Below are 62,659 nucleotides of genomic sequence, written 5' to 3'. Positions count from 1 at the left end.
CAAGTATGCCACATGTCTTTTAGGTTTATCCCCTCAGACTGCGCTGCTGCTCGGCAGTGAATTAATAATTTTCAAAAATATATTTACCGTATGGATTTATCGTTACTATGAATATTAGAGAAGAATGTTTTTTTTCTTTTTAACATTTGCATTGGAATTAACTGCTACATGGAGTCCACCTGCAATTTTATTTGTTACTATATAAAAAGAGCGCCTGGGGAAATGTCTCGAGATGTGATGTACTGTTTTGTCGGAGCTCTCCAGTGAGCAATTTAGCGTGTTCTAATGACGGATTTAGATGATTTAGACTCGGTGGCTGATCCACTGTATGCCAATGCTGCTGCCAAATAGGTTTATATCATAAGTTTGACCTCTTGGTCTCAAAACCCCGATTAAAATGCAACATAATACAACTACTTGGTTTATACTGGAAGGTCTTAAAATGGTTCTAAACCTGTATAACTCTTCTACATAGTTTAATTTTAAGAGTCCATTGGACGAGAGACTTTTTGGTTCTACAGAGGATATAATGTGAATTTAAATGGTTACGTTTTTCTTCTTCAGATAAGTCGGTGCCTAAACAATTTCAGAGCTGCTTGTGTTACCTAATTATCATCATAGGCTTTTTCCTCAGAAATACTAATATACAGCAGATCATGCAAACCTCACTGCTAAATATTTTATTTTGATATTTGCTTTTATATTAGTTCAAATTCTTTTTGACATTTTGGGATGGATGGTTTTAATCCCTTTAACTGTGCATTTCTTATTAAATGTTATTTATGTATATACAACTTCTTGTGGACGATTTTTACAAAAATAAATGTAATGCATTAGGTATTAAAACCCTTTTTTTTTATTACGCTTTATGAGGTTTATAAATATTCCTAATAACGGAGTAACTCATTTAGACCACCATTCAGCGGCCGTGCCCAGGCTGCTGCTCGTGACGCGCGCTGTAATTAAAGGTGCATGTGTAATTAAATGGATCTATGCAGCGTGGTTGTTCTCTGAGAGCCTCCTCAATAAAACGGTTCGCTCCCAAAATAGAGCATTACCAGATAAACTGAGCGAGCTAAAGCTGCTGCGTCGACAGGCCCGTGGGTTGAGAAATCAGGAAAACTTTTTGTTGTTGTTGCTGAATATCTTACAGCCGCTTCTGGGTTGAATGAATTATGTACACACAGAACAGCTGTTATTTCGGGTTCTAATGTGATGCCGATGCATATAGATATGGTATAGGCCTTTCGCTTTATTTAATTCGCCTAGCTTAACTCAAGTCTATGCAAGCTCGTCATATTCTGCCGTTGCCAGATGGAGGGAGCCATAATGTTGGCGAGCTGCACTCGATGATGGTGCATTATTCATGTACAGTGTCGCGGCGTCCCGCCCAAGATGCGACGGTTACACAACATTTTCGTGTTCGCTTTTAAGAGTCACACGTGGTTTTGATCTGCAGCATGTTACATATATCGGGGTACATATCTGTCTGCTAGTGCCCGGCACAGAAGTGTGTTTGCTGACATTTTTTCCTCTCCACAGATAAAAAGTAAAGCAGTGCCTAAGAGACAGACAGTTACTACTCGCTCGATGGGATTATTTATTCTGAAAATTCTAATAAATTATTTTGTTATTCTTCAGCGCTAAACACCCTGAGTGTGTACGTTTCTGACGCTTTATTGGGAGTAACTTCCTATTTTTGGAAAAACGGGTTGTTTTGGGTCACTTTTGAACAACCGTTGAATCTAATCTTTTTTTTTTTTCTCCTATGGAAGTCAATGGTGAACCACAACAGGTTATAAGGTTGCATTAAATCAAAAATGTTCACTTAACCAGAACATTAAATGGTAATATTTCCATCTTTTAACAGATGCTTTAGAAACATCCCGGTAAACATGCATTAATAAAGTCATTTTGTAGCTCATTCGGTCAAACTGATAGATAAGGATTATTAATAACACAACTATCTATAAACTAATTGTGATGCTACCAAAAGGGCTATGCAGGGCGTAATTCAAATAACGCTGCATTCGCTAAAATTAGAGTACAAATTCATCTTTATTTCAATAATTACTTTTTTTTCTTTTACATTATTTCCATTTTCACTAACAGGAAATCACGTTGCTTTAAAAGTACTTCTGTTGCACCGCCTCATACAGACCGAGTGAGGAAAAAGACCTTGTAGTGCACCTTCTTCAGTGTGGTAGCAGCACCTTCCTCGACCGATGCAGTTATGAAAGCCTCTGGTCTGGCTGGGCCGACAGGCTGGCTTAACGATCGAGACGCTCGCCTGAACGGGTGCCGCGGAGTCGCCCATCTCGGGCTGGGAATGACCTGGGCGGCGTGCTTGGCGCTCTCTGGACCCAGGGGCTGCCGGCGAAGACCGAAGTCGCCTTGGGAGAGCTCACCGAGCCCTTGTGTCTGCCGGAGGAGTGCACGAACCAGCTCCGGCGGGCGCAGCTGCTGAACGGATGGGCGGCCAGAGGAGAGGTCACGTGACCGCAAGGGAAAAAGCTTACGAGGCAGGAGAGGGCTTCTCCACGGACTGCCCAGGGATTCTGCACGGTCCGAGCGGAAAGGCGAGCACTCGCGGACGGCGAGGGGCTGCCGTGAGAGGGCTTGAGGACGGAGAGACTGCGCGGATGGGCCGGGCGCGCAGGGGCTAAGTCGGACTCGAAGAGCTGCAAACAGCCGAATCCTCCAGAGAATACAGGAAGCGCCTGGACTTCCTGTTCGCTTTTTCAACTCTCGCCGTCGACGCCTTCTTCGGACTCTTCCTCCGCTAGACCCCTGACTCCATCCCGCTTACGGTGCCGCGCTTCCCAGCAGGACCACGCAGACGCCCTTCCTCCCTGCTGCTGCTCTTCCGCTTCAGGGCTTCGGAGGCCCTGCGCGCGCGCCTCCAGATACTCGTGACTCCACCACAGCACACGCTTTACGCCCCAGCTCCAGGTGCTTCTTAGTGTAGCGCTCAACTCCGTGAGGATCTCTTTTCCGGCCGCAGGGATGCGGAGAGATGAGATGGTGCCGTGAGGAGAGAACACGCGCACGCGCGCTTCCATGATGCCTAGCTGCTCCACGCCGCGAGCCGTTTACGCTCGTCTTTGACCGGCCCCGCGCTCGCCTAGGAAGTTCCAGGCCAGAAGCAGCTTGCTCGTGGGAATGCACAGGAGCCAGTCGGTACCGGGTCCTTCGCCGCACTTTGGTCGCCATCTCGCTCACTTCCAGCTGCGGAGACTTCTTGCAGCCGCAAGCGTGGTGCGCCAGTCACGTCAGATCCTTAATCTATGAAAACACCAGTCATTTTAATGTTAGCTATAAGAAATGGTTAACTGGTAAATGTCATGGCTGCAGAACAATCATCTTATTCACGGTGTACATTTTTTCTAATTAAGTATGTTTTAGGTTACATATTTAGTTAAGTTAAGTTACCTTAATGGTATTTTATTTGCACATGCATCTATATATTAGGATCTATTGTCTCCAGTCTATATGAAAAGCTACTTGTGATGAGTTTTGATATATAGCGTGAATTGTGAGATTATTAGCGAATTATGAAGTTACTAAACTGAGTACTTCAGCAGTTTGGTCATTTAATAGTATGTCAAGTTAATTAAAATAAAATATATATATATATATATATATATATATTTTTCTACATACATGCAGTGAAATGCTTTTTACAACAACCGCTTTTTATAGCCGTCAAAAACTTAAAGGAAAAATAAAAAAATAATAAGGAGATAAAAGGAATAGGAAACAACATGTAAGAAATATATAAGAGAAAAAAATATGTATGAAGAAGTGTACAAAGTATAACCTGTTTAATATTTCTGTCAAATCATATTCAAAAAATTTGGATATCCAACAGTTTACTTCAACATCAGATCAAGATGTTGTTGGTTATTTGATCTCACTCTTCTTGAAAGACGTCAGCAGCTTTAAACTGACGTAACCTCATCTTGTTTCTTTTGAACATGTTTGAGGAGAAAAGCATCATCTGCCAGATTCTGGTCAGAAAGGTAGTTCCTCCAGCTGGGCAGCAATTTTGTGCGTCAAATCATCATTGGGAGGAATCCAGAGATCACCTCACAGAAATCCTCCTCGAAGACATCAGTCAGCCCAGTTGAACTCCTAAATAAAATAAAAAAAAGTAGTTTAATATGACATAAAAACAAACACTTGAATTGGCGTACTGTCTGTTTAAAAAGCTACCCCTGAGTGATTTTTTGCATTAAAATGTAGAAGCTAGTTATTTCGATATATTTGTAAAAAACATCCATGAACGTACCCATCCAAACTATCGTTTAGCCCATCATCAATGTATGAGAGCGGCGCCCTTTGACTGCTGAGTGTCTTCGCAATGAAAGATGTCAGTAAAACCGGGTGAGGACATGCTGTTGGCACATTTTCTGTTCTTACTCACACCGACGAAACTAAACGTTAAAAGTGTGTGCTAATTAGCTGTTAAACGGCCTACCTGACGTTCCCCCGAATAGCGCCACACATCACCTGAGACAGGTGATGCTTTTTAAAATACTGATTTATACGTCTTTACGTCACCACCGAAAACGAGGTCTACTGGCGACGTCGTGCTGCATGCTCCAAGCATAAATTAATTATTATTTTTTAATCTTTAGCTTTTTAAAACGCATTTTATACATACAAACTATAGTATAAATAAACAGGCTACATGCGCATGCGCTGAACGCAAAGTGACGTTTGGGGGCATAAATTAATGTCAATAAAAAATATTTTTGTTGTAACCACTCACAAATAGAAATCACCTAGCCATGTTATTCACGCTCAATTATCCAATCGCACTTAGCCAGAAGCACGCGCCTCCTTAGATTTTAGGGCGAATTGTGATTGGATTATAACCAATCACACGCGACTCTGTTGAGTTTATAAACGCAGTGGCCAATAAGAGGCGTCCGTGTGAGTCATCGCTGAACCGCTCCGCTTCTCTTTCGAGTTTTCTTACTAGGAAAACAAAAAGTGCATATGCGAGATTAATTTCTACAGCGTAAACAGTTGATAATAGATGATAAGGTCCGTTCTTCTATAGTGAAAGTAGGCTAATTTAATTTTGTAACTTAAAAACACAATCGTGATCAAAAAATATTTTACGACAGGCTTTACGCACAAACGCTACTTTACATGCATCTGGCAATTAGACGTTTCGCATAGATAGCTAACGCGTTTAGGAATATTTCGATTTAAAATGAAAGATTAAATTAAAACCAATGCCACTTTTACAAATTATATATTCACGCTTCGCTGCATGTCACGTGCACGACTTCTGCACGTAGCCTCTTTTCCCAAGACCTTAATAAACGTTTAATGGGCGTGCATTACTTTGTAAGCCGTGGGCTTTTGGAGACCTTGTAGACTTTATGCAAACGTGCCTTTGACCCGACGTGCGTGTGTACTGGTGTGAGGGATGAGGTGTCAAGATTAAGGGCAAAAAGTGTATTCCAAATGAATGGGTACCACGGGGATCCGTGAGACGGTAGTGCAGGCCGCAGCCGACCCCCTACCAGGCTTCCTGTATATTAGGGCTGTTACCTCGTGTCAACGACTAGTTTTTCCTCACGTACGAGAGGACGACCAGGCGATCCGCAGTCCCGCTAATTACCTAACGCTACCGCGGCCAATAAACACGCTCTGGATAACGTGTGCTCACATTGTAATTAGAGTAACTGTTGCCTTTGTAGATGCAAGCGACCGAATCAGAGCTGTGCGCTGATGAATACCGATGAGCATTTTCGCGATTTTTTCCACAAGCACGAAACAAGATGCGTGCACGAAGCGAGGTGCGCTTGAAATAAGACAAAGATGCAAGCAGTTAACGCAAGCCACAATGTAAAAACTGTTTCTGCGCTCAGGTATCGATTTATGAGCGGTTGAGCGATGCGCAAAATTAAATGAATGGACGATTATATCACCGTGGGGCACGAAAAGGTTAAAAATGCAAAACTTTTACAAGCGTTTAATCATTTTACCCAGAAATGCACGGATGTGTCATTTTACGATAACACTGCCGTGACATATCCTCACCAACAGGTGGCGGTCGCTGATAGATGTTTTTGCTGGTGCACCAAACGCTTTAGCTCGGGCTTCGTAACGGCACACTTGATCGATTTCAACATTTTAAATAGCATAGTTGTCATTTATATCATATTGCAGCTTATATCAAAATTATATTTACTTGCAAGTCTTCTTATGCGCGTTTGACGGCAGGTGGCGCGTTAGAACTGGTTCAATTGGGTTTGAGACTTGCAGCGTAGGGTTGGAGATTAATGATGCAAGTTATTGATTATGTGACTTATTTTAAAAGCAATTTGCGATTCTTTTAAAACGCACTTTAAACGCAAGGCATGTCTAAGTTGTAGTTGGGCAGGCGTTTTTATCGAGGAAAGTAAATCGAAGAAAACAATTCAGTTCCTTAAGACGCTGACCCGTGTTTATGCAGACGGGTTTCGTAACTCAAGCACAACAAGGTCCCATGACAACATCAACAGCTCTGATCCTGTGACTGTACCGTCTATAATTAGCCGGTGGAACTGGAACAGCCTGGGTGATGAAAGTTCCAGGTAACAAGGAGACAGAAACTCTACGGCCTTCTAGAGCCTCTGCAGAGCGAAACAGCGGCGACTTCTGCAAGAGATAGATGCCGTCGATTTCAATGCATCATCTTGACCGTGCACGAGAATCGGAGTCACGAGTCAATGCAAGTTTCGGCCAATTTCAGAACGCGGCCGTGCATTAGTCAGAAACACGATGCGATCGCTGTTTATTTCCCATGCGATTCAACGCCGAATGCGAACGAGCACCGCTTAAAGTTTCGGCTTTATTTACTTATTTAGTTTTGTACATGATGCGAAAGTTTTAGACATGCGCATCGAAAGCATCAGGAAACTCCATCATTTCCATGAGGAAATTCCATCGGACAGGGTACAAACAAATTGAAAGCTGCTGGGTGCACGTTGTACTCGCCGTTCGGCCAAATATTCCCCGAATCGGCCCACGTGGGGTCTAAGCAGGAGTTCCCCCCATCACCAATGGCAGGGCGAGAGCGAGACGCTTGTGGAATATATCCGGCCAATGAGAAGGGCGAGCGACGCGACAAGCCACACCCACCCGAAAGCGGTATAAAAGCGACGGTTTCGCTGAAAGTCGGCAGAAACAACTTCTCAGCCGCGGCGTCGCGAGCGAAGGAATACTACCGAGCGACATTTGGATTATACTTTGGCCAGCGCGCTTTGACTGGATTTTAATATTTCCGAGCTCTTCCGGAGACTTGTGGATTACTATTATTTGAAGCAAAATGACCCTGGAAGAAGTCGTTGGATGCAACATCACTGATAAAAAGTAAGTTCTTCATTGCATGCGTACGCATTCATTGTACGCAACCTCGCCATCCGACTGTCTCTTACCATACCCCGCGTGTTTTTTTACAGAATGGACACCGTGAGCCAAGCATTGGAAGAGCTGCTGGCAGCAGCGCAGAGACAGGACTGTCTCACCGTCGGCGTTTATGAGTCTGCAAAACTAATGAATGTGTGAGTATATACTTATGACTTTTACGCATGCCGTTGCATTGGTTTGTCCCAACAGACAGGACGCTAATTGCCGTTCTCTTGATCTACAGAGACCCGGATTGTGTCGTACTGTGCGTTCTGGCCACCGACGAGGAGGACCAGGACGACATTGCCCTGCAGATTCACTTCACGCTCCTTCAGGCGTTCTGCTGCGACAACGACATCAACATCCTGCGGGTGTCCGGGCTGAGACGCCTCGCACAGGTGCTCGGGGAGCCCGCCACCGTGGACAACAACGAGCCGAGGGATTTCCACTGCATAATAGTCACCGTAAGTATACAGTCCCGTCACCTGACCGAGCGTCTCGATAGCGCGCGACACCGACTTACCGTGCATTTCGTGTTTTCGCAGAACCCCCAGTGCCAGCCGCTCAAATGCCAGGCGCTGAAAGACGTGGGCAACTACTGCGAAGAAAGCCGCTGCAAAAACCAGTGGATCCCCTATCTGTCCCTGCAGGAACGCTGAACGGACCGCGGTGCTTTTTCGATGCAACGAAAGGATGAACGAGTCATTCCCCGCGAATGAAAAGGAGGAAAAAAAAAGGGGCTCCGCGCCAGCCGCCGGTGACCGCTGCGTCACGAGAAGGGGCTGCGAGAGAGAGAAGTGGAGCTTTGGGACCGTGCGCGCACGGGACCGGTACATTCCAGCTTGTCGTGACCTCCGCGGGGGGTAGCGGAGGAACAAGCTGTGGGAACACGAACTGCGAAAGGCCGCCCGTCGGCGCGCGCGCGCTCGCGGAGAACCTGCGCGCGGGCGGCGTGGGCGCGCAACGGGTTGGAAAGGGACGAGCGTGCGTCACTATCGAACATTTTGCGAACGCCGACTGAACGATGCGTGTACGTGCCGGACTATAGCGACAATATAGTGACTGAACCCGCTATAAAAGGACCGCAATCGCTTCTGTTAGACTGCACTGTGTCTGTGGAACAAGAAAAAAATGACTTCTGTTGAGTTGAGAAATGCATACTATGAATTGGTGTAAGTTATTTGCGGTAATTTAAAAAGACTTAATATATGCATTGCTGCTTTTTGTCAAATGCGATGTTGTTTCAATAAATTATTGACTGAGAATTGTACATCTGTCTTATGGTTTTTGCTTTGGGGGATGGGGTGGTGGACTGCTCTATAAAGGGTGACCAGGCGATGCTGCAGACTCCCTCGCTTCGGTCAAGGTTTGAAATAACCAAACATTTCCTGCTAATCGTCCTAAAAGTCTTGGGCCCTATGAGTGAGAGGGGAATTACCCGGCTGAGGTGTGAATGCATGGTGGAAATGCTAAGAGATACAAGATACAAGAGCCCTAAGTGGCGTGCAAACAAATCAGCAGTTTACCAAAGGATAGTCTTCATATCCTCTTGTCCTAGAATCAGCGTCATATCCTTACCGATACAGTTAATTATGAAATCGCACTGACAGGAATGCAGACTTTCCAAGTAATTCATGTCCGCTTCCGTCTACTTTGGCAAGCTTTCCTCCTCCATAAAAAGACACCATCCAGGCTTGCGTAACCTCCAGGGAATAGATGATCCATATAAAACGGCTTTTATAATGCAGGTGTCATATCGCAGGCCTCTTGAATGATTGTTTAGCAGATAACTTGTGATATTACACCAGCAAAGGCCCCACTGGGAGGACTGGGATTGTGTTTTCTCGAAGGGTGATGCTAAAATCATGCTTCATCCTTTCACGGCTTGGTCTGGGTCACTAGGACAAAGCTTTAAGCACCGAAGCACCGCTATCCTTTAGTAACACTCTGGCACACTTCTGTAAGCTTTGTTTTTCCAGCTCCATCCAGTTGCTGTTCAGGTCAGCGCTGTGAACTCTGCGCAGTTGCTATTATTTATTTCATCCTGTTATTTAGATGCAATACGACTCACACACACACCTTGCGATATTCTCTGAGCTCTGTTCGCTGCCAATCCGAAGCAAAAAATAAAAATAAAAATGCTAGTATTATACGCTATCAGCGTGAACTAGATAATAACGATTAAAGATAGATTTTTATTAATAGAAAAAGAGGAATAGGGTTTCCAGAATTAGAGATGAAAGACATCAAGCGTTTTTTTTTTCCGGGCATTCCTGAGCTGACTGTGCGTCTGACGTAGCAGGTTTCTGATTACGCATCGGAACCCCGGAAACGTCATTGACCATTTAAGGGCAAATCTGAAAGCGCCGAGTATGTCGCTTCTGCTCAACACCAGCGCGATTTCCTTTCATTTTATCGAGTTTTAAGCGAGTTCTCGGTGTTTAAAGTATCGCATTATACATGTCTGTTTGGTCAGGCGTCTCCTAACGGCTCACCGGCTGAGTCGTGCCCGGTATGTGAGGAATGCGGAAACAGTGGCTGTGTTTCCATAGATGTGCAGCGTGAACGCGCTCGCCGTTTCCCACGAGGTACGAGAATGAATCATGCAGGTTTTTTATGTCTTATCGTGATCCCGGGGAAGAGTCTAGCGTGAGATGATAAAACAGTGGTTTTAATGCTGATGACATGCCATAACGCTCCTGAACCCGGACTATGAGGGGCATTTAGTGTATTGTAATTGATCAGGATAGGATATTGCATGTATACACGTGAAACTATATTCATATTCTAATGAACTGAGAGCTCTCTGATTCTCCATGAAGGCTCTACCACATTTAAGATCCAGAACACGTGAAATCAGCGGTATAACCGTAATTTGTGTGCAGCTATGAGGATACTTTTCGCAAAAAGTGGCAAAAATAAATCTCTGCGTAACTCTGGGGCCATTATAATGCATGCTCCACACCAGAAGCACGTTATGCATGTGCTGTTTATGAGCAGGTCAAATGCGTCGTGGTACTCTTCAAACGACGTGGAGGAGAAAAACTGCTGAATGAAGCTATTTTAGTCTTTTGTGCACAAAAAGTATTCTCCTAACTTGGTCACACTGACTGCTTTGTCTGGTCAGGGTTCTTGGCACCTTTCTGGATCCCGATCTTCGTTTTAAGACACTTGCCGGCTGTAAAGGGTCAGAAAGCGCTCAGATTTCATCAGCAATATCTCTTTTGTGTTCCAAAGAGGCACAAGGGTCTTACGGTTTTGGAAAAGCACGAGGGGGAGTAATTATTGGCAGACTTTTCACTTCTGTAGAACTTTTTTTCTATAAATAGATATGTTTTAGGAGCGAATCATTTATACGCAAATGCCATTCCCCAAACTTTCCAGCGTGTTTGTGGTCACCGATCATCTCAGCAGCACGGAAAATCCAAAATGTTATATTCTAGAAAGTGCGGAAATATCAGCGCTTTCTAGTGCAATAATATGGCTATATATTATTCTAACGTAAATGCTTCCGATTGTGTTCATGAAACGTGACGTGACGCCGAGGTCGAGGCAAACACGAACCCAGCAATCAAAGGAGTTGAGCAATAGTTAAACAATTCACGACAGCAAAAAAATGGGGAAAATTACATTTTAATTAGGCTATATAACATATGTCAATATTCTATAAAGTCACGCAAAACCAGGTCACCAGTGCATATTGCAGAACTGACCTGAATACACCTTTTAAAGAAGCAGAAGCACTGATCACTGTTACTGTAAAATCCAAATTCTTTTAAAAAGCGTGAGCAACAGAGAGAGGTGCGCAGTAATAAACACTCATACGCAAGCTGACTCTAAAAATCGCTTCAGTGTTTTTAAAAGCACTCATAGGCAGAAACTCTGGGCCGCTGGTGAAACTTTCCTTTCCTGTAAAGCCTTGATCTGTGTGCTCTGTAATGACTGTATGCCACCCAGTCTGTTTCTGTTTGACTCCGGTCTCCGAGGTCGTCAGGTACGTTCGGGCGGGCGGTGGCGCTTCTTTCCACCTCCACCCCGAACGAGCAGCCAAGACGTGATTCTGGCCAAGTTTATGACCCATCCTGCGGAGCAGACCAAATTAAATAGACAGTAAAACTGCAGCTCGTGAATGCGCTCGTTTTCATTGCGCCGTATAAGTCTTTAATCAGCATTTTATCTCGCCACTATAAACACATTGCTCATGCTTAATTAAAGCTACCGATTACTAGGTTACAGCAGATGTGGACGGTGTTTTCGGAGAAAGGGGCTCTGTGGCTCGCCAGCTTACAAAGGAGAAGGATATTGCTAAAAGCTATAAAGGAAATGATTGTATCGTCACTGTAACAATGTCATTGCAAATAAGGGTGTCCGATATGGGGAAAAAATAGTGTGTATGAAAATATTGTTTTGATTTAGCGACGTTTTAATTCATGTCAGGTGGTGTAACCATCATGTAAACAGAAATGACTACACAATAAATCGCAAAAATGTATTTAAAAATAATTTAGTTTTAATGTAAAAAATATTATCATATTATATGTATATGTGTGTATATATATATATATATATATATATATATATATATATATATATATATATATATATATATATATATATATATATATATATATATATATATATATATATATATTAGAAGATATTTTTCAATAAAATATTATAGTAGTAATATTATACTAATGTATCTAGTTTTCCTCTTCATTTTTAAAATTCAGGACAATTTTCCATGTTAATCCATGTATTTGATCACAAAAATATATATATTTTTTTAATTCAGAGAAGTAAAACTTACAAAACAACAACAACATATTATTATTAAAAACAACACAAATACAATGATCAAAAACAGACCATTTTTGTAATTTTTAAGTGAACTTTTAGTATTCTTAAAAATATTTAGCTTTTTGCATTTTAATCAATCTGTCATGATTAAAAAAAAAAAAAAAAAAATGTATGTAAATGATTTGGAATTACCATTGTGTATGCAATGCGCTCTATAAAATATACGCATGCAGCGTTTAATAATGTGCGCGCTTTCCGTGAAGCCCGTGCCCGGGTGATGGAGTGAACTGGACTGCTGCAGGGATCGGGGTGAGTGGCGTTTCTCTTCATTTCAGCTGTGGAGGAAACAGAGAGTGGGTGAGCTTTAAGAATACGTGCTATTGTACGGCACACTCCCATCGCAGCTGACCGGACAATAGCTAGCTGTGCGTTCCTCTGCAGACTGAGCTCAGCCATAGAGGCGTCACGCCGCAGCACAATGGCAGCGAAAGACTAAATCTGCCCCAACGAGACTGGTGACTGGAGTCGAAAGTGCCGGCGAGCGCTGACGTCAAGCCAGAAAGCGTGTGAGAGAACAGAAACAGAGAGCCTTTTCTTTCACTTGGCAAAAGCCCCGGCTGATTTAAAGTCGCTGACAGTATTCGGTTCAGACGGCAGGGCTATTAATAGAAAGGAGTATTTTTAGCACAACAGGGCTATATTTACATCTCAGGGAGTGGCGGCCTTGTAGATAAAATAAGGGGCTTCTTGATTCTGTAATGGATGTAAAAAAAAACCCAAGACGGATTCTCTCGCCCTCCTGTGGTTCTGCTGACTCGGCCTGAAACATCTTAGCCGTGATTGAGAGCGCCACAGAGACTCTCTTTTGTAAATTGTGTGCAGCGCTGGACGGTTGGGAACGAGCTGCCGTGCATCTTAGCCATAATTATAGGCTTGTTTTAAGCCCCCCCACCACCCAGTTTAGCCCGAACTCCAACCAACAAGTCCATCTACTACACCGCACACTCACCAAATGAACGCATATGTCAGTAATTCCCACTGAAACCAGTCTTTAATTAAATAAAACCACACCTATGATGCCGACCTCATGTATCAGGGTCTGCGACAAAGACGGGTGTCCAATGAAAGGAAAAGGAACTACCTTTTAAAGCGCATCTGGCAAATATTAGAAACAAAATCTTTGTGTTCAGTTGCATTTCATGCAACAAAAAAAAAGAACCATTGTAACCATCAGACATGCATGGTAGAGTAATAGCATAGTAGAGTTAGCATCACCTGCATTTTACAAAACACGCTATTTCAGTATTCAAGTGCTTAATTCAATGCTACTCGCCATTGCTTTGATTAATTGTGCAACAGGTAATTGTATTCTACACCATTTTTCTGTGCATGAGCATGTTTTTCTAAAGCATATGCATTTATGCATTTCAAAATTGCATGATATATCATCTCATAATTGCATGATGTTTATCATATTGCATATGTATTGCAGAGAGAGAGATAAATGCGTATGTGATTAATATGACTATTGTATATGTAAGCATACACATATAAAGAGCCCTGTTAGGCACAGCAGAGGTGACCGACATCTAGAAATATACATATAAAAGACATATAGAGACGTTGCTGTTCTAATTTTGCTCTATTTCTGTTGACTCAGTGCTTTGTGATTCTGGCCTGCTGTAATCTTTGTTCTTTTGCACGGACACCGATGAAAAGTAAGCGCGTCGGTTTCAATCGAGACGCGCCGGCAGACGCCTGACATTCTGGCACACGAGCCACGACCTCCTCCGTAGACCATCCGCAGTGAATGCACGAGGAGGACACGTGTTGCGTAACTCGTACAGTTTGAAATAGCCTTTTCTAGATCACTTTCACAAAGGAAATTGCTTCCAGCGGAGACATTTACGCAGATAAGAAATGAAATCAGATGTAATCCAGAGCTGCGTGCATCAGGACTGTACGATCTGGTTCAGTCAGAGCCGTTCGTTCAACTGTTACAGTCGGCTACGTTTTTAGCAAGTGTGAATCAGAGAAGCGATATCATGGTAGCAATTAAATAAAGCCTGGATCATGGGTGGCCTCGTTTAGTCTTATGGGCGAAAAAATGATTGTGTTCTGTTTAAAGTCCTTTGCAGTGGGGAGATCAAGGGCAATTTTTTTTTCTCCTGGTGGAGATTTTATTCAAAGGCTTAACAAGCACAACATGGCAGGGCTCTCTGCTGGTAATTTCATTGACTTTTATAGCTTCACACTTAACTCTGCTTTAAATATTCAATATGAGGTTGCGGTATAATTTCGAGCTTTTAAGCATTTCCAACTGATAGGCTTTATTAATGCTGACAAAAAAACACAATACACTCTTCACTGCCTAATTATCCCACATGCCGTGCATGCCTGCATTTCATTTAGTAAGTTGTTGCGGCATTGCTATAATTTTTAGCTTTCCAAGCGATGAGAGTCGTCCACGCTGATTGATAAATGCACTTTACTCTTCAGGCATCTCAACGAGCTTGCACGGCGTTTTCCATACATTTTCGCCAAGTATTTGCGATATTGTCATAAAGCAGGTCATCCTTCGTGACAAATAACACAGGAACCACTCTCCTCATGCCTTTAGTTAATTTGCATGCATTCATTTCTTTAGGTAAACAGCTGCAGCATTAAAATAGTTGGAGTTTTTTGTAAGTGATGGACTTTCTCCATTTTGTCCTTTGTCCAAGCTTGCACGGTGATTATTTTTACGCAGCACATGCATACATTTCCTTTAATAAGAGCTGTAGTACTGCTATGGTTTCAGCTTTATGTATTTCAAAGTCATAAGCTTTGTTCTGGCAAAGAAAACAATGGATGCGCTATACTCTTTATACCTAGCAATACATTGCATGCTGTTTTTAATGCATTTGTGCATTTCCTCTGGTAATCGTTGGAGGTTTTGACTGTTTGTAAGTAAGTGTAAGTGATGATATTATATGCTGTACTTGCATGCTGTATTTCATTGCATGTAAGTTTTTGCTGTAGTTTGAGTTGAGTCATGAGCTTTGTTCATACCGACAAAGATAACAAGCACATGCACTATACCGCCGCAACAAGCAACAAGTGTTTGCTAGAGAAGTGTACATGTCATGGTTTGCAAAAAGTCTATTTTTAACGCTTTACATGCATGCATTTATTTTAGTATGGGGTTGCAGTATTGCTATAATATGAACTGTGCACAAGCTGACAAACACAGCAACACGCAAAATATCCGCTTCACGCTAATAAGCCTGTACGCTGTTTTTTCATGCAATTCTTAGAGTCTTTCCAAGCACAGCATGCCTTTCATGTAAACGACGCAAACGTTGCGCACTTCAGGTGTCCTCCATGCTCTGCCGAGGCTTACTCAAATTTACCAACAGTGGAATTTCACCTCAGGCTTTCGGTAACACAAGAGAATCCATTGTTTGGCCCCATGTGCATGCGTCTTTGTTTGAGGTGGCAGTTAATTGAAAGGTACGTGCAAAAGCGGCAGGAAGCCTTTAATGACACAAAGCCTTCATGTGGACGGGTTCAGAGCGGGTTTTACACTCACGCCAACAGGTCTGACTGACCCCCAGAGTTGAAAGGACTCTTTAAGTGCAGCTCATTTGAACTTCACCCGTCCCGGGCCCCAGCCGCGGCGGGTAGGTGGTTGGAGGGGTTGGGTGGGCTGTGAGACGGGGTGAGAGAGAGAGCGAGAGACAGTGGGAGGTGCAGGGTGTGGTGACTTAAGCCAAACTGCAGAAACGGGTCTTTGTGAAGGGAGGATACAGGGACAGTTTCTGTTAACCGCTTTTATTAATGCCGCAGAGGTTTTCCCGCTGGATTTGAGACTAACCGTTAATCACCTAATCTTGACTACAACTTCAGTGAGTGGAAAATTGGACTGAAGATGAATGTCTGGTATGCTTATGCATATGGCGAACGTAGCCGTGGTGCACATAACTTACACTAATAAGTTGCATTTTTCATAGTTTTCTTCTCAAAGACAAAGAAATGCATACAAAGCAAATTTTAAATAAATTGCATACATTTTTTTAAATACATTTAATTGACATCAGTTCTTTACTTAATGTATCTTATAAATTACTATATATATATATATATATATATATATATATATATATAATTTTTTTGCTTTTTTAACAACTTAACTTCAGCATAAATAAAAGCTAAATTAGCTGTAATATAGAATTTTCACTTGAGGTAAAAACAAACTGTAGTTTAGTTACTTTAGTTTATTTAATCTAAATAAAGACAATTTAGAAAGTCATAATGCATATTGTTTAATATGATTTTTTTGTAAATATGCATTATATTTTCTATTACGTATTAACTAACTGCAGCTAATCATCATTTTTCTGTTTAAAAGTAAAAATATAATTTTTTATAACTTTTTTTTCAATGGGCACTTGCTCTTAGACTGAACTGAGCTAAATCATCATTTAGACAATTATAAAATGCACTCTTGTCAGATTGGTGTAATGCCTTGCCCCATAGACTTCCATGGAAAGCGTACTGCTATGGACACAAAACAAACCAACTTTCTCACACCACAACACAGACGCGAAGTCTTGTAAGTTTGTGTCACCCTGCCTAACAAAACCCGAAGAGTTAGATTCATGTGCTCCGTGTATTTTCCAAACTTGTAGTATCTACATAGCTAAATGCACGGTAGAGAAACGCAAAATGCAGGATAGGCTTATAAACTGCCAAGATGACAAAATTGCCCCAAAGACATTGTATATTTTGCTCTTGAATTGGTAGCTATGTGTCCAGAGTTTCTGAGTTATAATTATGATCAAAGAGACTGAGCCCCCGACCTCAAACTCGGGGCTGACTCAATGCAACTTACCGACACTAAAAATAGAAACGACCCCATTGCCATGCACACACACCCTCTTGTTAGCCCTATTTTCTGACCAACAAAGAGAAGGCGGGAGGGGTGGTGTGTGTGTGTGTGTGTGTGTGTGTGTGCATGGTTTGTATGGGGGTATGGAAGAGTAGCACTGGAAAGTCGACTCGTTCAATTGTCCCACAACTGAAACTCCAGAAACCAGAATCCCTGCTCCATTTTTCAGGATATATTTAGCATTTCCAATGGCTCCCAGTAAGGTGAGAAGGAATGCGCAAAACATTAAGGCCGGAACATTCCAGACAGGTTTGCGTACAGCGGCTACGACTGGGAAACATGTTAATCGGCTTATTTATGGTCGCTCAGAAAGATCCCTATATGACTCACTCGTGCCACGGGCTGGGAAAAGTGTCTGGACAGAAAGCGCTTCCACCCGATCATCATACGAGTAATAACTCCTGGAACTGAACGAACTTCGCACAGAGGCTTGAAATGGAAACGAGTGCTAACCGCGACAACACAAGCCTTCTCTCAGCTTAGAAATGCGGCCGGAAGCTCCGTATTTAAGTCATTTTGTTCGTCCGCAGACTCCGGTTAAACCCGGATCGCCCTAATACGCCTATCTGGCCTGCTCCTCAGAAGGCTTGACCAGACAGTTTCTCCCTTCCCCCTCGTTTTCGATATAAAAATACGCGTCTGTGCCTGAACGCTCATCCCACGTAAATGTCGCCGGACTTCTACATTAGCACCGGCGTACAACTCTGAACCAAGGAACCACAATGAAAGCTGTTTCTTTATATTTAGTCAGGTTCCATATTTTAAGGATTATCCTATAAAGGTTAACTAATCGTGCAATTTGGAATCAGTGACAGACTACAACTGATAGTGATCTACTCAGCTCTGCATATATAAATCCTCGGTTGAAAAAACATGCATATTACACAATTAAGTGAAAATGTATTTTCTTTGGATGCAAGCAAGGATTTTAGATGCATAGTTTGTCAGTTTCGGTCATTTGCAGTGCTTCGTTGTGGTTCTTTGCCTCGTTAATTACGCCATTTTCTTTTTGACTGATTTTCATATTCTTCGAATCATTTTGCGTAACATTGTGATTCACCTTGGTTTGGTTCATGGCTAATTAATAAAGACAGTTGTTGTTGAAAGTTGTCGTTGTCTCTAAATTAAACTCGACTGAAACTCAAGACGAAGACAAATGAAACTCTAAGAAGCGAGTAATCTGGGAACTTTAAGAAAACTTGACACATGATGCGTCTTTCAGACCGAAAGTGCCTAAAATGAGTTTTGTAGTATCAGAGTTTCTCTTGACTTACACAGAAAACAGAACTGAGAAAGAGAGGTGCCCTAGACATCTGCAGAGTGTCTACACTAGACTAAACACATATCAAAGATATATTCGCATACATGCGATCAATAATTTGGCCGATTTTGCCTTCTGGGGTTGAAATTAACGTCACCTTTTTTTTTCCCCTGGCCAAAATATATTTTAGGTTCATGCTAAATAAATATTGTAAAAAGAGAAGCTCAGTTAAACATATATTTGAAATGGAAAATATATTTAGCATCAAGCTTTATAAAATAAAATATATTTCCAATCTTACACTTTATTTATTATTCATTCAAATGTGTTAATAATGTAATGTGGATGGTTTTTTTTGGGAATATAAAAATATATGGAGGACAATATTTGTAAATTTCTTTAAAATGTATATATATATATATATATATATATATATATATATATATATATATATATATATATATATATATATATATATATATATTCTTATTTTTTAAATGTAAAAAAATTTTAGTAAATATTTTTTAATTGCATAAGTATTGGTACATGTGCAAAAAGTACTATTATTATTATTATGGATTTAATACAGGCTATATTTAACTACACATGTAGTGAAATACTATTAGTAAGATGATGTGTCCTTAGGTGTGCTAAAGTACCCTTAATCTAAAAAAATCAATCTAGTGTAATCAAAAGACTGTTAAAGATAAAAAACGTGACCATATAGAGGACTTAATATAAATTATGTACCCTATACTCAGTGGACAGGTTATGCATCAACTACTCAAATATCTCACCTCACTAAAATTAACTTTTAAATCCAAAAAGATAAAACGCAAAAACTCTTGAGCAAGGCAAGCTTTACCAGACTGAACGCTGAAATTCACAGAAATGGTTATCCCCCTGAAATACAGTTTGGACTGTGCATAATCCTGTGATGACTGTGTTTAGGTAAGTGGGGAGGTGAAAAGGTCAAGTCATGGAGTAACTGTTTAGTTAGAAACAGGACAGCCAGGTGTGACCAAATCTGGTACCTCCCATTTTTAAAGAAGACATGCAGCTGTTGTCATTTAACAGCGTCGCTCTGCCAACACACCTGCTGCTGACCACACACACACACACACACACACACACACACACACACACACACACACACACACACACACACTCACTGATGTCACTGTGTGTTCAGCAGAAAGTCAGAGATCAGCCATGACTCGGTCCTGCAGACAGCAGACAGCAGCTTTCTCACAGCCTGCAGCACATTTACTCCTGCAACAACATGCGTCACTTCAGGAGAAATGTTTGCCTTGACGTTTTACATTTTACTGTCACTGACTGTCACGGAAAGAAAGCGTTGCTTCAATCAGTAAATATGTTACTCAGCTTCGATTCTGCATGAATTACAGATCTGTGTGCTAACGTGTGCATTTTTTTGTTTTTTTCTTAAATGTGCATGAACGGCATGCGCAGGGCGATGCTGTAATTTAACACCGTCTAATATGAAAATCAATATTATGTTGGATGTGATGCATATGTAGCTGAGGCCAGCATGTTAAACTAAAGAAAACCTCGCGAGGTATTTGAAAGGTTCCCGCATGCCACCACAAAGTACATAAAGCCAAAATAATTATAGGAAACACAAAAGCATGTTCTTGCTAATGACGTTGCATATAGATAAGCTTAAAAACACATGCTAGCGAAAAACATTCACACGTTTCTAGGGTAATGACCGAAAACCTAATAAGCATAACAGTGGGAAGGTATTAGCATTTTGCTAAACTAATGACACTCGTTAGCAAATTGCTTGCCACTCTAATAAATGTAACACATGCTAGTGAATGATAGCATGTTGCTAAGCTAATGGTCCTTTGCCAACACATGACCAGCGTAAACTTGCAAAGGAGCAGCTTAAACCAGCTTCCGAACACACCTAACTAGCATATGCTGTTTTTTCAGCAGGGTAATCTAATGAAGTAGCTAATGACATGACACACTGATAAAAATAAGACACATATCAGTAAAAGAAATTGTATGTTGCACATAAAAACAGCATATTGCTAAACTGATGGCTTGTCTTTCTAATAAACACAACATGCTGGTGAATAGCATAGCATGCTTCGCAATGCTATGGTAATTTGATATGTAGGCTATTGAAACACACACTAGCACTAGCATGCTAAGCTAATAAATTAAATAGTAAGAGATTTGAAACGCTTTCTCTGCGTAGCACCATAAATAGCAAGAGCTGTGAGATCCGCCCATATGGAAAAGTTTTGTTAAAAACCACTGTGATTCTTATATGTTTCAACAGAATATTGTAAGGGACTTATATGTTGCAGAAATCACATATATAAAATGCATAATATTTCTGTATTTACTATCATATATGTTATATATGTCCTGCATATGACTGAATCCTTATATATTTCCAAGATGTAAAAATATAGGGAAAGAATGCTAATTTAATATGAATGCCAGCCACATCTCTTGTGAGGCATATAAAACGCTGCAGAGCACAGAGCACCAGAGTGGCCACACAACAACAGTTTATTTTCTCAGGCAATCCATCTCAGACAATTGTGGAACAATCAACATTATTTATTTATCCAACACACTTATACTTAATTTAGATTTCAAATTTACACATAATATACAAAATTGTAACATACCTATAAATTAAAACGGTCAATTTCTATTGTTAGTCCTATTCCTATTCTTTTATTATGTCACTGCTATTCTGTGTGACAGAAGCACAGTGGGGCTTCTGTCACAAAAACGGATTTCTTTTATGTCTAAACATACCTGGCAATAAAGCTGATTACTAATCAGTACAAGGAATTACTTCAGTCACGCCCTTGCAATTATCTTACAGTATCTTATCTTGAACAGCCCCATGTCTATTCAAGACAATTATAGTCATAATCTGTATATTGATTTTCAGCCTTACATGAAACACAACATTTAAACACACACAATCACACATTTAAATTACACAATTTTTAATAGAGTGTATTATACAAGGTTCAGCTGCATATTTCACATATCAATATTTTTCTTTCAAATCATCACCATTTTTTTTGTGACGATTTCTTTAACACAGCTTCTTTCGCATTACTAAGTTTAGCTTATACAAGTAATTTTTGTTACCTACAAACATAAAAAAAAAAAAAAGTAATTCTTGTTCATGTCACATACTGTACAAAAATGGTTTCTCTTATGCTATATTCTATATAATTTTAACCTCTTAATGTTTAATATTTTGTCACATTTAATCACTGATCTAGAAACATATTTGCCACAACTTCATTTATTTACAGTAATATGTCCTGATTTGTTCACAAACAACAGGACCAGCCTTTTCGCAATTAATGTAAATACATGGTCTCACAATGTCATTGCTGTCAACTGCTCTTTCAAACCCTGTAGGAAAATGAACAGTCTTCATAAAGGTCAATGATATTTTGACAGTACATCCTCGAACCAGCTTCTGCATTATACAGTTTCCAAATTTGCCAACTGCATATAGGTGATGTTGGTCATCACTGACACAGAGAAAGTATGACACTTTGAAAATACTGCCATCTTTCAATATCACAACAGAGTTGTTCCTTTTCTTTGTCTTTGTGTAATTTTGGCTGTGAATGACCTCTCCATTGACCACTATTCTGTTATAATACCTGCCAGTAGAGCTCCGGGTTACATCTAGCAATGCATGCAATGCATTGACATCATTTTCAGACACCGACCTGATCTTTGGCACTCCAAGTGCAGTCACCCCATCATATCTAGCATGAAGTCCCATTTGTCCAAGACTTTTGCATTCCTCCACAAAAGGTTTGAGGAAGCTATTCATCAGTGGTTTAGATGACCCAAACCACAAGGCACATAATATGACATTTTTGTCTCTTTCCTCTCGGGGTAATTCATTAACAGAGCATAGTAAGGGCCAGATGCTGAATTTAGATGACTGGAACACAGGCACTCCATCACAATTAAACGAGAGGGAAAGGAAAGAATCACTAACTGATTTCAGACATTTGTACAGCTTTCCATCGGAAATATCTGTTATTCCAGCTTTGTTTTGCTCATTGTAAATGTTTGTAATAGGTTCATTCTCCAAAAGAGCTTTAAGTTGATCCCTCAAAGGTATACAAATAAAAAATTGGCCCAACTCTAAACTTTTGTCTCACAGTTTTTATTGAGGAACAAATCTGACATTTTAATTCACTGTCCTTGGATGCTGAAAAGCCAATATAAGAGCTGCAAACACCACAATAATGATGGTATTGTGATTTGTCCACAAAATCTTTAAATGCCTTCTCTAGCATGTACTTGCTACGTGGGATGCTTGTAGTATCCCCACTACATAACCTTAACAGCTTCAGTAGGTCCTCCATTAAAGCCCCTGTTACATTGTGCTTCAAGGAAAATGCAAGGATGTTCAGCCAGCTGATGTCTGTGACATGGTCATCTGAGGAACCCGAAGCGGCATGGTTAGTATTCTGTAACAAATGGAAAAGAATCAAAATAGGAGTGATCATAATCTAAGCGTGTACCAAAAGAAATGTGTTACAGTTTAAAGGTTTATATATTTTTTTTTAAACTCATTTCATTTCAATTCATTCATTTATAAAGCACTTTTAAAACAACGGAGTGTTGACCAAAGTGCTGCACAAAAGTAAAAATGCACATCTAAAAAAAAAAAAAGAAACACCAGATAAATGAACAGTGCTTTATAAATGAATAAATTAAATTAAATTAAACTCATCAAAAATGCATTATGCTCTGTACTGAATAGTCTTTGCACATTTAGGGATAATGTACCTAGAATACAACGTAAACCTAAATTATATACAACCTTTCTGATTCCCAAACATAGTCTGGGACAAATTCCTTATTTACCTGCAACTCTGATGAAGTACCATTTCCTGCAGTCTCTGATGAAGGCCTGTTGCAAGCGCAAAACGTGAACAGAACTGTGATTGGTTATAAAGTTCAACGCTGCAAAAAACAACCAATAAAGCAATCTGATTATCTAAACAGGATTGCGCGAAATGGCCATTTTCATTCATGAAATTAATATTCTTCAAGCACCCTTTAATTTCTGACCCTGTTGTCAAATTAATTTTTTTCTACATACATTTTATAACGTTGTATATTTTATACCATCGATATATATATATATATATATATATATATATATATATATATATATATATATATATATATATATATATATATATATATATATATATATATATATATATATTTTTTTTTTTTTTTTTTTTTTTACCTTCTTTCCATCTGGTCCATGTAACGCGAGGTATCTTTCTTTCATCTTCATGGCAATTGTGAAAGCAATATGCTTTTCGTTTCGCATTTTTCTTCTTGCTTATGTGTAAAAAAATAGTATATTTTCTGAACACCTACGCGTAAGCAAAATATAAAACACGCTGATTGGTTGATGTTTGAACTGGTTGGCGGATCCAATGAAAAGCCAGATCGCTGGGTTATTTGGAAGTCAAGTACCCAGAGAGCGGCAACGGGCGTTTCTTCAACGGCTCTCACTTGATTGATTTCTTCAGTAACGTCACCAGGAACCTAAGGTATGAATAATTTAACGATGCTTATCCAGGATTGTGCAATTAACAATTAATAAGCAAAGTATAGCTATATTTTTCCCTAGAATCCGTTAATGCTAAACTATCAGACCACAGTTGCAAGAGTTAACGTTTATCATTACGTTACGTTAGTTTGCTAGCTTTATAGCTAACGTTAAACTTAGTACCTGAGCCTTAACGTTATATCGAGAAATGTCAACATTACACTACTATTTTTTGTGTACTATAAATGTAAGTTTAACAAGCAACCCTTTTTAATTCCTAAGGTGTGATGAGAAAGTTTGCAGTGGTCCAGTGGGTCAGTGGAGAGGATGCTGGGATGTATAGCGAGGTGAAAACCGATGCCATACGTAAATATGATGACACCAAGATGGATGACGATGGATACCCACAAACGGACTATTCGGCTGCTGTGGAGTGGCAGAAAGGAAAAAAGCCAAAACATGGATGGCCAGTGTACATGGCCTCTATCAAATTTGTGAGCAGTAAGTAGACCTATGTAATGCATTTCTTTTACAGTATCAGGACCTATAAATGATGTGACTCTGTTACCAATAACATTTTACATTTAGAAATTTTGTAGATAAATTCAAAGGATTAATTTAGCTTTTATTTCATGTTAATTTCCATTTAAATTTTTAGTACTTAAGCTTATTTCTATTAATTGCCATGGCAACATTTGTATTATTATTATTATTATTCATTATATATCATTTAAGTATACTAAAATCAGTTTAAAATTTTCACTGTACTTTAAATTAATTAAATTACAAGTGAAATAAAATAAAGAATTAATTTAGCTGTCATTTAGTTTCAATTTCAGTTTCATTTAAACTTATTTCAGTTACTTGCCAAGGCATTTCTATTGTTTTTAAGTTTTAAAATGTTAATCTAATGTTTAGGTATATATTTATTTAACATACAATAACATGCACATGATTAATTACATGCATTAAATTAAAAATATTGTTTTCTTTACTTTGAAGTGCTCTGATCTCACCTCCCACTTTGAACTATTTTTCAGACAACCGATATCACACTAATGCTAAAATTAGAGAATTACTGGGGTTGGAGTCTGATGCAAGTAACAAACCTCTGCCTAAGAAAAAAGGAGCTCAGTCCCACCATCAAGTTATACAGATTCAGATGAAACTGATGTTGAGAATACACCGGTAAGATTGTTTGTGTTCAGATCACAATAATCACACACCATATACTTAAGTACAGAGTTTAAATGTTTGGATACTTAAAAAGGTCTTTGGTATTTTTAAACATAGGTCCTATTGATATTTAGAGCAGTAAAACCAGCTGTGGCAAACAGGCTATACAAAGGAAGTCTACATAGCAAGACAACAAAGTAACCTACTTTTTGTACCTGACTATGTCCAAAATGTGGATGACTTTAAGATGGGAATAACATTCTTTGAGATCTGCCTCTCTGCCTCCCTTCAGATTCTCTCACTTAGGTATCTTCTGCTGTACAGTTATTTTATGTCAATATGTCTACATTTATAGAGGTAAGAAGACAAATGTGTGTCATTTTCCATGTCCTCTCCAGGGTCATATCCTTTAATAACATTTTTAAGCCTAGTAGCCTTTAAGTAAGGATAACTTTAATGTTGCTATCTTGCCACAGTTCCATTGTATAGCCTTTTCATAGCTGGTAGCTAGATACCTCACTCTAGCTTAAATTAATGTTTTGACAAATTAAAGGATTTTTCCATTGATATTTGATCTAGACTTAGTAAAGACCTCTTTATACTTTACAAGTATATTGAAAGAGAACACCAGACCCTCATGGAAAAGATTTTGTCCACTTGCACTGAATTCATTTTAGATAAAAAAAAAAAATTCTACACTTGTTTCTTGTTCCTTGACAGAGCCAAAAGAAAAGGACAGTGGTTCACAAACCACAGAGAAATGTTGCCCAAATGATTGTTGATCAGTATCAAGCCACAACCTTGACAGACACTCAGAAGAAGCTGAACGACTTGGAGGAGGAAAATGAAAAATTGAGAAATGACAATGAAAAATTAAGAACAATGCTTATTAAAGGCATGTATTGGTGTTATTGTCCTATTGTGCTAAAACATGCAGTCAGCATTTCAGACTTTTAGATTTTTATTGAACTGTTGTTTTGTTCCAATAATATTGTTTAATTTGGTATGTAAAGATGAGACAAACACTCTAATGGCATGCAATCAAAATAATTATTGGTAACTACATTTTTATAAAGTATATGACAAAAAACCCGAAACATTTACATTACATTTACATTTAGTCATTTAGCAGACGCTTTTATCCAAAGCGACTTACAATTGAGAATAGAAGCAGTCAAATCAACAAGAAGACACTCGGATATAAGTGCTGTAGCAAGTCTCAGCAATGGCCCTAAAGTCTCAGTGTTCGCCAACGCCGTCGGTCAGCTCTGACTTGGAAGTTGGACAGGGTTTGCCACAGCGTATTACACACCCCATCCAACAGCCCTCTCCCACAGCCCTCCCGGCACCGAAAGCAGCATCCACAGAACAGGTAATGTACTACATTAATTACTGAATGATGATTTGGTAATCAGTATTGCAGGCCTTGGAAACACTGTATAAAAAGCTTTTTTCGTACTCTTTCTATAACAGGTGGAAATTTCTCCTGGATCTAACGTATTCATTGACAGACTGGCTTGGGCAGTGGCACAGAATGCGAACTCTGCCTCCTGTTTTGTGAGAACACTCCTGACAGCAGTGTTCCCAATTGATGTGCTCCTCGTGAGCAATCTTCGAGGAACATCCAAGGATTCTGGACCACAACGTCAGGCTCTTGACAAAATAAAAGTGGATGCTATCTACAGTAAGTTGTAAATCAGTTCAGAAAATTGTAATTATGTAGATTGAGCTCCATATTATATAGCTGCACTATGAGTTATATATTATTATCATTATATCCAAAGTGATTCACTGGGAGTAAAGTTTATGCAAACTGTCTTGTTTCAGGCCATGATAGTGACAGTCCTATGCAGTGTTGGGCAGTAACACATTAATGTGCATGCTCACAAATTCTCTCGATATAACACACAAATTAATTGTACACTTTAGCCATTATGAGTGATTCAATACACATACAGTACAGACCAAAAGTTTGGACACACCTTCTCATTCAAAGAGTTTTCTTTATTTTCATGACTATGAAAATTGTAGATTCACACTGAAGGCATCAAAACTATGAATGAACACATGTGGAATTATATACATAACATAAAATATGTCATATTCTAGGTTCTTCAAAGTAGCCACCCCTTGCTTTGATTACTGCTTTCACACTCTTGGCTTTCTCTTGATGAGCTTCAAGAGGTATCTCCTGAAATGGTTGTCCCTTCACAGGTGCCAGGTTTAATAAGTGGGATTTCTTGTCTTATAAATGTGGTTGGGAGCATCAGTTGTGTTGTGCAGAAGTAAGGTGATACACAGCTGATAGTCTACTGAACAGACTGTTAGAATCTGTATTGTGGCAAGAAAAAGCAGCTTCATGTGTTCATTCATAGTTTTGATGCCTTCAGTGTGAATCTACAATTTTCATAGTCATGAAAACAAAGAAAACTCTTTGAATGAGAAGGTGTGTCCAAACTTTTGGTCTGTACTGTATATTAATTGTGTTATGACAAAGATTTGTGAGATTGCAATGAACTACAAATTATAAAAGCAGAGCTATTTGCTGACATTCTGCCATGTACACAGCAGCCTATGCTTGCTTTAGTTAAAATGTTTTGTGAATGTTGATGTTTTAATAAATATATAACAGGAGAGTTTATGCTGGCATTTCATGTAAATGTCATGGATATTGCCACTGAAAAAAAAGTAATGCAACTAGTAATTTAACTAATTAATGTTTATACAAAGCAATCAGAACAGTAATATGATTACTCATAAAAGAAGAAAACTGTAATTTTATTACTTTTTCAGAGTAACTTGCCCAGCACTGAGCATGCACACCAGTAAGCTGATAACTCACTTTTTTTTTTTAAATAATAAGTTTTCCCCTGTTTATATGCTCATCAGTAACCTGACAATACAAGTAAGCTGTGTTTACATGACTTCATTCATAAATCAAGTTATTTTCCTGTAGTGACATCAAAATATAATCATTTATGTATCTGACTCCCGAGTATTCCATAAATTCATCGGTTGTGATGTTAATTAAAACTTGCAAAATATCAGCAGGAACTTGCAGCTTATATATGATCCTCTTATGCAGTTATAGATGGAGCATTGTGACTGAACCACTTCTACTTATGCTGCACGAGATGAGAACACACCTTTATAATGTTATTCGTCATGAAAAAGTCCTTCTTTCTGTTCTGCAAGACGTTTGCTCTGTCTAGATGTGCTTAAATCTGCAGTAACGGTGCGCTCCTGTCATGAATAGCACACTTTAATAAGCCGACAGAAAGTGGGCCACTGCGTTTACATGCTACACGAAATCTGAGTAAGAGGCAAAAAAACTACCTGTTCTGACCACTTTATGCTTATGCCGTTTATGACATTACTACGATAAAAGAAAACCTGTTACCGCATTTACATGACCAAGTGTGTTTTCGGTTTATTAAGCATAATCAGCTTAAGAATGTGCATGTAAATGCCCTCACTGTCTCACAACTTTCTGGGGTTCCATTTGGGGATCTTCTAGGGATCCCTAAACACTAGACTTATGTAGTCATTAACTGTAGGCCACCTTGCTTCCTAATGATGTTTTGCCTTTTTTTCATTTGTCTCACAGGGGCAACATTGCAAAAGTGGCCTCACGTGGTGCCCTCCAGCATTGGTGCAGCCATCAATGCCAAATTAACAGAAATAAGAGGAAAGAAAAAAACACAAAAACATTCGGAAACCTTGATGCTCTTTGATAACTGATGGCTATGACAGTGTGTATTTACTGTTGTATCAACTTTGTGTTGTTTTTTTTTCCAAAGCAATGTTTTGTTTGCTATTTGAAATTTTATATTACTTGTAGTATAATTTAATTGTCATCTTCATTGAGTTTAAATAAATAAGCTGCCCAATGCAAATTTGTGTAAGTCATTGACTGAAATCCTATATGATTAGTATATGCCTACATATTTTAATATTGACTGAAATCATGTATGATAATTATATGTAGAGTTACAACAATATTATTGATGCAATATAAGCAACACACAGTTTCCCTATTAAAACAGTATAAAATATGTATGAAATATATAAAGAAACCTATTAAGAAACTACACAAAATGTAAATAAATCCTATATGACTTCAATTACACTAGCATATAATTTTATATAAGAACTTTAAATGATTTGTATATGAGTATTAGTAATTTCCCTAATTATTTTTAATATTTTTTCATACTGTTTTAATGTAAAATTCATATAAGAATTTATGCAGTTTTCATATATGACCCTAAAATCCCCTACATGTTTTATGTGTGCTTTTTAATATGAAAGTGGCCATAACCGGTCTGATTTTGTGTAGGACATATATTGGACTTGTATGAAACACACAAGGTAAATCTGGCTGAATTCAGTAAGGAAGATATATGGTTGCTGTATATGAATTATACAGTTTTTTTTCATATGGGCGTTTCTGGTTTAAAGCTCGACATTTCACAACAGATCAGCTATTCAAGGAAAATCATCGCATAGATAATCAAATCATTCTGGCGGGGCAGATATTCATCAGAAACATGGTATTCCCACGGAATGGGGCACAAATGTTCTGTTCTAGCTCATTAAGCGTCAAACACATGGGGGATGTGGTGAAGTACACTGCGAACTCTACATGCGTTCCCAATCCACATACTTACGCACTGTGCTTTTTAGTAAATTTGGTGTGATTAGTGACTTCCAATTTTAAATAAAAAGTGCACTTCGAATATCTGGAAGAGGCACTTATTCAGAACAAAGTGTGGCTTGTTGCACAATTTATGCTCTTGGTTACAGCTATGAAGTTGAATCATAAAATAACCTTACATAAACTGTACCCTACAGCACACAGTGCACGTTGTGCAGTATATAATTTAGGATAAACTAATTAACAACTACTGACTTCTAGCTGGTAATAAATGACCAAGAATATGTACCCCAGGGCGCTTTTTTGTGCAACACTGTTTTTATGTGCCTTACTGCAGGTTTCATCGCAGTTTAAAGAGAAATGGTACAAAAACACAGGTTCAATATGTGAACCCTGGCACGGGGTTTTTATTAATGTGCGATAGGCACGTATCGCTGTGTTTTTATTATGTTAAATATCCATGGACTGTGGCTAAAAGTTAATGCTCTATCATGTTGGAAATATGCCCGACACTAAATCCAGCCCTAAACCTACCCGATAATATTAACACATGCGAAACTGATATAAAAGGCATTTGTTGATGCAACTGTGTCATTTAAATTTCCTTTACGCAGATGTTTTGTTGAACCGTAGTCACGCAGGATTTGATCCGAGAAGCTCTTTGTTTCTCTCAGAACAAATTGTCTATTAAAAAACACATATGTGTGATGCTCACATTCAAAATCATCAGTTTTCAAATCTCCCAGCATATTAATATTGTTTTGAAATCACGTGATATTCTTTAAGTAGTCGCGCAGAAAGTTATGCTTTATCAATCAGAACTCTGCTAATTTGCGTGAAAAGCAATAAAAGATTTTACTGAGAGCTTTACAGACTCTAGTGTTCATTTCTTTTGGAAACTGCAGAAATATGTACTTATTGGTACGTATTTCGCGTCTCTCGAAAAAGTGCACCCAGCTACGTTTATGCCATGAGAGCAGGTAGTAAATGACAGACAAATGACAGAAATGTAAAAAGGGGAGGTAAGTCACGGTGTGCTGACCCAGATGGGCGTGTGCAGGATGTTTCGGGGACGATGATAAAGAGTGAAACGCATTCAGATGTTCAGACGACGACCGATTAACTGAAAGTCAGCGTGGCTTTCAAACCTCTGACTCAAACTAACCAGTCAGCTGTTCCTCTGGGAAACTGACTTGTGTCAACCCCAAAGGCTGCATTCACAAGAAAAACCATTTGCTAAATATTTGCATGTGTTTGCACGGTTTGAGACGCAAGGAAATCCCGCCCTGCGTGTAATTTTTCTGCCTGTCCGTCTCCTCCCAGTCTCCCAGACTGTAGCTCAGCCCTGCGACTCCCTGAACGGCTCTGTCTCTGTCTCTTCCTTGTCGGCACACCCCGGTCTGCTGAGAGAGTGGGCGAGAGAAAGCTAAAAGAAGTGGCGGGGTAGAGGGGAGAGAGAAAGTTTATCAGTCAGCAGTGACTCACGGAGGGAAAACCCTGGCTAGTGTGCCAAGGTGGCTGAGCGGCGAGACTTTCCAGATGATATAAACAGGACCCTGTTTAGTGCTAATGCTAATGGCTGTCTGATCTTTCTTCCTCATGGTCTTGCCGCTACAGACAGACTGTTAATGACTTTCAGACATGACTTCCTGCGCTGCAGACATCAGATCAGCATCTGTGCTGCCTTGTATTGATTATTGAAAAGTCCGTTTCTGTCACAGGCACACACTTTTTACACGTTATAACTGCTTTTGAAATCCTGTCACTGCTGGATTTTTCACAATGTAGTGCTCAGAGCTGGCTTGCAGCTTCTTAAACCAGCATAAAATGTTGTTTTAGCTGGTCATGCTGGTTTATTTAAAGGGTTTTAGAGGTAATCTATGCATTTTTTAGCACTCTCTATCTAGGCCAGCCAGGAGGACCAGTTGAAGATTCAAGAGCTAGAGTACTATAGTGCAATGAAATTCTTACTTTGTTTACACCTCTCTATAATGACAAGGTAGAAGGGGAACAAACATAACTTACATACACAATACAATTACATAGAAAAGGTAGAATATACAATAGCAAAAACTGTTTAAAATTGTCCATGATTGACCGTTTAAACCACCTAAAACTGACTAGCAAACCATTTTAGGTTAGTTTGAGCATGTTTTTGTAGGAAAATATTTTTTTGTAAATGTTTGCACCACTATCTTGCTTATATCCTTCAGCGAACAAAATAGTCCCTGTGCAAGTAAACCGTGCAATTCATTTGCCGTGAATTCATATCGCCAGGAATTTGCACAGGATTCTTGGACTGTCTGCAGCAGAGAAGAGAAAATATACGCATATAACAAGATATTCATCACCTCCCACAAAAAAGCAGCAGCAGCTTGTACAAGGGCGCTCTGACTAATGATTCATCAGCTTTTATTGGAGCTATTTACATCAAAGAAGCACGCATGCTTTTGGCTGCAAAGCTGTCAGATTTGGAAATAAACATGCATCACGCGCTAAGAATAGAAGCGCTACTCACGTATGCCTTGACATGTGGCGTTGCGAACAAGACAAAGAGGCAGAATGCAAACTCTTATTGATCGCATTGAGGGTTGGAATAATAGCTTTAACCGTTTACACAGCCACAAAGCGACACACAAAGTCTCGTGTCTTTAGAGCTTCACGATTTCATAAAGAAGTTAAGTTCTCACAGGAAACTCAGCGACCAGGTTTTTTTCCTGGCGTATCAGTCATTCTCTTTCAGATCATCACCTCTTTCTTCATCTCTATCTATCTATCCATCCATGGTTGATTAATAGTACGACTGCAAAGCAAAGCAAATATTACGAAGCAAACACTGTGCTTTGAAGCAAGGAGAGGCGCATCCTCAATCTGTTTTTCCTGAGACTTTAGGAGCTTTTCTGATGTTCTGAATCTGTGGCAAATGATAAGTGAGCGATGAGTTATCTGGCCTCGCTTAATTCTTTGCACTCTGTGGCAATAAACAGATCCCCGAGAATTATTTTCAAAAACGTCCTCTTTCTGGTAACGCACTGCAACTTTCAAATTTAAGGCTTTATTCTCTTTGCCGCTTTGGTGACGAACGTCTTTCTACACACAAGTCGGAGGACTGATGCTCAGAAACAGCTGAAGACAATTTGGAGGTCTTCTTAAACTAGCGGCTCATAAATCAGTCATTGAGTTAAATTGAGAAAATAGCTCTGACTAACGCCGTGCACAGGGTCCTCGTAGCTTCTTATCGAACTCAGTCTGACTATCTGCTGGTAAGATCCAGCCTTGATGTGCAGCCAGGACCCTCAAAGACTAATCACTACTGAAAAACGCTTATCAGCATGGGCTGGTTTGTTGGCAAATAATAAAGAAAAACTCCTTAAGTGCAGATCACAGGAACCCTTTGAAATGAAAGAAGTGTCAGATTGAAGTTGTCACTGAGTCATGATTGTGAATATTCAGAACGCAGCTGGCGTGTGTGAGTAATTTAGTGTGCTGTAAGACCGTGCGCTTGAAGGGAACATGTTCAAAGAAGCATGAAAGGGAGACCCCGGTAAGTTTCCCTCTGGCTTCCTGTAAGAGCCAGGTGTGAGTCAAGCGAGAGTCACACATCTGATCTGGGTTTGGACAGATTCGCTTATTAGATCACAAAGGCTGTATAACTGTTTACAAGATATGAAAGAGGTTAGCGGCCGCAAACGTCTGTTTTGACGAGAATGATTAAAGGAAAGGCGGCGCTTACCTGTGCACCGTTTAATGACACAGTGAGACTGCTGTGATGTTGCCGGGTTAGTGTTTTCATGTCCAGAACATTTTTATTACTATGAATTTATTCAAAGCAACACGTTAAAATAGCGCACAGCCTTTAAATATTGCTCAGTTAAGTAAACACTGCATTGAAAAGCTCGTCTCAGTAAACCTTTGTGGACCCTGGAACATCATTGTGATTAACCAATCAGATCTGAAGAACCAGTTTATAGTTTTTGGCAAGTTTTGGCTTCCAACCAGTGTTTGGTGCTTGTGCGTCAGTGTCATTCATCTTCCTCTAATTTTAGTCATTACTCATGGATAAGGTTAGACAGATACGGTCAAAATGTAATTTTTGGATTAAAATGATGTTCCAGGATCAACAAAATATGCTGGACCCAGGCAATATCGGGACTTGCCAGTACTACACTATATAAAAAAATGTAAGTATTGACTGATAATGACTAATAATGTTGGCATCGTGAGTAATGGCGTATTTATTTGTGCTAAAGGTTGAACTGACGCGGTGAACTCTGCTACGCATGCTGTACTTTGCAGTTCTCAGTAGATGTGTATTTGTGAGAGTTTACACGAGATATTCAGGTGTGGTAAGAGGGAGCGTTTGGGTGAGGTGCATTCACTTGCCCGTATCTAGAAACCTGCGCGGATAGAGACACGCCAAAGCCCAAACAATCCAGAGAATTCATGCGCAATGCGTAAAAAATAACAGAGAAGCACGCGGTTAGCCGGTGCTTAGAAAAGAAGTTTCCGGTTCTGCAATAGCCGGGGCAAATCCTCTCTTTTTTAAAAAAAAAACAAGAATCACGCAGCAGATTCTGACATTTCGAAGACAGCTGCGGGTCAGAAAGAGCGAAAGGTGAGAGGTCGCGCTAGAGCTGTTGTTTCCTGTCATGTGGAGCAACCGCAGCAGAAGTGCAAAGACTTTCTTAGGAAAAAGACTTAAGAAACGGGAGTCTTCACCGAAACCTGTTTCTGTACAAAGAAAGGCACATTCCTGTTCCTGATATCAGGATCCTGGTACTGATGTGAGTCACCGATCTGTCCCGGTACGCCATGGGGTGGGTTTTCTAGGTGGATCCTGATCACATATTGGGCAAACCTTGACACACAAAGGAAATAAATGCGATCGTCACACGCTCGTTCATTTATAACTGATCTCTGCTGTCATCAGCCAAGAATGCTATAGTTTTGGATCCATTAACGGCAGCTTAAACAAACAATCCCACCGTAGTCCACCTGTAAACACCCTTCGCACACTTCAAGAGATCCTCTGACTCATACAGCGCTTACAGGCTAAGCTTCAGTTCAATGCAAACATTCTCACATCACAAACTCTGGATCAAAGGGTCTGCACACAACATTTCCCAGAACTGGCCAAGCGAGATAGACAGTCTCCAAATGTGGTCTCCATCACTGGATCACATTAGTTTTGGGCCCTTTTTATTATTGGGTTTCATTCCCAGAAAACCCTATAGCACCCTATGTGGCAAAAATAAATATATTCTTAAATATATAGTTTTAAAAACAATTACGTGAATATATTTTCTATATTTAGGTCAGATTTGTGACAATATGCAATAAAAATATGAATATATGCTTTTAAAATATAATGAGGATATAATGCCCTCCGTATATTTCGATGCAAGAATAAACAGAAATCAGCAAGAAACAAACTCGTACATCGATATACATCTCTAGTAAGTTAGTTTAGCCTAAATGTAGGAATTTTGTTAATACGACGAATGTTAATATCATATCTTTGAGACTAGGTTCTCAGCTGACGTTGCAGTTACTTAATCAGAGATCATAAGTTTATGAGCCATGGTTGAATTCTCCAACCCAGAACTACTTGTTCTTTGGCGCAAAGATGAGATTAGCTGCTGGCTCCAGCAGAACAGAGGAGCAACATCTGAGAGCAAGTCACCACGCACTGCATCTGCAGCGGCGACGTGTGTTTTTGTGTGTGTGTGTGTGTGTGTGAATATCATCAGGAGGACAGGAAGGACAGGCGCACAGGAACCAGGCCGGAGCATTTGATTCTCTCTCCTCTGATCTGTTCTCCTCCCACTCACGCTCTCCTCCGTGTCCTGTGCTTTAATGAGCAGGAACAGGAAGACGCCGCTGACACTGGGGCCTGAGAGGGTCACAGAGCAGAGCTGCTCACCTCGTCCTGACCCTCCAACACTTTCTGCTGCGATGCAGAAATCCTGAGACTCTGTCGTCCCAGCACCGACATTTCAGACATTGTCACTGAATGCAACTATAACTACTGTATTTATAAGTATTATTTTAATACCTTTTAATATATACATACACATATACATACATATATGCACACACACACACAGACACACACACACACACACACACACATATATATATATATATATATATATATTATACATACATATATATGCACACACACACATATATATATATATATAAAGCGTATTTTGAGTGCAATTAATCACATATATTGTATATATATATATATATATATATATATATATATATATATATATATATATATTATGATTAACACATTTTTTAAAATTATGATTAATCATAATTATATTATGATTATATATATTGTGATTAACTGCACTCAAAATACGCTTTTCTTTTACATAATATGTGTGTGTAATGTGTATATTTACTATGTATACATACAAACACATGCATACATATATTAGATCTCTGATTGGTTGGTTACAATGTTGTTCCAGGATCAACAAAAATGTCCTGTACTTAAATTACAAGCAATTATCACAAAAATGTTGACATTTCTCATGCGTAATGAATTCCTCATTTGCATTGTGTTTATACTTTGTTGGTTATATGATTTATTGAGAGTTCACCCTGAGCAAACGCTCTGATTGGCCACCCCTTTCACATGCTTGTCTGTGATTGGCTACTTCAGAACAAAACCTATAATACCTGCGCACTATGAGTCATTAGTTGCCAATTAATCCTTTATGAACACATTAGTTAGCAGGTTACGAAAGTGCAGCTATAAAAGCCTTAATATTGAGCATATATTCAGTGTTTAATAATGGTATTTACATAGTTTATTAATGATGAGTTTATCATTTCTAAATTATGTGTTTAATAAGAACATTTATAAAGTCTAAGTAAGTGATTTAAATGTACATTAATAAATCTGTATTATTCAGACACACGATAGTAGATGCTCTGTGTATTAATAAATGCTTTATTAACACGTTAATAACGAACATCTGCAATTTCCCAGTGCTTTCAATTTTGCTGACTAATTCCTGGATCGGCTTTTCACCACAGAACAATCAGAAGAACCTACTTCTAGCTAAAAGCCTGTACATATGACACAGATTTAAAACCCAGAGGCGTTTGGGACAAAGCACGCCCACGCAGCTCCTCGGGACACGCGAAACACGATAGCGATCAAAGGCATGACGAGGAGAGCGATATCTGTTACAGCACAACGTTATATTGCATTATACGCAATACAACAACGCATGGGCAAGCGTCCTCCGGTGGGGCAAATACTGCAGGGTGTGGGAGCCGCGTGCTGGAATCTGCACATACTTTCTCACGAGTATCACATGCTGATCTATGCACACTCGGGGCATGTGGAGTTCGGCATGATCCGCACAGAGAGCTTTTCATTACGCGAACAACAAGCACTAAATGTACAGATCGTCCACTTTCCCACCGCACATGCCATTCATTTCAGCGGACGCGCGCAGGACTCCCCCTCCGCTTCACACACACTTTTCCAGCTGCTGCAGGAGGAACAGAAAGGAAGGGTTTCCCAGAGCTGTCAGCAGTTTTTCTTCTCTCAGCTGATATAAATCACTCTCCCGGCAATGTCCCCTACCACAAGATGCATAAAAGGCACGTGAGAAAGTAAGAGGTAATGCGGGATATGCTCGGTTATCAGTGCTGGCAGCTATAGAGGTAAATCAAAGTAGTTTTTACACTGCATGAATTATACAAGGCCAAAGACAGAAACTGATTAGAAGAGATTACTTACACATGATAGACTGTTACTCATTGCAGATTACATTATTAAAACACTGTAGTTACTAATGTAATTGAGGTTCCTCATTTTAGGTAAAGTTCTTAAGTAAAGTACTTTTTATTTTTTATATATATATATATAATCAAACTTGTTTTAAAAATTCCATTAAACATATCTTAAGAAAAGAGAGAAAAAAATATTATATATATATATATATATATATATATATATATATATATATTTTTTTTTATATATATTTTAAACACTTAGAAAGAACAAAAATAATAATTAAAGAAAATCAATAAGTTCTTAATACTTCACTATCATTGTAAGCCATTAAAAATTAACTGTAACCTAATCATTAGTATTTTAAAAGGTTATATACTCTAATTATATGTACTTATCTGATTAAGGTCATTTAGATTACATCTAATCAGTTACTGCAGATAAGTTGAGCAAAATTTTTATATAAAATGTGCAAAGCTTCCATGTGTAAAACTTTGAAGGACGCTGTGGGTGTTTGTCAGGTTTGTGCGGTTGCTAAGGTGTTTTGTGTCTGTGGTTTTGTGGTTGCTGGGGTGTATTAGGATAACAGTAATGCCTGTGCTAACAGTGCTGTTTATTAATGTACTGTGCGGCTGAGCAGATAAGATCCTTAAATGCCTTACCTGTCAGTCATTCACCTAAAGACCCGAGCTCCAGGCCTTCTGCTAAAAATAGAAGGAGGGATTCCCTAAATGCGCAAGGACTGTATGCAGAAATGATGCTCAGGTCCGCCCACGGTGGCGAGAGCGATGACTGCAGCAGTGCGCTAACGCAGGTGACGGGTCAAGGGCAGGAACTTAACGCCAGCGCGGCGTAACCTCAAGCCAAGCGAAAGTGACGGATTCCCTACGACAGACATCATTTTGACCTTCGTGACTCATCGGTTAAGCGGTTGAAGCTGCAATCGCGACAGAAACGTAAATAGAGCGCGCGCGCTCGCGAAAGAATCGAAAGAATGAGACCACGTTCCTTGAAAACAGAGTCTGCATTAAATATGTTCAATAAAGCCGAGTTAGAATACAATTATGCGGGGGTTTTTCCGATGGACGTTACTCCCTGTTTACAGACAGCGTGATCCGGAAGGAAACCGCCCTGAGCAATCAACCGCTGAAAAGTTTCTGGTCCGGCCTGTTTCATCTGTCATCGTTTTTTATTGTTAGCGTACGCACAAAACCCAGATTTGAACGTTTAGAAAATTCCCACCGGGCTGCAAGGAGGGTTTGTTTGTCTCCACTCCTCCCTTTTAGACATCCCGCTTTCCCAAGTCTCGCCAACATATTCCTGCTGCGTTCTTTATGCATCGGTTCTCATTTAATCTTTTACTTTCGCGTCTCGTGACGCCTCGTTCCACACTTTTCCCACGCTGCCCTACCGACGGTGAACCCGCAGTCTTGGCTGAGACGACCAAAAGTCGCTGGGATGTCAAAAACCATATTTTAAGGAGAAATTCCCACGGACCAGTACTGACACATCAGCGCTGAACTCACTAAAGGGCATGCCGTATAAACAGTTACGCCTCTTCTCGACCAAACAACCCACACGCCAAAAAGCTGAGTTTGCCTGTTGCTGTGATGATTTGGCAGTAATGAGTGCTAACCGCGCCTCCGAAGATTGTCCAGATCTGATGTTTAGCTTCGATAGCTCGTCTCAAAAAAAGCGCCGAAGCATAAAAACGCCCTGTGTTCATTAAACAAGAGAAGCACTATCAGTCGCGTGGGCTTCTTTAGCCGAGGTCGCAATACCGCGTCTGCCTATTAGCACAGATAAAATGAAAAAAAAATAGTGTATATGGCAAAAATAGCAAGAGCTGCATAGCATGCAGGTCCAAAATCAGACCTTCTATATTTAGTATATTTGGTAACACTTTACAATAAGCTTCATTAGGTGATATGAACTATATACGAATGAAGAATAACCCTACTGCACTTATTAATGCTAGTTAATGCTAATTTACTAAGTTTTGCTTGTTAACTTTAGTTAATGCACTGTGAGGCAAACGGATGTATTTTTATTAACTAACATTAATAAAGATGGATGAAGAGCGTGATGCATGCAGCGTCCATTGTTTGTTCACGTCAGCTAATGTGTGTTTTATATTTAGCGTTTACTAAAATGAACAGTGTAAATGCATTCATGCCATCTTTGAGCTGCATCAAAATCAAACCGTCTTTGCAGATACGTCTTAATGCCACGAAGTGCACCTTTTCATCGATGCATTTATTAAATACGGCTGCATGAAAAATATGCATAGGTTTAACAAGGCTGAAAATGTATTAAAAATGTCCTTTTGACATTGAAAGAGGGAAATGACATCCTTTGAATGAATTTTGAATTCTATTATTTTTCACAAATCCTGTGAAGAGTTCTGCTTAGAAACGGCCACCATGGAAATAAGACATGCAAGAGAACCCCAGCTAACGGCAAAGTCATTTATTAATATTTAGATCAGAGATTATTGTTCTGAAAAGCAGTCCATCTGCATTTCTGAATACACGGCGCAGTTGAATTATTTACATTTTTTTGGAAGTGTTTTAGATTTTATTATCTCTTTTGTACATTCCACACTTTTACTGACGCAGTAACAGCGACATGCGCTGCTCGGTCGTCGGAGTAAGAATAATAAAAGATTCCAGATAAAAACACTGAGGCTCTCCAGCATGCAATGACATTCACAGATGTGCTCGGAGGATCTTAGATTAGTCAAATCAGCACGTGTGTCCGTCATGAGGAGCTGTAAACGCACCCTTATCTTTCTCCAAACAGGTTCTCAGTCTCTCTAAACAAAGTGTGCTGAGTTAAAGAGCAGTGCTAACTGACCCTGATTTCCTGGAAGACAAGTATCAGGGCAGGACACAAGAGACTGTCCCCTGGAGCAGCACCGGGTCTCTGAGTTCACTTAGATAAACCGTATTTGGTAACATGATCTAGTCCTAGATGGAGAGTAATGTAATGCGGAGTATTTTGTTTGGACTTTTCAGTTACTCCAAAGTGCACGAGTGATAATGAGCCATCATTGGCTTTTAGTAGCAACTGCAAATGTTATGAAGGAGTCCGTCTAAACCGTTTGTTAGATTAAATCATCTTCAAAAGTTTTAATTAAAGATTTTATATATATATATATATATATATATATATATATATATATATATATATATATATATATATATATATATATTAATTTTTAGGTAAAAGTGTAATATATATATATATATATATATATATATATATATATATATATATATATATATATACACATATATATATATTTACACTTTTACCTTAAAAATTAAGATATATGCACTGTGACTTGAAAAAATCTTTACATTTTTCTTAGAAAAAAACCATACAATTTTCAGTTAAAGATTTTTTTAATATATATATATATATATATATATATATATATATATATATATATATATATATATATATATATATATTTTAAATTAATTTTTTTTACTTTAAAAATTAAGATATGTGCACTTTGACTTTCTTTAATTTTAATCTAAATCTTTAAAATTCTAGAAATTCTAGAAATTGATGCAAACAAATTACTTACAGAATGCTGATAATTTTTTTTTTTATTCTATCATGCATGCAGTGGGTGCAAAAGCTGCTACTAAGTAATTAGTTATTGTAGGCTAATTTAACTATTTAAAATAAGAAAGAAATTACTTTAGATTTTTTTTAGCTGCGCATTTACAGTGACAGTTACTCCAAAAGCAATTCGACCACTTACAACAATTCTATATAAAACAGTACTGATTTAAACCTAAAAAATTAACATCTAGTTTGTAAATCTTTTTAATGTACATTTCATGCATATGATATATAAATCTTGCAGACACACAGTAACAATATCACAGCTCATTGGTAGAAGATGCATCTGGATTCTGCTAAAAAAATTCAATTTGTATAAAACTCACATCCCAAACTCTCACTGACTTCCTCAAATGTTTGCATGCGTTCACCTGTGAAAAGAACACCGTGTGAGCTTCATGACCATTTCAATACAATTGTTAAGCTTTTAAGATGTTTTTCACATGGGAATCATCCGTCTCTGCAGCGAGGCCGCGGGGACAGGGAAGCGAACATGGCTCAGATGACAAAGGCGCATTGTCCCGGGACTGACCCACGGCAGAGGGCAAGACCTGAGAACAAACCGGCCGGCCAGGCCTCAGCATTGACCGGCATGACAATGAGCCGCACGGAGGCCAGAGGAAGAATGGAGAGCGGAGGCGCAGCGAGCCAAGGCCGGCGCGCTTCATTACGATCTCCCGTCCTGCAGGACCTCGGTGGGGAGGAAGGGACAGGGCGGCTCCCTCGCGAGCTGATCTGCCAGATGGACGCAATAAATATCAGAGCTGCGAGGAAGTGGACTTTCCACGAGACTCTCGTCGGTGACCTTGGGCTTTGAGAATTAAAAAGCATTAAAACTAAAAAGTGTAATAATTACATTTACACATTTAGGTGCTTAATAACACCCTGCAGATGTATTCTAGTACACCAAATGGGTATAATTAATTTTGTGCCTTAATTTGCACTTAATGCACTTTAATTGTCCGTGAGCGGTGTTGTCCGCACTGTGCTCAAGTGAGCTTATAACTTTACGCTTTCAGCATTTTGCATTTAAAGGCCAATATTATTCATAGATCATACAATCATGCAATAAAGCGCATTTCAGGCTTAGAAATGTGCGCTACTTGCGCAAGTAATGCTTTGTATGGAATAAATGTATTTGAAACGCATTATTTCTAAGTAAAGGTTTTAATGGAGCCACAATGTCAATAAAGAACTGTTATTTTTAAGAGAATATTCCGCAAAATATTCCTCATAGCCTCTATGGGCGTAATGGTTTTTATATTGTAATGGACTGTATGTGGTATTGTTCTACACAGAAACCTACTCCCTTACAGGAAACTACTGGCATTTTAGGTTTAAAAATATATTCTGTATGTTTTATAAGCTTGCTCTCATCCGTGGGGACTTCCAAAAATGTCCCCACAAGGTCAAAATGTACTGGTATTCCTATCCTTGTCCCCATACTGTGATAAACATACACACACACACACACACACACACACACACATATATATATATATTTAGAGCAATCTGATAACAAAAAAATTAATTACAGATAAGACTTGAGAAAAAGTCACATCCTTTCTTATTTTTCTCTTTCAGCCTGGAATATGTAGATTAATGTTAATGACGTTATAATCCATGGCTAGCTGACATGCAATGTACAAAGCTGAATTAGATTTTAAAGTGCTATTCTTAACCTGAGATAGAAAGGTTGCTGCCTTACATAACGCCTCTGCTGGAATCCTATGCCGTGACTTTATAGGAGAATGAATTTCAACCTCTGGATTTAATTGGAGAGGCATGGCTCTGACTTCAAACCGGCACATGACATGCTAAAAGCAGAAGTGACCCTCGTGCTTTTTTTTTTTTTTTTTTTTTTTTTTCCAGTCATGCACACTCTCCGTTATCCAGTTTTTATTACGCAGCTGTTGATTTGACATTTTTACACCGCAGTAAACCGTGCAATAGACTCCGGAGTACATGCAAATAATTTTTGCCATTAATTGGTCACTCTGGATAGTTGTGCAAATAAACAAACCTGCATGACCGATACAGCTTTAAGTGTCCTTGAGGACTGTTTGGTCACGTGGGAAATGATCTCCGGTCACGACTCTTCGGGCGCATCACGATGCGAGGGAGTCTGACGCGCAATGACGGACGCATCGCGGCGCCGCGCATCGGTAGCGCGCAAAACGAACCTGTCCAGGATTAGTCTAATTCAACCGAGACGGGCGTCGTAAGATTAGTCTTCGTGTTTGGGCGCGCGATCATGAGCAACGCTCTCTGGGCCAATCGCATTGGCCAAAACAGCTGTGAAGGCGCTGCTCCACGCCGCGGACAGATGGAAGACCCCGCTGCGTTCCCCATGATCCTCCGCCTCGCCCGCATCAGCTGCCGTCGCCGCTCACGGCCACTCACGCGTCCTGCAGCACGAGCGCCAGCATCATGCTAGCTTCTTCGGTGCGTTACCTGACACCACGTGAACAAGTCTATCCATCTCTTTAGTTCATTCCGATTAATGCTCTAATTAATTTAGGCTACCTAAAACACAACAAGAATACGTTGTTATAACTGGTGCAGAAACAATAAGCAAAACAACAAATATTCATATTTAAAAGACATTTTTGCTCTTCTCTCTGCAATATATGCAAGCTACAAGTATATATTAGCCAGCTTTTTTTTTTTTTTTTTTTTAAAGGCAGAGTTAATGAATTAAATAAGATTATTAACATAATGTATAGGCTATGCATGATTTATTTATATATTATTTACACAATTATATATTAGACTGCTACGCTTAGCATGTCTAAACCGCAGTTTACCCCCAAAGTAAATAAGGAAAAAAATCACAACGATGCAAAACGATGTTTGTATTTATTTTATTTTAAATTGCACCGTGAAATTACTCCATTTAAATTAATAACACATTTATTTTGAATATGTTGACAACTTGGCAACCCCCTTTCTTATTACTGCAGTAAATTTTACAGTATTTTTACTGAAATAGATAGATAGATAGATAGATAGATAGATTATGATGAGATATACAGAGACAGATAGATAGATAGATAGATAGATAGATAGATAGATAGACTATGATGAGATATACATAGATAGATAGATAGATAGATAGATAGACTATGATGAGATATACATAGATAGATAGATAGATAGATAGATACAATTGCATAAACATAGGATCATGGTCATATGTCTGTGTGCCTCCTACAGAAATCCATCAGGGTTAGTAGGGAAATAGACACTCTCAGTTTCTATTTTGAGTCCTGATCTCAGTCCTCTTGGTGAGGTCAGAATTCAGGCATGACAGGCTGAACTGAGAGCAGTCATGGGTCTTGGAATGCACTGACAGAGCAGCAGAGGAATGCAGGAAGCGGTGATGAGCGGTATGATCTCACCACAGCACATTCCTGATCAGGGTCCAGCTGACTTCAGCTTTCTGTGGACAGATCAATCTGTTCTTACTTGAATCCCACACTGCCCCCTGCCCTGCCGATACGCGCCATGCACGACAGCTGTTAGGGTTAGGAGGCACACGCAATGCATTGAATTAAATGTCATAGTGAACCGTTAGTAAAGTTTTCCGTTCAAGGCCTTTCAAAAACAAAAAAGGCTGCACAGCTGGACAGTAAAATCTGGGCTGTATTCATATCGAGTCTTTTTAGCCTTTGCTCAAATGGCGTAATAATGCATTCATATCTGGTTAAATTAGAGGTTGCAAATGTAAATTCTCTTATGCTTGAAATGGATCGAACATGCATCGAACGGCAAAAAAGTAAATGAATAAATCTTGTTTTAAATATGGGCGACATGGGAGCAATTATTAGAAAACATGACTGAAGCATGAATGTGGGAAACGTCCAGTCAGGATAGCTGGTGAACGCTTCTGTATTTCTAAAACCCAGTTCATCTAGATAAATCACTGACTGCCTGGTTAGACTTAATCAGATGTCCGTCTGCAAACCGCCAAAAGAACAAGTCGCTCTTGCAAACTGCTCTCTCTGTCCTTTATTTTATTGCCTGCGCAGCCTCCGCCCCTTCATCCTAGTAAGTAAAGTTCATAGTATCCTGGAACGTTCTGTCTTCTTCCCGTCTCCCTCTGTTCGCTTTTAAGGCTTGGGGTTACAACCAGCCAGTCAAAGCCAGTCGCACGGCAGGTATCAGCCAAAACAACACGGAAGGGAGGGCCGAGCACCCCAGTCTGTGCATGGGCCACAGCTATTGCGCCACATCCTTCAAGAGGAAACAATAGGAAGTACTGTACTGCTTTTTTAAGACTTTTTGTTAGCGTCATCATGTTTATGCACAAGTGAACACATGCATATGCAATAGCTGTGCGTGCGCATGAACTTTTTGTGCAGCCGTTTACGTTGTGCTCGCAATTTCCATTAATCTAGAAACTTGCCGAGCTACTTACATAAAATGCTTTTTATATTAAGTGTCCCCAACTACTATACTAGCTTATTTGTTTCAATGCACTTATTGCGTACGTATGCTATTTCATTGCACTCGTATTTTTAAAAACAAGTGCATGTAAATACACCTATGCAGGCACATCTGTAATTAGCATTCCTATCCCTACTCTGTAAACCACCCTTAAACGCATCGATACTTCGCTCAAACCTGTCCTAATCGTGCCTGTATTCCTCTTTAGCTGCAAACATGTTTGCATTAAAACACGAACAAGTACTTGTACCTAACAACGAATGCTTTGTCCACAGCAGTTAAAGTTTATTTCATGCTTCTGAAAAATGATCTTCTGGAGATTCCATTCAGATATGGAGAGAGTTGCACCTGTACGCGTCTGTTGCATTCTAGAAATTAGCTGCCTGAGGCGAATCCAAATGAACGGATTTGGATTGGAAGGTACTTACGGGCTTAGCCATTTGTAGGTTGACTTTCCATGCAATAGTATTTACAAAACATCTCCCTATTTCTTTGAAGAACCTAAGCAGCCTGATGTAGTAACAGTGGCTCAACCAATGGGAAGCAATTCTGAGGATGCGAATGACAAAAGAAAATGGTGCACTTTACCTTTAAGAAATACTAAGAAATTGAGACAAAGTGTTCTGGGAGGAGCTTAATTAACATGTGTACATAACAGGTTCAGAGCTTTTCCAAGAGAACACAGAGGGAAAAGTCGTCACCGTGCCATGTTTTGTTGTCAGTTTCAGCCAAAAATGAGTCTGTGATCACTCGCACTCAAGTTGTTCCGGCCTTTTTGATTTTTCCGTCTGAGAAGATGTTTTGAAAAATGACAGTTGCTGGTCCTCGCTGTGCACTCGTAGCATGAAAAACATACTATGTGTAGGTTTATTCTTTTAAAAGTAGAAGACAGGACTCTGGAACAACTTGTTTTTCAAAACAAAGCAGCGCTTTTTGGCTGAACTGTCCCTTTAACGCCAGTCGTTTAGTTACCGCGAATCAAATAAACGGGTATTATTGCACTCAGACTATTAATAGGTAACGTGACAGCAGTCGCGGGTAGTGTGTGTGTGTGGTGTGCGCAAAGTGCAGAGTCCACAACAGCACAGAGGAAAATATCGAAGTGCAATATATCTTAGTGCAAGTACTGCAAAAAATAGGTTTGAAAAGGTGAGAAAACAGAGAGAGAGATGAGGAAAACAGGAGGGGTCTTGAAACGGTTATTTTTCTTTTCCGATTTTTTTTCCTCTCCCAGAAAAAGGCATATGGGCCGGATGTTTTGAATCCCGTGAGTGGAAAACCCCAAAAACAGGACAGAGTGTATATCTGCCTGTGGTAATTCTGGCATGCAGTATATGATCAGACACACACATCAAAGCACTCTTTGTGCTTCTCTGTACTTCGTGGCTGAGAACCAATCATACTGCTCTGCAGAGAATACTTCACTCAAGACATTCCATCCCTGTTTCTAGCGTTCTTTATTGCTTATGAAGAACACGCTGTGGGCTATCTGATAACTATGTTTGGCGTCAACAAGAATTGATGATAGTTTTCTTTGGGGTGGTGTGGTGTCTTCCTGCAGGTGTGTTCTTGAAAATCAAAGTGTGTGATCAAACATGAAGGGGACCAGAGGAGTAGGTGTGCAAAGTACAGCTTAATGTGTAAGGGGAAATATAATTGTGCATTCTGTTCCTACTTGATCCAGCGGACGCCTCAAAAGAGAGGCATAAGGCCTTCTTTGCAGCTGATCGTGGCTAATCAATGATATTTTTTAGAGTTAGACGCGTGCTTATTTTTCAGCAGTGCATGTTGCAATGACAGGATCGAGTTGGATTGCCAGGGAATGCACAACCCATTAAACCTCCTGCATTTTGAGAGGAATCTGCAAATTTATAAAGTGCACTTTTTCTTAAATGGAAGACAGCTTATTTCTCTTTGAATGGCATCCAGTGCGTTACAACTTCCATCTAAGAGATATGGAGAAGCCAAAACAGTGCAGGATGACAGACGCTAATGCTGGATTGATTCCTCAAGTGACACTGGGTCTTACGGTCATTTCCACAAGTTACAACATGCTAGTTATTGATGACAGTTGAGATGAACTCTAACAAAAACACTCTCTAGCACTGTTCCAAAACCTATTGAGCTATCAGTTACACAGACTGCTGCCTTCTTAGGTATTATACTAATTGGAATCAAACCCAATGTAATAGATTTGGTTTAAAATATTGGCTAAAACAGCCAATTTAATCATATATAATATTGTATGAATATTGGTACGGGAAGGGTATTGCATGTACTGTTAATACATTAAACATCCCAGTCAGTAAAAGCAACATTACACTCTGTCAGCTGTCATTTATGTCCACTTTTAAGTGGCCTTGGTTGCTGGGAAGTATTTTTTTCCATTCATTTTCACCGTAGGGACACAGTCACGACCCAGCCAAACTGTGGTTCGAAGCAAAATAAGTGAGTTTTTAAAAGAGTTTTCCACTCCTGTAACGTCTTTTCTAATACTGCGTTTGAATTTGGCCTTCACTGATCTCATTAGTTTTTTGTTTTTTTTTTAAATGACTACTTTCTTCAGTAATGCATGCACGCAAACGCCACTAGATGTAAAAATGTTGGCCAGAGTTCAAGAACAATCGATAAATAAGCATGCGATAAATCGTGATAATCTTTATCTGAGGAAATGCTAAGTCATGCATCAAACCGCTGACTTAGAATCATCAAGGGACACCCGGAGAGAATAGATGCATCTAGCAACATCAAAATAAATACACTCTATTTCTGGAATAAACTACAGCTCTTCTCTGGTCATTATGCTATTCTCCTGCTTGATATTTATAGCCACTTCCTAATGGCAAGACGTAATTGTACTGTATCGCACAGACTGCTGGGCTGTCGCCCCAAACATCCAGCTGGAGATATGTTCCTGCCTCTTCTCTACTTTCTTCATATGTACATACAGTACAGTCACTTCTCACACACATTACTAATTATATCTGTGAGAACCACCTGAATGCAGTGGGCTATTCTTAGACAGCAATGTTTGGTTTCTGGCGCAGCCTGAACTATGCAAACCGTTTTAGCAAACCGGTGAATCACACAGCTGTTGAAAGCCTTTGCCAAATCCAACCCCGCTGCACCAATTCCAGCAACTTGATTAATCTTGGATCTTCTCAGTAAAGGCAGTTTCAGTGTAACTGCATGCAACTGTAGCAAAGGTCTGAAAGCTATTATTTTGCAAGAATTCGATTATAACTTTTAAATCATTAAAACAGTAAGAAATGAGCCGTAAATCAGCCGCATTCAAGTGACACTGAAGACACAGAAAATTCAACATTGTATCACAGAAATGAATAGGATTTTAAAATACATTAAGACAGAAATGAGTCATTTTAAATTGTGATGATATTTCACATTATTACTGTACTTCCCAACCCTTTCAAAATTCCCAAAACTTTATACACTAGTATCTAGTTCATCTTATCGTCTTTTCCAGACTACGACAGTCATCCGCATCAAGCTTCATCTTATTTTAAAGAAAGTCCATGTGATAAAAGTCTTTCGAGGAATGAGTGCAGCTCTCAGTGGGGCTGTGGAGGAACTCTGTGTGTGTCGCCATGGAAATACAAACTGTGAAAAACACAGTGAAATTAAAACAGGAAAAAATATATCCTGTTCCAGCGTTATATGGCTGGATTTTGGCAAGTCATTATCATCTCTTTGTAATCCAATACTTTCCAGCCAGCCCTGTTTGTTACAATGTGGAGAGGCTGACGTGCTGTGGGAGAGGTTCCTGTAACCGTGTTGTTTGGGGACGGCTGGCTGAAGGAGGGGGAGACTGGGATTGTTTCTGCTGCACTGGGGTTCTCTTGGCGCAGGCTGAACAGGGGATTATGGGTCATGGTTTGAGCAAGACTGTAAACTGGGACCTCTGAGTCAGACTCCAGCATTTTCTCCCCAAGACGTCTCACTACAGTCGCCCGCAAGGTCGATCGCCCAGTAAATCGCAGAAACCACACACACAACAAAAGTCTCACGACTCTCCAAGATAACACATATGGTGTCCAAGGGAACAGTCACAATTATAGCACTCTAACATTTTATTTTAATAGTCTTGTGATGAAATGACAGAGGCTGTAAAATGAGACTGTGAGATAGATAGTATGCATTTAAATATTATTTACTAAAAAAGATTTATAATTTATAGGTTATCTATCGATCTCTTCATAGTCAGTCTATCTATCTATCTATCTATCTATCTATCTATCTATCTATCTATCTATCTATCTATCTATCCATTCATCTATCTATCTATCTATCTATCTATCTATCTATCTATCTTATCCATCTATCTATCTATCTATCTATCTATCTATCTATCTATCTATCTATCTATCTGTCTGTCTATCTGTCTGTCTGTCTGTCTGTCTGTCTGTCTATCTAACTATCTATCTATTTGTCTATCTCTCTTCATAGTCTATCGAATCATAGTCATAGATAAACATGAGTCTGATTTCAGTGCTGTACTGTACACTATTTTTCTCTCCTACAAGATCTCACTGTGTACTGTTTATATAAAGGCGAACAGGACGGTGAGATCTTCTACTGAAGCAGCTCTTCAGATGAGGAACACACTGTGTGTGTGTGTGTGTGTGTGTGTGTGTTTATCTCAAGAGGTCACAAAGCTCCAGTAGTGTGACACCTACTGTGACATTTATGTACAAAACTAATAAGAGCAATGAGATAGGCCTTTTATTTTATCACATACTGAGGACTGTGGCTCCCAGAGCCATACACAAGATCTCATTATGTTTGCATGAGTGTGAGTAACAGCTGTGCTCACACAAGGGTCTAAAGCCCACACTCTATTTCAGTTTTAGCTTCAATACGCCTTGTGCTATTTACAAATGTAGTGTCCTTTGTATTTAAACTTTTCCATGTGCACCACCACACATACTAAGTGCTGACCTCCGAAAGATTGCCCTCGATGTTATACAACACCGCCTAATCCACCAAATATTAACTCTTGGTTGATCACATAACACTAATTCAATAACTTGTCCTGTACAATTTTATAAAGTCTTCAAGTCACAGCAAATTATGTTACGCTTGACTAAATAATAATAAGAAATGCAGAGTCCTGAGTCAAATTTGGGCCTAACTCAACTAAGTTAGATTCAAAATTTGTGTGTTTTTCCTTAACACACACACACACACACACACACATTGTTAATTAAACATATATATATATATATATATATATATATATATATATATATATATATATATATATATATATAATTCTTTTTTTAATTTATTAAAACTTTATATATATAAAAACTATAAAAACTAATTTAATCTATTATTATTTTTTTTATTTGGGCATAAATCACCAACTAAAGCTTTTTTTTAATTTTTCCTTTAACATACACACACACACATACAATTGAACAAGTAATTAAAAATATATATTATATAAAAAAAAAAAATATATATATATATATATATATATATATATATATGCACACACCTCTCTATCTTTCTTACATAATAAAACAGTTCAAGTGTTTAGTAAACTGATCCCATAGGAAACCATGTGATCCAAACAGAAAGCTGCCTGCTCACAGCTCTCTGTAAAATGACACACCCTGAACAGCAGCTCAGTAACACTAAATGCCAGAGGCCTCTCACCCATCTTACTCTAACGTAACCCTGTAACCCAGAGGACCTCAAACACCAAACAAATACAAGCAGCGTGGGAGACCGCCCCCTCTCAGAAACACGTCAGAACATTTACAAAAAATGAATTAAACGAACACAGCAACTGTGGATACACCGCTAAAACCTTGATACTGCGTGGTGGTTTATGAGGTTTTATATGAAGCAAATATGTTATGGCAAAGGGTGCTTATCCTTAGTCATAAGTGAAATAGATGGGTAAGTTGGGAATTTGATTATGGGTGTGAAAGATACTTAAAATAGGTGTATAATTATGCAAGCACTTTCAAGATCTGACGGTGCAAAACCCAACACAGACGCATTTAGAATAATTACAACCTCAAGAGCATGTAAAGTGTGACATAAGCCCACATAATGCACACCCAAATCTTATTAGGTCATTATGTATATTGTATTTAATTAACAGATATATTTTTGTTTTATCTTTTCATGTTTTGGTGGATAATGGTCACGATCACTGTTAACATATACTGTTCCTGGAAAACGGGTTCCTCCCATTCTAGGCGTGCCTACCAATTAGCAGCACACATGAAAAAAAAAACACTTGTATTCTTCCCAAGTGTGTAAGTAGTGCAGAGAGGACAGGTGAAAAAGGAAGAGACAGCATGCTACCTGCAGAGAAACAGACAAAAATTCTCAAATCATCTGTGAGTTTGGAGTAAAATGGGACAGAATCGATTCCTGAAAAGACCAAAGGCTTCAGCTTTTCAAGAAGCCTAGAACTGTAAGGCATGTCAGTAGTATGGATACACAATTTGGAGCGTAAGAGAGGTTGTGTGTGTGTGTGTGTGTGTGTCATGCTAAATGCATGTAATGGGGGCCAATGCTCAGACTGGTCTTACTTTACAAGCAGAATTCAGATCTGCAGGAGCCCTCTGTACAAAACAGAGCGCCATGGGCCTAAACGAACCATTACAGAAAATAATTACTAGCTTCCTATTTGCTACATATAAAAATAATTATTGCCCAGATCCATTTAGAGACATTTTCCTCGCCAAGTTGCTCATCAACTGGCACAATTTTAAGCTGAGTCACAGCGCTTTAACACTTAAAACTCTGCAATGAATTCATAAAAAGAGTAAAATAAAAATCTTTTATGCACATCAGATTGCAAAATGACAAAATTAATGTTAGTGCAATAAGGAACAGAAAGTTAATTGATTGATTTATCCAAAGCAACCTTCATTACATATGAAGAAATAAAATCTTATTAGTACCATGTTTAGAGCAATTTGTTCAGGAAATACAACACTAACACCTATGGGTGGGTTCAAATCCCAGTAAACACATAATAAGCGATCTTATATGCACTTCGGATCGGTCTGGATAGTAAGTGTTGTGAAATGCATTAATAAATATAACACCTAAAGATGATCAGTTTTGGTAGACATGACATTTATTCACACTTTTATCCAAAGCGATACATGCAAAGGCAAAATTGTTATTGCTATAAAGCACCATCAATAAGGATATGGGTTCAAATCCAATTAATGCATAAAAATAGATCTTGTATGCACTGCAAATTGGAAAGAAAACTGATTTCAAAGCATTTATTGTAGCGTTTATAGAGAGCAACAACAACAACAACAAGGTTGTGGGTTCAGATCCCGGTGTATTGTTATCTTGTATGCAGTGCAGATCGCTCAGGATAGGCGTTTTTTCTCAATGCATAAATGTCACATACAAAACATAGCTAGCAAGGTAGATATGATGACATTTATTTACACTTTTAAGAAATGAAAACATTGTTAGCGCCGACATGCTAGAACAGCAATTCATTATAAAACAATAGCCGTGACAATGTAAACACAATTTTTTTTTTCAGCTAAAAGTGAATAGCGCAGCCGCTGGGTGACCTTTGCTTCGGGAGTTTTCACAGCATGGACTATTATTAGAGTTAACGGTAAGAGACATTATCTCTCCTGGGCCAAACAGCTGCAGAAAACGGCTAAATAAAAGCGGCACTCAGGATCGGTTAAACAAAGTTTTCCTTTCTCTGAATTTCGATGAGCGGTGTGTCAAAGCTGCTCTCGGTTCGGTGTGTAACAACACTTGAATAATCGCTCGTCCGTCATCAACAGTGGAGTTATATGTTTGACATGCCTTCCCTACAGAAACCTTTCCAGGTAAAAGCCTCCGCGCCAAAGCGTTCAAGGTTGCGGGTATTTCGACCGATTCCTGTAAAACTCTCCCTATCAGGAAGCAGCGTCCGTAAAGCACTCGTTCACACAGCTGCAGGACAAGTGTGTATCTGAACTTGATCTATGCCCTGAACGAACTGAACCGCGTGGATGATTGGAGATGAGCCAGCGTTGCGTAACGAAGCACATAAGCTTCCATTAGCCTGCGACGTTTCACCCCTTCTGTTTTTGGGATTAAAGCGAATGTTCATACTTCATCGGGGCTGGCGCCGAAACTGTACATGTGTTGTGCAAACTGTACAGATTAGCTTGCGCCATGCATTATTGTCATTCTTAAACGAAACCGCTTGATCTTTGATTGCGCTTCCCCTCCCACAACTCTAAGAACAGGATATCTCCTCATTACAGCTCGCATATTAACAAAAGTAGGACATGTGCTGGTGTCGGTGCAGACATGCATGCACTCTGTCCACGTGTCACTGGATTTTGAAAGGTCGGAGGTCACCGGGCCCCATGCAAATTGCTACTTCATTTTAGTGCATGTAAGTAAGGAGCTGCGGTGTAAAGAGGGCGGAGAGGGTGATAAATACCTTTTAGGATGAATTTTGAGGGTAAACGCTGGGAAGGATAGTTCACAGGCAGTTGCAATCCACACTGTTGTTTGTTAACGGGGTTTAGCACCAAATCCTGCTTCCAGTGAGCAAAAAAGCTAGCACTTCGGGATATAGAAAAGGGTGGAACTGGGTTGAAGGAGCTACAGATAAGATAAGACTCTTATTCTCAGTAAAGATGTACACAGGCATAAAGCTATGGATAAACATCATGCATGTGTGTGTTAAGACAAGAAAGTGCGTGCCTTTAAAATGAATGTTTACATTTTTGTGATAAGGGAAAAACACAAGTCTGTACTCTGAAAAGTCCCTTTCTGCAATCCGGGAAAACACATTCCAGCTTTAGGTACAAAAAAGATTTGATGACTTATTATTATTAATGAACAGCACATTTTAAACTTAAACAATTGCAAACTATACTATATAGTATGCAATAATAGAACTAGTGACTTCCAAAATATAGTAGCTTAAGAATAAACTCCCAGTCAGATTTCTGGCTTTTTAAACCACTGATATCTTTTTAATGAATTTTTAAAAATATTTTCACATTTTTATTATAATATGCCAATGGAAATATCACTAACAGTGGCAAAATGGTCAGAAGAAACCTGGTGATTGCATCACTGAAGAATGCTGCACAGCTTTTAGGTAGAAAGAAAGAAAAGAAAGAAAGAAAGACGTTTAGTTTCTGGTTGTCACAGTATGCCAATGATAGTTAGATGATGATGCTCTTTAGAATCCATTTTTGAATCAGCCTGTGATCGTATGGTCGCTTCATTATGACTGAAATTATGATAAAAATACAAGGCGATGTGAGAAATAATTATCACAAATCTTCTTCTTCTACATCTTAGAAATCAAATTCTGCATAAATCGCTCTAAATCTGAGTAAGTGGTATGGTTGATTTGAATGCCCTGCAGTCATATATGTTACTTTCAGATTTAAACCTTAAATGAATCACCGAAGCAAATGATTTAACATCAGTCTTCGTTTGCACTTGAACCCGCTTGGTTCTGCTTGATTCTTAGCGCGTTTTGCACCTGAAACGCTCATTCGTGAAAGAATGTTCTCGAGGCTGGATGTATTCAAATGTATTCGAGCAACATCAGGTGCTCGGTAAATTATTCAGGCGCAGGACAGTGCTGTGAGCGTGCATGTGATTTGTGACTGTCACACACACACACACACTCGAGGGCTCCGGCAGAGTGACACGGCACATACGGTGTTGCTGTGACTTGGGTTTGCAATGTCACCGTGACCAGCACTCATCTCCTTGTGACACTGGCTTACTTTCCCGTAATACAGGAAGCAGTGAGAATGTGCGCATGGTTATGGTTCCACGTGTCCATCCTGGGCAGAAAAAAAAGGAAACTGCGCTGTTATCTACAGCTAAGATGTTTCAAAGAAAGGGGATATTTCATCATCATTTTGCAGCAGATCTGTAGTTTCTACAATGCGACGTTGGGGAATGGTTTTTTTAAAGCTGCGGTGTGAAATTTCCACACCACTAGTGGCGCCAAACGGAACTGCAAAATAATTAGCTCATAAAAAACCTCTGATAATAGATAATAGAAAGCGCTGTCATGTCGGTTTTTAACCTTCTGATATAGTTAAGAGATATAAAATGAACTGTGATGCATCATTACTATATATATATATATATATATATATATATATATATATATATATATATATATATATATATTTTATAAGCATTTTACATATGTTGTATACAGTATACACATTTGTGTGTATTTATATATACATAATAAATGTGATTTTATTTTTAGATGTATATATACGTAATTACACAGATGTGATTAATCAATTGATAACTATATATATATATATATAGAGAGAGAGAGAGAGAGAGAGAGACAGACTATAAACATATATATATATATATATATATATATATATATATTATTAGCATAGTATATAGTACAAATTTACTTTCCATTTACTTGTCTTTATGAATTGTTAAAAATTAAATTAAATGAAATCATAAAGAAAAAATAACTGAATCGTAAAATAATGCAATTAAAATGAAACAATCAACAACAAATAGTTACAGTCCTAGTCCAAATTTTTGCAAATGAACAGTAATGTGATGCATCGATTAAAAGGAGTGCAGAATTATTAGGCAAATGAGTATTTCACCACATCATCCTCTTTATGCATGTTGTCTTACTCCAAGCTGTATATGCTCGAAAGCCTACTACCAATTAAGCATATTAGGTGATGTGCATCTCAGTAGTGAGAAGTGTGGTCTAATGACATCAACACCCTATATCAGGTGTGCATAATTATTAGGCAAACTTCCTTTCTTTGGCAAAATGGGTCAAAAGAAGGACTCTGCAGGCTCTGAAAAGTCAAAAATGGTGAGATATCTTGCAGAGGGATGCAGCACTCTTAAAATTGCCAAGCTTCTGAAGCGTGCTCATCGAACAATCAAGCGTTTCATCTCAAAATAGTCAACAGGGTTGGTGAGAAGCGTATGGAAAAACCAAGGCGCTAAAATAACTGCCCGTGAACTGAGAAAAGTCAGCGTGCAGCTGCCAGATGCCACTTTGCCACCGTTTTGCCATATTTCAGAGCTACAACATCACTGGAGTGCCCAAAGCACAAGGTGTGCAATACTCAGAGACATGGCCATGGTAAGAAAGCTGAAACGTCAAGACTGGGCCAGAAATATCTCAAGACTGATTTTTCTAAGGTTTTATGGACTGATGAAATGAGAGTAAGTCTTGATGGGCCAGATGGATGGATCGGTAAAGGGCAGAGAGCTCCCAGTCCGACTCAGACGCCAGCGTAGGTGGGAGGTGGAGTACTGGTTTGGGCTGGTATCATCATCAAAGATGAGCTTGTTGGGCCTTTTCGGGTTGAGGATGGAGTCAAGCTCAACTCCCAGTCCTGCTGCCAGTTTCTGGAAGACACCTTCTTCAAGCAGTGGTACAGGAAGAAGTCTGCATCCTTCAAGAAAAACCTGATTTTCATGCAGGACAATGCTCCATCACACGCATCCAAGTACTCCACAGCATGGCTGGCAAGAAAGGGTCTAAAAGAAGAAAACTAATGACTTGGCCTCCTTGTTCACCTGATTTGAACCCCATAGAGAGAACCTGTGGTCCATCATGAAATGTGAGATTTACAATGAGGAAAACAGCACAGCTCTCTGAACAGGGTGTCTGGGAGGCTGTGGTTGCTGCTGCACGCAATGTTGACGGTGAACAGATCAAAACACCGACAGAGTCCATGGATGGAAGGCTTTTGGAGTGTCCTCAAAAGAAAGGTGGCTATATTGGTCACTGATTTGTTTTGGTTTTATTTTTGAATGTCAGAAATGTATATTTGTGAATGTTGAGATGTTATATTGGTTTCACTGGTGAAAATAAATAATTGAAATGGGTATATATTTGTTTTTGTTGTTGCCTAATAATTATGCCCAGTAATAGCCACCTGCACACACAGATCCTCCTAAAATAGCTAAAACTAAAAACTACTCTCCAAAAATATTCAGCTTTGATATTGAGTTTTTTGGGTTCATTGAGAACATGGTTGTTGTTGTTCAATAATAAAATTAATCCTCAAAAATACTACTTGCCTAATAATTCTGCACTCCTGCAACAGTCGGAACGAGTCCTAGGAGCTGAGTGATTTAATCACTGTCCAGCACCACCTTAGCTATTGCATTAGAGAGCACTTTCCTGTAAATTACATCAGCATAAATGTGATGCAGCAGACAAGCTAAAGTTCAAACATCTGGAGAAAACAGTACGCATGTCAGGTGTTTTGTTTTTCATGAGCTCATCTTGACTCAGCGCACACATGACGGCAGCTTCTGGCCAGCTCCTCAGAACTGATGTCACGCGGCGTTCACTGTATATCGAGTTCTTTGTGTTTCGGCGCCGAAAGCTCCCTCCATTTGGAATGATTTATAATCTTTTCACAAAAGAGCTGCGCAACAAATGACCGTAAATGGACAGCGAGAGCGCATGACAATGAAGTGTCCAGCAAGCAGACAATAAAGTCACTTCAGAGGTCCACACACCCTCGCTCTCTGACTTAGTTGGCTCAGGCCACGTGTTTTTCCAGGGCTGAGATCAGCAACACAAAATGTAGTCTGACCTCATGGAGGAAAAGAAGGAATTGGCGCTTTTGCACACACACACACACACACACACACTCAGGGCTCAATCTCAGCTCTCTTTTTCCCTGGAAGACACTGTTATTGGAAATGAAGACAGCAAAGCAAAAGCAGGAAAGGGAGGAGTAAAAACAGATGAGGGGTTCCTTTAAATCATGTGATTGGTGAGTCAGCGCATGAGCTCAGTGCAACACAAGACCTCCTGATTGGTGGACAGGGATGTGGTGATCCTGATCAGGACAGGGATGTTCTGAGCCTATAGGATAACAACTAGCTGCATACTGGCAAAATATGATTACGCTTAATGTAATAAGAATTTTATGCAATTTCATTGGACATCTTTTTGGAAGGAAATATGAGCGTGCTATTATAGTAGCAAATATCTGCACAAATGCATAGGATACAATTTTTATTATGATTCTTTATTTTAATTTATCGAAAGCTAGGTATTCGTGATTTTTTTTTACAGTGATAATATCCTGAGCAAACCAGATGCATAAAACCGAATCCCTATAAAATAATCAATTCAGTCTTGAAGAGAACTGAAAAAAAAAAAAAGTTTGAAATCTTTGCCTAATAAAAAGACTGCAGGGCAAATTTCAAACCATTTATTCAAAAGCTTTAGAAAACTCATTACATGCAAAAACAAAACACTTTTAGTTAACAAGTAGGGCAATACTTGTTAACTATTAACTACGACGCTTTCTCAATAAATTTCTTAATCTGCTGCTTACTAATAGTTAGTGGTAGTTGTTAAGTTTAGGTATTGGGTAAGTTTAGGGATGTAGAATGAGGCACTGATATGTTTTTAATTAGTACTAATAAATGACTAATATGCTATAAGTAATAAGCATGCGAATAAGCAACTAATAGCTGTAACTGTAAAGTAAAGTGGTTTTGGTTATTTTATGATTAGCAGCTGTAGCTATCGGTTTTCCTCTTAACAGTTTAAAATTGTCAAGTTGCAACTGAACTGCAAGTTCAGCAACAGGTCATTACCACTGCATTTTTGGCTATGATGGTGTGAGTTTCTCGAGTTAAAAACTGTGGGTTAAAGAGTAAACACATTCCCGGTGTGTAACTTAGATGTCTGTTTGCATGTGCGTGATCTGAGTAGGCATTTAGAGATAGAAATTTGATTCCTTGACATCAACTTTGGGCACGGTGCACGTCATGTCCAATGCCATGTTTATACAACAGACCCTCGGCACGTTACCCCTTCAACAGACGTCACAAACCAAACACAAACACAGCCAGCGGCCTGCGCAAGCACTCTGCCGTGGGAGAAGAGTTGAAAACAAAGGTGGTGCTGCAGCACCGTCATTAATATTCCATCTCGCCACACGGTGATAGTGAGGTCACCGTATAACAGCTCTCTGAAGTGCTGTGTCATTAGGGCCGCAGCCTGGATGATATTTCAGCTGTGCGCAGCTACACCATCCTCCTTCAAAATAAACAATGGAGATTCGGCTGGATGCGCATGGCAAACACTTAAATTTGTAGAGTGCTGGCCGGAGGAAATACTAAAAAAGGGCTTGGCACTTTTACTTGATGTTTGCCAACCAAATCTGATAGGAAATTAGGTCATGGAAGCTGAAGGTTGGTCCTGCGGGAACATCTGTGTCCTGAAATGTTCGCATCAGATCAGATTCCCATTAGAAAGCCATCAGGTGTTTAATAAGTACGCACGCTGTCCTTCTCAAGACTTTAGGGGTCAGCTAAGGACATTGCTGCCGCATCAAAGCAGAGTCTGAGGAGAAATTAAATGAAATGAGATATTTCTGCCTCAAATCAAGCTGTGTTGTGAAGCAGGGCTCCCGTGGAGATTATTAGTAACTGAAAAGCGGTGTTGAGATGTACATTTCTAGCAGGTTAAAAACGTGTGTTGTGTCAGGATACATGTACCTGAATACATGTATCCTGACGCAACTCACGGCAAAGGCAGAGGCAAACTAGGCCGCAATTAAAAGAATACTAATTCTCATTAGGTTAACTCAAAGTTCAGTGCTTAAGTGGGATAAAATATGCTTTTGGCTTACCCTCAAACCTGTTTATGGGTGACACTATGACTAAGGTCATAAATAGGTCTATCTGTATCCTAAATCATCTTCTTGTGGATGAGACATCAGATGTTAAATCCAGGGCTGGAGGGTAGGGATCAGGTCTAGTGACAAAGATGCCAGTTCAGTTGAAGCTGTTAAACCAGAGCAGGGCTGGTTAATCATGAACACACTCAGATCCTCAAAAGCTAGCAGCTCACCACCCATTTTCCCATAAGCCTAACTTACATAAGTATTTGAAAAATGAAGGGAGTTGGTGCATACAAAGGTGTTTGTGAGAAGTTAAATACCCAGCATCTCAACTTCCTGCTGAGTTGGTCCTACCAACTCTTCACAGCCCCAGGAAGAATGAGTAATCTGGACTTTTCTTCTTGACTTATAGGCTGCCTTTCATGGCCTTAGAAATGAATTCCAGGTCAAAGTTTAGCAGAGAAGGCATGGTCTAACAAATACATTCTTGTCCAAAGTTTTTGATGCATTATCACCTTGCAAACAGCAAGCAAGCTCCATGGATCTATTTACACCTGGTCACTCCAAGCATTTTGTATGATTGAATATCTATCTGATTTTTTACAATGTTTCCATCTACATCTGGCCACAATAATGGATATAAATCTGTTTTTAGTTGCAGCAATATGCAAATTTAACAAAGCATACCTTAACGAAAAGCAACAGATACTCACACAAATTAGTTTAATATCTTGAGAGATGTAAAATTTGCATACGTGGTTGCAACAACCAGATGCATTTGCATCCCAGACCACCTCCTGTAATGGCTTGAGCAATCGGGTTAAATTGCTTCTCGAAAGCGTTTTGGAGGGTATTTCCACCTGGTCTTTAGCTTAGCTATCCGATCACAGAAAATGCATAAAGGGACCAGGTTCCCACATTTTGCATGTCTTCTTAAACACGCCTGATGGTCAATGGCTCATTAGTAGTGACCTTGAGATCTGAAAAGGTTTAGAGGGGATGCAAAATATGTACTTTTGATGCTCCAGGAACGAAAGTTAGGAAAGGTCTGTGAGAAATGTAAGAAGCCATTTCAAGCAAGTTTGAGACATCATCTACAGCAGGAATAACATTAGGTGTAACTACCTGCACAGTTCAGCTCCAACCCTGATCAAATGCACCTTAACCAGCTGATCAAGGTGTTCAAGATTGCTTAAAAATTACAGGCAGGTGTGGCTTGGATTTGAACTCTGCAGGAAGGTCGTCCTCCAGTCCCCGGTCTGTCATGGGGTGTTCAACCCTGTTCCTGGAGGGCTACAGTCCTGTAGAGTTTAGTTCCAACCCTAAATAAAGGCCTCACACTAGAAACTTCCAGGCAAGAGTGTTGGAGATGAATTCTGAAGGACATTAGCCTTCGAGGAGCAAGTCTGACACTCTTGTTATTGAGGTTTGCATCATCAGCCTTCATCATTGGCACAACCACGGTCTAAAAGGTGGTGACCAGATTTTACAAGAGCACAACCATCAGGCCCATGCTTGTTTCCCAGCAGCACCCTCTCTCACAGCTTGAGTCATGTGAGCTCTTATTTAATTTCAGCTCTCACGGTCTTCACACACAGAGTGGCTGACAGCAGTTTCATGCACCAACAGGACAGGAAAGACCCTGAAAAAACCCTAAGATTGTATATTTGTGTTGGGCTCTGGGCTTTGAGTTTTAATTCATTGTTCTCCCACAGACTGCGGCAGATGTTTTTGCTTCTGCTCTGTTTTTTGAGGGGCACAAAGTGGGTGTGAAAGAAGAGAGCGAGCGTGAGATTTCCCACCACCTGCAAATGCAACATAGCCTCACTCAAAACAGGAAACACAGATGAAAGCGAATGATTCAGAAATAAGCAGCTTGGACGGCACCGACCTTAAACCAGAAATGAGTATTTTTATCTCTTTTGGATATTTTTTTGACTCTAGAGAATTTTTTAAATGTAAATTTTGATAAAGAAAAACAGTTTCTGATGTTCAAGTTGACCTGCTGTTGACAGTACAGTTTCACCCTGCTTATACTTACAGATAATTACCATTAATCTCTGAATAATGTGTTATAAATACATAAGTTTAAAACATCTCTGAGAAATGAAACTAAGCCATCTACACCAATACGCCTAAACATTCAACTTTTTATGCTTACCTTAATGTAAACATTACACATTTACAGAGGCTGCACCTGAATTGTACATTGTGTGCTGGGAAGAGGCACAAATACCAAGCATATCTAAGTATTAATATCCATTATAAATAATGACAACAGATTTGTTTAAAGTAGGGTTACAGAACAGG

At 39.3% G+C, this 62,659-nt stretch overlaps 1 protein-coding gene, 1 long non-coding RNA gene and 1 pseudogene across 3 annotated transcripts; 2 read left to right on the top strand and 1 right to left on the bottom strand.

Moving 5' to 3' along the window:
• Positions 1 to 2,270: 2,270 nt before the first annotated feature.
• Positions 2,271 to 3,272, bottom strand: LOC122353750 (annotated as a pseudogene).
• A 3,941-nt stretch (positions 3,273 to 7,213) lies between these two features.
• On the top strand, positions 7,214 to 8,680 carry LOC122353919 (growth arrest and DNA damage-inducible protein GADD45 beta-like). Of its 2 annotated transcripts, none has more exons than XM_043251821.1 (4): positions 7,214 to 7,374; positions 7,464 to 7,565; positions 7,655 to 7,874; positions 7,956 to 8,680. In XM_043251821.1, the coding sequence occupies exons 1-4, from the start codon at positions 7,331 to 7,333 to the stop codon at positions 8,067 to 8,069; spliced, it is 480 nt and encodes a 159-aa protein (XP_043107756.1). In that variant the 5' UTR covers positions 7,214 to 7,330; the 3' UTR covers positions 8,070 to 8,680. The 2 variants fall into 2 exon arrangements, with proteins under 2 accessions (XP_043107756.1, XP_043107757.1); XM_043251822.1 differs by having other exon boundaries at positions 7,234 to 7,378.
• Positions 8,681 to 26,441: 17,761 nt separating this feature from the next.
• Positions 26,442 to 28,955, top strand: LOC122353923. Its single transcript, XR_006252070.1, has 3 exons — positions 26,442 to 26,557; positions 26,659 to 26,869; positions 28,793 to 28,955. It is a non-coding gene; the product is annotated as an uncharacterized LOC122353923 (long non-coding RNA).
• The last annotated feature ends 33,704 nt before the right edge of the window (positions 28,956 to 62,659 follow it).

The sequence above is a fragment of the Puntigrus tetrazona genome, chromosome 11 (assembly GCF_018831695.1).
Source record: "Puntigrus tetrazona isolate hp1 chromosome 11, ASM1883169v1, whole genome shotgun sequence".
NCBI classification, from domain to species: domain Eukaryota; kingdom Metazoa; phylum Chordata; class Actinopteri; order Cypriniformes; family Cyprinidae; genus Puntigrus; species Puntigrus tetrazona.
Note: the sequence above shows the minus strand (reverse complement) of the source record. Positions and strands in the feature narration are given on the sequence as shown.

Coding starts and splice junctions, on each gene's coding strand:
- LOC122353919 (XM_043251821.1), top strand. CDS start 7,331: ATGACCCTGGAAGAAGTCGTTGGATGCAACATCACTGATAAAAA. Junction 7,375..7,463: donor TGCAACATCACTGATAAAAA/GTAAGTTCTTCA, acceptor GTTTTTTTACAG/AATGGACACCGTGAGCCAAG. Junction 7,566..7,654: donor TCTGCAAAACTAATGAATGT/GTGAGTATATAC, acceptor CTTGATCTACAG/AGACCCGGATTGTGTCGTAC.